This window comes from Rhinolophus hipposideros (assembly GCF_964194185.1).
Source record: "Rhinolophus hipposideros genome assembly, chromosome: 12".
Taxonomy (NCBI): domain Eukaryota; kingdom Metazoa; phylum Chordata; class Mammalia; order Chiroptera; family Rhinolophidae; genus Rhinolophus; species Rhinolophus hipposideros.
This window is the reverse complement of record NC_138058.1, coordinates 16100281-16172369: the sequence shown is the minus strand read 5'-3', so window position 1 is coordinate 16172369 and position 72089 is coordinate 16100281.

Sequence of the window (72089 nt, the reverse complement as noted above, 5' to 3'; positions counted from 1 at the left end):
ACATCATACAGTACGAATTCAACATTCATTAATGTATTAATTCATTTCTTAATTTCACAAATATTTATTGACAATAGACTGCATGCCAGGCGTTGTTCTAGGTACTGGAAATACATCAGTGGAAAAAAAGCAAAGTTCTGTTCTCACGAAGATTGCATTCTACTGGGGAATACAGCCAAAATAAAATAAAACAAATGAATATGTAATACGACTGATAGTGTTAAGTACTATGAAGAAATATAAAGAAGTTAGAAGAAAATGAAGTCTTGGAGATATCCAGGCATGCCTTCAGGTCACACACAATAATGAACATGTTTTGGCCCATGACAGGTTACTGGGGACTTTGTTCCTCTAGCATAACTTTGTTTCTTACATCATTGTAGAAAAATAGCAGGCATCTCTAATAAGATGTATATGTATGAAAGCCATTTTCTGCTCTGGCCCTATCTCCCCTTCAACTCCCCCCACTTCCTTCCAATTAGTCCTTCCAAATCCATGATCCATCATCAACAAAATCTGCTTCATCTCTAAATGTTTCCTTCACCTCTTGTTCTAACCGAAAGCTGGCTCTACCCTGAAGCCCTTCTTCCCCCAAAATCCCCAGACTGTGACTATTTCCTTTTCGTAGTTTTCTACCGCAGAGCCAGGAGGTATTGGATATGCTAGGACATGTTATCCTAGTTCATTGCTATTTGCAAATCAAGCCTTGACACATAGTAGGAACTCCAAAAAACCTGTTTTTGAATGAATGCCTTAAACTCTTTCCCTTCAGGTCAGAAGGGATCTGGAGCACATGAACCAGCGCCTCGATTGCAACTGATTGGAGTCAGTCATGTACCTACCTAAGCCGGAGCAATCAGACTTCTCTCTGGGAGTGTCTGAGAGGCACACATTTGCAACACGGAGCCAACCTGGAAGGTCATATAGACCTTTAGGTTATGTAGACTACCATTTGGAGGCAGCTTTGTAAAGACAAATGAATGAGCAGAGAGATGCTCTGTGGAGGAAAATAAAGATGGAAGCAAAGTAGAGACAAGAAATTATGTGGCAAGAAAGAAGGGGAAAGAGAGGGCTTGATGACTGTTTATAGAACTGCTCAGTGTCTTGAGTCTTGGGATTCTCATATCCTGAGAACACAATGATGCTGCTTCACCCCTTTATTTTTGTTGTCTTGAGTGTTTGTTGTTCTGTGTAACTGAACTATGCTTGCTGTGTGTTGGCTCTGCACACCAGCATTTATAGCAGGCTTATACTAACTAAACTGAATGCTTCACTTTTCCCAAGCCTTGTATAATCTTATAATAATAATGTCATCTGTGGCACCTAAACTTTAAGCCTCTACCCTCATTTTCTCTAGAGAAGCTCCATATTCTTACAGGAGTCAGCAAACTTTGTCTGTAAAGGGCCAGATAGTAAAATTTTTAATTAAGTCTTTGTGTCTGTTCCAACTTTATTCTGCTATTGTTGCATGAAAGCATCTATAAATAATGTGCAAACAAATGGGATCGGTAGTGTTCCAATAAAACTTTATTTACGAACAATGAAATTTAATTGCATATAATTTTCATGTGTCATGAAACATTATTCTTCATTTATTTTCATCCACTTAAAAACATAAAAACACATTTTTAGCTCACAGGTCTAACAACAATAAGTGGCTGTTGGACTTGGATCATGGGCTATATAGTTTGCTAACCTCTGTAATCTATAGAATATGCAATACCAGACTGATAACCAATTTTTATCTCCTTCTAATTACAATTGTATAAGTCATCCTTTTGTACCATTCAAAACATTTTGGAATAATTCTCAGAAATATTTAGGAGGTAACATAGGATTGTGGATAAGAGTATATGCTTGGAGTCAGGCTACCTGAATTCAGAGGCTGACTCTGCCATTAATTAGCTATGTGATTAATTTTTTAGGGATATTTTACAAGTTCCTTCATTTTCCTCATTCATTAAGTTAAATAAAAATCATTGATATATATTTATTTTACAGTGGTATGAGAGATTTGATTTTATTTTTAAAAAATCATCCCATAACAGCATATGAGTAGTTAGTTTATCTGAGAAGTAGGGAAATAAGGAAGCTAGACAGGGTAGGGAAGTCAGCTTATAAAAGTACATTATAAAACCAGTTAGTACTGTGGGTAACTGCAGTTTACTCACCCTGGGGAACTCCCAGTCAGTGTGGTACAAATTTCTCAGAGTTATCTCAGCCCTGGGTAAAGAAAGTGTAGTATTTATTCCTACAACTCCTATATTTAACCCTCCATCCCAGACCTTTCTTCTGATAATAGATCATATATCTATGATTAAGGGTTACTTGTGAGGCAGTGGTTGATTCCCAGCATGTCCAGCCTGCCATGAATGTGGCCAGTTCCAATAGCAATGAGCCAGTATACACTGATGTTGTAAAGACAAAAAATATGTAAGCAGGCTACCAGTAGCTTCAGCTACACTGGCCAAATGTACACATTCCTCAAGATTATCACAAATGCTACCTTCTCTGTAACACCTGTGTTAGTTCCCAAGTGTGGTGAACTGTTCTTACTTTTGTGACCTCCTTACCCTTCATAAAGACATCTCTAATAAAAGCTTTGACAGCTAACACACTTCTTTTTCTCAATATGTGAATCTCCTCCAAATTAATTATAAACTTCTGAAGGACAGAGATTAAGGCTTATTGGTATTTATAGCCCAATTCCTGGTAGATAGTCTAAAAAGGTTTATTGAATGAATTAATGAATGAATGAATGCATTGATAGTTATTTGAGTGAAGGGGAAAATTGGAGAACGCTTTAGCAAAGAATTATGTCTAAGCAGGGTCTTGAAGGATAGTAGTCTACCAAGATAGATAAGTCACTCCAAGCAAGGAAATCATTATAAGCAAATGAATGAAGAGAGAATTTATATTCAGGAAGATTGCTGTTTGTTCTTTTCAGTAGCAACCATTTTTCCTTCCCTATATATGTTGGGTGTTTTTCCCTTCTTGCTCCTAAAGTATTTTAAAAGTCCAACCTGGAGGAAGGTCTTTAAAAAGAATGACAGAGCTACACTGTGATAGTCTTTACCACAGTAAATATAACCTAAAAACATTAGTAAATGTTTTTATCTGAAGTAATATGTTATGGAAAGGCATTAACACTGTTATCACTTCCCTACTAAATATCATAATTGCATTGTATCTCCTATGCAATTTAAATTTTCACACCATCTTCAAGATTGGTGTATATACATACTAAATAATTAAAGTCATTCTGTTTTGAATTCCTTACCAGGAAAAGTCTCAAAAAATTGTCTCTTTTATCCTGGTATATTGGAGTTCCCAACATGGAAAATGGCTTGCTTGGTCAACCTAATCATGAAAGCCTGAATACCTCTGTCACTCATTCCTAGAGCTCACCAATTTTTATTTTAAAAGCTTAGAGATGAAAAATAAAAAAAGCTGTGTGGTCTAGCCACTTAAGAAATACAGAAATCTTTGAATAATTAAATAAGCATAACTAAGGTTGACTAAAATCACTGAAAACAAATAAACCAAGAAACGTTAATTGAGAAATTTAAGATTTATGAAAATCTCTAATTACACAGAGTATAGAAAATCCGATACCTACTTTATGAGGCAGTGGGGGGAGAAGGTTGTGTAGAAGACATCCTGGGATTTACCAGGAAACATATGAGGCCATTTGATAATCAGATTTAACCAGTGGGACAAGACAGGAAGCCAAGACTCTGTATCGAAGGCTTAGGGGCAAAAACACAATCAACAAATGATCTTTGATGGGTTAATCATCAGTTTAATAAACTTAATATAGGAAGATGGCAAACTCAGTCTTGATTGGGAGGAACATTCATATTCAATGAAGAGGAATTGTGTGTTTTTGTATTGAACATTCATGTGTTTGCTGGTTGTGGTCAAGTTCTGATGAGGTACCACATAATGAATCTGGTAAAGCTCCACATATCCAAGACTCGGGGGTTACAAGGTAGGATTATTGGTAGGATTCATGGTAGGAGTATTGTAGAATTTGGGAAGATTTTTTTTTTTTATTGGTGTCAAACTGATCTGGGATATGCAATCTGTTTTCTCTCCCTGTTTTCTATGAACTTCAATTTGCTATAAATTTAATTTTCTATGAATTCAATTTGCTTTGATGGACATTCTAATAGATTATTACACTTTATAGGATTATTTGAGTATTAAATAAATCCTTGTATAAAAACCCCTTAGCTCAGTGTCAATGCGTGATAATTTTTTTCTGCTTTTCTAAATCCCAGAAAATTGAGGCAGATAAAAAATAATATTGATTTAGTCAAAAATGATGAATTTTGGAACCTATGCTTGGCTGAAGTTTTCTGTGAGTGAATACCATAATAAAATTCTAACCCTTAGCAGCAGGACTAGCTTTATACTTAATCCACATATAGAGGTTGGAAACACCAACTGCATCACCGTCCTTAGCCAGAATTATCTTAGGAACTCAGGCTGAGACTCTGGCAAAAAGGAATTTCTTAAAAGGTCAAGGATGCTGGGATTATTCATCTCTTTATATATACTAAGTTGAACACATATGAGTAAAATAGCATTAAAGGGTAACCAAAGGAGGAAAAAAAAAATTTCCTTGTTTCACTCGTCTCACTTGGTGAAAAAGTTGGACTTAAATGTTGTTATAATGATTGTTACATATGTTTTGATTTAAAAGAAAAGACTCAAGACACTTTCAAAATTACATTTCAAACAAAACTACGCAAATCTTCTTTATAAAATAGCATTGCGAGTATGGAGATAAAAAGTTTAGTTCCAATAGTGGAGAATACCTTATCAAAGAACTGAAAGATAGTTCTGGATAACTGTAAATGAGCCAGATTAATGAAATCATCAACATCTTTAGCACAGAAACAGCACGGTCAACATCTTGGAAGACACTGCTGAGTTCAGATTCTACTTCTGAACTTTTCCTTTCTACAAAAGTTCCTCATTATTTCTAGTCATTCATTGTCTAAACAAATAAAATTTCCTGTATGACATGTAGTCTGTTTACAGGTAACTGCTGTTCTGGAAAAGCTGAAGTTCCTACCAGAGCTTAAAAATAAAATGCACCACCAAAAGTACTTAAATTCTATGTTAAGCATTCAATTGTCTTATAGTATCTTCCTCTCCTTTCTGTAGTCAAAAGTTTTAGTTAAAGTTGATCAATTTTGTAATTCTGTTTATGTTTAAGTATTGCTCTCATTTCATTCTGTAGTTGGATAAAAGCTATTTGAAAAGGTAGTTTATTCCTGGTTCATTGTGCATATATACTTAAATAACATTATACAAAAATAGTAAAAATCTAAATAAAGGAACCTAGCAAACTTTTTTCCCTTAAAAGTGTTTCATGCATTACTAAAGTTACAGATACGCTTGTGCTTTACAGAAGACCAAGGGCTTTGTTGTGGAAAAAGTCAAACATGATTTCAAACGTCACCTTGGCTATTTACTGGCTCTATAATATTAGATAAATTAAACTTTTTGAGTCACAGTTTCCTCATCAAGTAAACATGGATGATGATAATAGTACTTACTTCAAAGGACTTATGTGGAAAATAAAAATTTATTCCATATGAAGTGACTGGTCCATAGTAAGCATACAGTAAAAAAATAAATGCTATTCTTATTTTTTGTTTTAATTTTCTAAATTCTCACCATGAAAGACAATAACTTTCAAAAAATAAGGGATTTCTCCCCTCCAAAAACAGCAGTCTTTTCTTCTTAAAAGAAATTCCCTGTAAGATCTGAAATTCCATAAAGTTCCTAGAAGACAATATAGGAAGAAACTTTACAGACATTACCCGGAGTAAGATTTTTACTGATATATCCCCTCGTGCAACAGATGTAAGAGAAAAAATAAACATGTGGGATTACATCAAACTAAAAAGTTTTTTCACAGCAAAGGAAACCATCAATAAAACAAAAAGGGATCCTACTGAATGGGAAAAGATATTTACCAATGATATATCTGATAAGGGGTTAATGTCACAAATTTATAAACATGTCAGTCAACTCAACTCCAAAAAAAACAAACAACCCAATTAAAAAATGGGCAGAAGACATGAAGAGACATTTTTCTAAAAAGGACATACAGATGGCAAACAGACGTATGAAGAAATGCTCAACCTCACTAACCATCAGAGTAAAGCAAATAAAAAACACAATGAGATACCACCTCACCCCAGTCAAAATGGCTATCATCAATAAATCAACAAACAACAAGTGCTGGCGAAGATATGGAGAAAAGGGAACCCTTGTGCACTATTGGTGGGATTGCAGATTGGTGCAGCCACTGTGGAAAACAGTATGGAGGTATCTCAAAAATCTGAAAATGGAACTACCTTATGATCCAGCAATTCCACTCCTAGGTATCTATCCGGAGAAATCCAAAACTCTAATTTGAAAAAAAATATGCACTCCTATGTTTATTGCAGCACTATACACAATAGCCAAGACATGGAAACAACCGAAATGCCCATCAGTAGATGACTGGATTAAGAAACTTAATTTATACAATGGAGTATTACACAGCCATAAAGAAGAAAGAAATCTTACCATTTGCAACAACATGGATGGATCTAGAGAATATTATGTTAAGTCAAATAACTCTGACAGAGAAAGACAAATACCATATGATCTCACTTATATGTGGAATCTAAAAAAAAGAATAAGTGAATGAACTAATCATAAACAATTTTGGAGATATAGAGGAAAAACTGAGGGTTGCTAGATGCAGGGGTGGGGATAAGGGAGAAGGTGAGGGGTTAGAAAGCAGTCAGTAACCACAAAATGGCCATGGGAATACGAAAGTTAATTTGGGGAATGTAATCAATAATGTTGTAAAGATTTTGTAGGGTATCTGATGGACACTTGTCTCATTAGGGAGACCACCTCAAGGAAGATGTAGATGCCTGATCACTGCACTGTACACCTGAAGCTGAAGCTGAACAATAATGAATGTCAACTACAAGTTTATATATATATATATATATATATATATATATATATATATATATATATATTTACAAGAAGTGGAGTACAGCATAAGAAATAGAGACCATGGAAACGTAATGGCTGTGTACGATGTCAGAGGGATAGTGGATGGGGGGAGGGGGGTTGACACAGTGTGAGGGATATAAATGATAAACGTCCATTAAACAAAAAAAAAAAAAAAAGAAGAAGAAATTCCCAGCAGAGTTGCTATTTAGTTGGCTATTTACCAATTGATAAATAATTGAATCACACCAATAACCAAAATAACAGAAATGAACTGATGATTTTAAAAAGTTTAATATTAATAAAATTCAAAACAGCTGCCACTTTTGAGAACCTACTGTGAGTTGGCACCATACTAAAATTTTTAAGATCTTATTTGTAATCCTCACAAAGTAAATATTATTCTCAAATAGAGAAGAAGAAAAAGATTGGTAGATGGCTTATTACTCTTTTAAAAATGATTTCGTTGGATATCCAGTTTCAGCTATAATATGACAAAAACTTTGATATTTGTCATTCCCCTCCTTACAAAAAAGGAAAAGCTGAAGCAACTGAAATTTAATTAATTTTCTTGGAACCATTAGAGAACTAAAATCACAGGGCAAACTTCCATCCCTGAATCTGGAGATAGGCAAGAGAACCACAGAGGAAATACATTTACCTGAAGCAGAAGTCCCTGGAGCCATAAACATCTAGGAACCCTTTAATGGTCATTTTAATGTATTACTGGAATCTAAGTATAGACTAACTTGAAATTTAAAAACTTCGGGGGACCACAATCTTAGCAGGGTTCCCACAATTTCATGGGTTTTACCATCAAGAACCCCACCAGAGTGTCACTGTTAAGAGCCATGAAATATCCCCTAAAGTGGTGGCAGAGACGGAAAAAATAACCATTGAGAAAAACTACAGGAAGAGGATTTTCCACAACAAAGACCTACTACTGAGGGAAAAAACTTTACCAGAACCTTATCCCACCCAGCAGGAAAGGCATTTACCCATGACTCTCTAGCTTTCTTGTTTCACCTAAGGAGGGAGGAGGAGCCATGAAACACTTGTAAAGGTCACAGCCCAGGAATACAGGCACATTAAAATATTGGGAATTAATCATAAGATTGTGTAATGCTTTTCCTCTCCCATACCTTAGCATCATACTAATGGTTCCAGTGGAATGACAGGGGATTACAGCCAAACAAGGTGCAAGATGCAGAGGCTATCTGAGGAGGAGATCTTAGGGAAGCCAGAAGTCAAGAGGACAGACAAAAACAAGGACACTGGACAGATTTGAGGTCTCTGGCACCTACATCTACACCAAACATTAAAGACACAGCCCAACTTTTAGACATATTAACAGAGCTTCACACAAAAGACCTATTTACCTCAGTTCCTATTACTCAGTGAACTATGGCTGGCTTTCAACAGAAAATTATAAGACATACTAAAGGCAAGAAATATCATAACTTGAAGAAACAGAGCAAGCATAAATATCAGATTAAGACGATACAGATTTAAAAACCAAAAGAGAGTAAACTTAAGATAGCTATAATTAATAAAAGAAGGGTTCTAATGGAAAGAGTCGACAAATATGAAAGAATAGATGGGTAATATAAACAGAGTTATAGAGACTGAGAAAGAATCAAAAGAAAATGATGGAAATAAAAAACACTGCAACAGAAATGAAGAATGTGTCAGTAGACTGGATACGGCAAAGAAAAGAATCCATAAAATTAACATAGGTCACTAGAAACTTCCAAAAATAAACCTAAAAGAAAAAAAAAGGAAAAAAATTAAAAGAACAGAACATTCAAAATCTGTGAACAATTTCAAAAGGTATAACATATTTTGGAATACCAGAAAAAGAAGAAATAGATAACAGAGCAGAAAAAACATTTGAATAATCACCAAGGATTTTCTACAATTAATAACAGACAACAAAACATAGATCCAGAAGGCTCATAGAACATCAGACAGGATATTGGCAAAAACAAAAAAATACTACACCAAGACATATATTCAAACTGCAAAACAAATAAATAGAAAATAAATATAAAGAGAAAAAAAAGTCTTAAAAAGAGCCAGAGATGGGGAAAACACCATAACAATAGATTTGAATTTCAGACTTATTTACTAGAATTAGACTTATCAGAAACAATGCAAGTAAAAAGAGAAGGGAATAAAATATTTAAAGTGCTGAAAGAATAAAATCACCATTCTAAAAGTATATACAGTGAAATTATCCTTTAATAATGAAGAGATAAAAAGTTTCTCAGAGACCAAAAACCAACCAACCAAACAAACAAAAACCAACTGAGGAAATTTGCCACAAGCAAGAGGGCGCTGCAAGTTGTGTTAAAATAAGTTCTTCAGGGAGAAGGAAAATTATATAGGTCAGAAACTCAGATCTACATAAAGAAAGGAAGAATGTCAGAGAAGGAATAAATGAAGATAGAGTCATTTTTAATTTTCTTGTCCTTAATTAATCTAAAATTTAACTGTTTAAAATAATAATAGTAAAAATGTACCATATTGAGTGATTAAAGAATATCGATATATAAATGAATGACAGCAACGTAATGAGGAACTGGATGGAGAAATTAGGAATTCTCTGTTGTAATGCAACTGCACTACTCATGAAGTCATGTAGTGTTATTTGAAAGTGAATTTAGATTAGTTGTAAATATGTATTGCAAACTCTAGGGCAACTGCAAACTTAGTTTTGGAAGAACTGTACTTGATATGCTAAGAGATGAGATAACATAGAGTCATATAAAATGCTCAATTAAAACTAGGGAAGACAGAAAAAGGGGTGGGGTAGAACCAAAGGACAAATGCGACATGTAAGAAACAGTTACAAACATGCTAAATGTTAATGCAACTATATTAATAAACATTTTAAATATGAATGATCTAAGTAACAATAATTGAAAGACAGACATTGTCAGAGTGCATAAAAATTATTTAGTTTAACCTCAGGTAGACACAATCTTCTTATTCAAAATGAGTAAATTGAAATGTAATATCAATGTGAAAAGAGGGGTATTTTTATTTTAAAAAATACACTTTTGGTAGAAACATTTCCACAAACTTGGAGTATATTTATTTTATTTATAACATGGGAGACAAAAGTATTTAAGGCAGATGGTACAGAATATGTGGAGACTGAAGTTAAAGGTGAGCTGGGCTTGTTGAGCACAGCAGGTGTGAGAATTGCGTTTCTGGGAAGGTGGGGTGAGAGGGAGAGCTGGAGAAATAAGCAAAGGTCACAGTTATCACAGGTAAGGGTCACACCTTGCAAAAAACCAATTGACCTTCACATCATGTGCAGTAGGAAGTCACTGCCAGATTAGTGGGAGGGTGAGAAGTTGATCAGATTTGCATTTTAAGTCACTGCAGCTCATGAGTAGTAGGATGGATAAAAATGTGCAACAGAAGTGAGGACATTCACAGGGAGACTCACTTGGGACAAGACCTGAACGGTGGCTGGGACTAGGGTGCAGGTACCAAAAGGTCTGTCCTTGTGATGGATGTGATGTGGGCGTAATCAAGACCAACAGAGCATGAATTACCCTGGTTAGATAGGAGTCCCATTTACTGGTAGAGGAGCAGGTTCAAGTTTCATCTATTATTAAGGACTATAAGCAATAACCAAGAAAGAACGGGAGAAGGAAAACAGAGATATTTTATAATTCAAGGTAGGAGCAATATTACAGATACTATATATTTTTTAAAAATACCACGTGTGTATGTAAATTCCTTTACATTCATTAAAATAGTACATAAATTACATAGTTGGAAAAACAAATAGATGATAGTTACCTAGATATACCGAGAGCATCCAGAGTCTCAAAATAGTAGACGCACCCTACATGCAGTAGAATGAAGCAGTTTTAATAACCTGAAATCTTCATGAACATATGGTAATATTGGTTTGTTATAAACTACTACTTTCAAAAGTAAAATGTTTCTATTACAACTGCAATACAAACAACTGATAAACCATTCACGATAAGTGAAATAGTAACTAGTCATTTACATACCTTTTAGCCCACTTCACTTTACAAAAATGTGTGGTGTCAAATTTTAAGCATGACATGCAGCTTTAACAATCCACATGAATTTTAGTCAGATCTGTTATGGAATCACAGCTATCGAGTATTTAATATTATAGAAATTCTAGTATCCTGAGATAAAGAGAGTCGATTCAATTGGGAAATAATTGGATTTCAGGGAAATGGTTGTATTAATCACTAAAATTAGAAAATATTTTAAATGATGTCCCAGACACATGGAACAGGGGAAACTTTAAAGAAAATTAAAATTAGTTTAAAAATTAAACCAAATAAGACAGATATTTTTGGTATTCAAATCTATTTCAAGTGACAAAATAAGGCAGATAAAAGATGCTGTGAGTGCTGTCTCATTGGCTCCCCACAGTTAATTAAAAAATAAACCCACTTATTCTGAACCATGTAAGATCCCTAAAGGAATGTTACACAGGACATATCTAAACTATTATCACTGCAAAATGACTGGAATTAATTAAAATGTGATGAATCTGCCAAAGTTTATCTCATAATATTTTTTCAATTATAATTAGCTCTCATACTATTCTGGAATAGATGCAGCCCATCAAAATGGACTCTCAAATGAATTTTGTTGTCCCATTTTCTTTCAAAATTAGAGATATGTTATTTTACAAGAAGAAGGAGGAGAAAAAAAATGAGAAGAAAAAGGAAGGAGGAAGAAGCAGGAAGAAAAAAACAAGAAAGAGAAAGAGGGGAAATGAGAAAGGGGACAAAGAAGAGGAGTAAAAGAAAAAGGAAAATATGTAGTAGGAGAAGATAATGGGAAGGAGGGGAGAAAGGAATGCAGGAGGAGAGGGAGAGAGGGAGGGAGGGAAGAAGGTGGGAGGAAAGAAGGGAAAAAAGGAAAAAGAGATGAAAAGGAAACAAAAGAGAAAGGATGAAGGTTCAGAGATTGGATAGCTTTATTGCAAGCTGATGGTGTCGCTAAAGCTTTATGTGGTCGGTGTGTCAAGGTTCTCTGTTAATTCAGAAAAATTTCTGGATGCCACCCCCTTTCCTCCACAAGATATTTTCTTCTAATATCCCTTATAATTTAAAAACTTCTTTCTTAGCATGGAAAGCGTGACTCTCCAGCATGCCCCAGCTCTGTGTTCCTTTCTTTTTTTCCTCCAGGTGTACTTCTATTAAAACAATACCAATAAATTTTAATTAAAAAAGGACAATACTATAAAATGCCCCCCAACTAATAGGTACATGAGAAAAACCAAGTGTCTCCATTTGTGTATGTATGTGTATGTGTATGTGGGATTTTTTTCAAAACTTTATTGATAACATTTACTTAGAGGAAAAAATGTATAGACAAACCAGAGAATTGGTAATTTTTGAAAACAATTTTCCAGAATATTTTCAAAATATGATTTCTATGCTAAACCGAGCTCAATTTTTTTAATAGGAAAAGAAATTTCAGTCATTTCTCAGGCATTTCTCTATTGCAAAGATGAACAGTAAACTAACCATCTTCCACTGCTCAAGAATCAAGCCTCATACAGACACAAGCACATACTGAAGACTTTCTGTGTCAAATGCTGTGTTGGGCGTTGTAACAAAAATAAGTCCACTCCTGCCCTCAGGGTTACCTCAGCACATAATTCCAGTGGGTGCATTTTCCCTAGGAGTCTATGTACATGCCAGCCCCGGTGCAGCTCCTAGACTCCATACTGTAATCCACTGTGGTGAGTGTTATAACAGAGGTAGAATAAAAACCCTCAGGATGTGAAAGTGGTTCCCCAAAGAAGATCACTTTTGAGGGGAGTCTTGGGAGATATATTAAACTTAGCCAAGGAGAGAGGACAGAGAAGTTACTGTTGCAGAAGAAAAGGCAAGCCTAAAGATATGGAGGGGTAAAAGAGCACGAAAAATTCTGGAAGTCCACATAAAAGTCCACATTGCTAGCTGCATCTGAAAAGTTAGATCTGGCTACCCTGAGGCAGCATGTAAATATAGATCTGAGTAGCGAAGGAACTTTGATATGGGGCAGACTCTCCGGGCTGTTCCAATGGCCCATACCTCCTACTTTACTGCCTGACCCAGGATACTGCTCTCATTTATAATCCCCAGGTGGCCATAGGAATTTGACTCTCATTCCTGGTTTAACATGTATTTAAAAGAACACCACAAGCTCAAAATGGCCTCCCTTGTCATACAAGCTCATGATACCAAACCTAGATTTAATACCTGATTTAATTGAATTTTCAACCTTTCCCAGAGATATAACCTTAATCAACCAGCCTGGAATTTTCTGATCAAGCACCAGTAAGGTAATATGTCATGTGAGCCCTCTCCATCCACCTAAGGAAGAACAGACAATCTGAACAATTAACCTTTGTTGTTTTCTTTCACCCACAAGATGTTCTGGTCTGAAAATATTCTTTTCTTTTGTTAATAACTCCCATGCCACACCCTTCTTCTTATAAAAACCTGCCATTTTGTACAACCCCTCAGAGCACACCTCTACTTGCTGAAAGGGATGTTGCCTGATTTATTAATTGCTTAATAAAACCAATTAGATCTTCAAATTTACTCAATTGAGTTTTGTTCTTTATCAGATTGGTGGCAGTGTCAGGACCAAAGCAAACTTCTGATGGCATTCAGGGACCATGAGAAACACAGGCATGGCACCTAAGAACTCTATTTCTTCGTCATTTCTGAGAGCCATCAGTAAGTCCCTCCTAGTTTTACCTCCTCTCTCTTTGTGTTCGAGCTTTCAATCTAACTGGCTTTACAGTTCAGGAATTAATGGGTCAACTTGAAGCTGGCAGGTGGTTCTGGAACCCAAAGTCTCTAGGCCTTGGTTCAGTTGCAATCCCACATTAGAATCCCTTCCCTAGTTCCAGTCGATAGCCTCCATTAACTGGAATTTTCTGGTTTTACTTCTTTCCCCACTCCCATTCCACAGTCTCCATTTATTGGAGACTGCTGGTTTAATTCACATTGGCAAGTACTGGTTGTGTGCACAGGGTCTCTTTCAGCCAGTCTGCTGAAATGTCTAACCGTCAACCCTTGGTTTTGTCCCTGAATTCCATATTGGGAACTGCTAACAGTTTACGCTGCTATTCCCAGTTTGTGTGGAATTCTTCCCCACATTCTATGTTGGGAACTGCTGGTAGCAGCTGCAATTCTCCATTTATTTGGAATCAGTCCACAGCCTTTTTTTTTTGAGGTCTGCTATTTTAATCCTATCTCCTGTCCCTAGTTCATTTGTTACTGCTGGTGTCCACAGCTCCATTTCTTCAGTTACCGTTGGTTTCCGTTACTATGCACATGAGGTAAAAGCTATTGCTAAAAGAAAATCTCAGAAGCCAAACAGCTTAGGTGTTAGTTTGGTTCTGAGAGAATAAAAGGCCTAGCTAAATAAATGGAATCCTTTATATCTAAAGAATTGAGTGTAGCACCTTCCAGGACATGTGCTTACTTTATATCTAAGAAATATAGTCCCAGAAGCTGGAGATATTTAGCAAAATGGCAAAGTTTTACTGAAAATAACCTAAAATTACAATGGCCATTAGGAAAAATGGTCCAATTACAGAAGTTTCTAAAAGATTTCAAAATTCCAAAGTAGCTTCATTGAAAAATTTGTTGCAAAAGGCTAATAAACAATTAAAGAAGCAAAAGGTACCTAAAACAAAAGACAGTAAGACATATATATAAGACTGACATAACCCTTATTACTCCTCTCCATCCTCCCTTACTTGAATGCTCATTCAAGTAATTTTGTTTCTGAACTGCTTTTCCACTCTGAAGAGACTATTAGATATTTACCACTTAAAATAAAACTACCTGAAGTTGTAGATGAACCCCCTAAGGTGTTCTTAATTACTTGATCAAAGATGAGAGAGGGACAGAGAGAGAGAGACACACAGAGAGAGTTGGTGGGGGGATTTACCTTGTGTAATTAATCTGGCTAAAAATTGAATCGGTATTATAAGAGTTTTAAAAATTAAGCTTTAATATCAATGGTGTACTAATATAAAACCAAAACTTGAGTTTCTTTCATTTGCTAAAAAGATAAATGTTTTCTTGGACTATTGGTCTGCTTCTGACAAGAAATTGTAAACGGTTTTTCTTTTCAAGTAATCTGCCAAAAGAGCAAAGATTTTGTGTTTTATCAAAATAGTTTTCTGTGTTTTATATTGTCTTAATCAGGCTTTTGATTACTTAAGAAAACTGAATCTTTTCAATAGTAAGAGATAAGCTTCTGTATTTGTACTTGAAGTCTTATATTGTCACTCCGATCAAATAGATAATTAAGTATTGTTACATAATAGTCTGTGACCTTATTTAGTCATGTGTTTTAGAACCTTTTTTGTATTTTTGAAAAACTTCCCCAAAATCAAATTCTAAATACAGTCTTTTGACTACAAACTAACTTTGAAATTTTTAAGAGGGTCCCTAGAACATATCAAAAGTTTTGATATCCTCCCTTATAAAAAGAGAGATGTTAAATTAACTGTACTTATTTGGTATGTTAAATTACATGAGAACCATTGTCAAATAAATGATGTCAAATAAACCTTCTCAAGTTGTATTTCATGAGTTAATATACGTTGTTTTAGAAGTTGTATAAAATTCCTAAAAATCTGCTATTGCCTTGTATAATGTTATCACTTGTAATTCTAATTCTTATCTTATAATGTTGTATATCACAGAAATAACCACATTTTCTTATCAATTCTGTTGTAGTGAATTCTCAATTAGATCTCTAACAAGGGGCAACAAGTAAATGACTTTCTTACTGCTATTCTCTTACCTTCTAAAATTGCTTTCATTAAAATTGAGGCTCACACTAAAAGGACTGAACCTATGTATCAGTCAGGGAAATGCTCTGGTAGCAACAGAATCTATGAAGATTATGGCACATGTGAATGAAGTCCATTCTACTTCTTCAAAAAAAAAAATGGCCCTTCATTGCCAGAATTTTGCCATCCTGGTGTCCATGTGACACTGCAACAGTCCGCCCCTGAATCAGAGAAATTAGATTGGGTGAACAATAGCTATAAATTAAGTAAACAGTCAGGGCTATGGGAAACTCAAGAGGACCGCTTGGTTTTTCCAGGCTTCCTGGCAAATCCCATTTTCAGTTTTGCATTCCTTTATCCACCACAGTGCATTTAACGATTTTATCCTCACAGGCCTCAGATCTCCTCCCTCTGAACCCTTTGAGCACCTGCAGCTGGACTTCATTCAAATGCCACTTAGCCTGAGTTACTGTTATGTGCAAGTTTTCCAGATGGGTTGAAGACTTCCCCCGCCACAAGGCTAATGCCCTCACAGTGAGGAAAAACTTAGAAAATATATTTTCACTTCACATGAGATAGTCGCCAGCAGACCAGTTGTTTATTGGCATAGAACCTTCTCCTGATCCCTTGTTGTCTTGTGCTAGTATCACCAGCTACTCTAAGTCATTAATGTCTTATGCTCAAGCCTGTCGTTAACAAGTCAAAGAAGGCTTCCCAGACCTCAGTGCAAGGGATCCTTTTGGTTACAGTCTAAAACCTGGGGACTGGGTATTGCAGAATCATCATCAGAGGAGGACAGCCCTTGAGTCCCATCGAAAGGGTCCTTGCCAAGTACTCCTGACCACTGACACTGGTGCAAAACTAGAAGGCACTGCGCCTTGGATACACATCTCACAGTTAAAGAAGGCTTCACCTAATAATCGGATTCTGTACACATGCTGGAGACCTTCAAATCAAATTGACTCGGAGGAAAAATAGCCAACATTGATATCAATAGCTTCTGCCCAAGACACTGGATCAAGATTTCCTATTTTAGCTAAACATGAAACCCTTTCTTGTTTGCTTTCTTTCCTTTACTCTGTCATTGGCCTAGAAAGGTAACACCATCATTCATATCTCCAAGGCCTTTCCTAAGAGGGTAACCTTGGGAATTTTGAACAACTTTTTATTTCAGGCTAGAGGGAAATCTACCTGGCCCCTGGCTTGAATGAGCAATTGTGCCCTGGCAAGATTTATCTTTGTCTCTGGTGGTTGTCATTCTGCTTTGGACTATGAATGCCTAGATTGCTGGTGTACAGCTGGACAATGCCTTTTAAATCATCTAACTGTGCCCCTAACTATTCTAGAAAGAACCTACTAGGAGGCATTCATGATTCAAGAATCATTTCCTTTGGCGGGTCCCTATTTCCATGTTCAAGGGTAAGTACAAACAAGAATATGATCAGGAACCTTTCCTTAGCTCTTGGGGCCATTGCAGATTTTGTTGCTAAGGAATTAGCTATTGAGCAAAGATCCTTAGATTCTCTGGCCAAACTTCGTCTTAATAATAGACCAGCCCTTGATGATCTTTAGCTGAGCCACGTGTCTGTGGTGTGGCTAACAGCACCTCCTACAGCTGGATCAACACTTCTGGGAAACTTGAAACTGATGACATAAAATCGTTCTGTAAGCCATTTGGCTTAAAAGGGTGACTCTTTCAACAGGGTCTTTCTTGAATTTGATTTGGGTCTTAAGGGCGATGGGTCCAAAGTGTACTCCAAACATTGAGAATTATTCTACTTATAGTTATAATGATCTCCCTGGCACTGTATTCTCCCAAAAGCTTTAAATGCCTACTTGCAGTCATTGACAAGCAAATGATCTCCTAAGACTGAAATATCAAAAAAGGGAACAAAGAGAATGACTGACTGAAAGATTATGAATTGGAACTGTGAACTGTGAATGTCATGGAGATGAAACAAAAATGTAATACCGCACCAAGGAGCAACAGAATAGCAGAGTGGTAGCTGAGAGTGACACTGATGCCTTAATTTTTTATCACACATCTCAGTCAAGCTGAGAGTCTGATCAAAAGGAGGGAATCGTTAAAAAAAGAAAACCACAGGTCCAAAATGTATCACTTGTGCTAAAAGCCCCTGAGACCAAACCTAGATTTAGTACTTGATTTCATTGCATTTTCAACTTCTACCAGAAATTATAAAATATAATTTTAACCAACCACTCTGGAATTTTCTGCTCACGTGGCCAGCCCCAACCCCAAAGGAAAAAAGAGGCAATTTGCATGATAAAACTCTTGCCAATTCCCTTTCACCCAAAAGATGTCCTTGTCTAAAAGTAATCTTTCCTTTGTGAGTAACTCCCCTGCCCCACTCTTCTTCCTATAAAAACCTCACATTTTGTACAACCCTTTGGAACTCCCTTCTAGCTGCTGGGTGGTATGCTGCCTGATTCATGACTAAACTCAGTATTCTGTTCTTGCCCTTTTCCCCACAATAACCATGCTCTCTGCATTAGGTATGGAGCCCCAATTTCCACCACTTCCCAAGAGATTCCTAGTCATCCTGCTCTAAACACATTCCCCCCACCATCCCTCACACATTTCTTTCTCCTTCCCATCTCTTCATCCATTATGGATGCTGCCTGCTCTTCTAAAATATTTCCCTTCTACACTTCTTTAAAGACTCATATTAAAAAGTTATGTCTTCCATGAAGACACTCAGATTAATCTTTACCTAAGTTCTATGAGGTTTTATCTGAATTATTTTATATAAAAAAAAAGAGGCTCAGGGAATTTATGAAATTGTAACAAAGTCATAGAGTTTCCAAGAGATGAAGTCAAGATTTGAATCTGCTTACAAAGGGCATATTCTAGCACTCCTTTTACAAACTAAAACATGCAGAAGGGCACATCCATGCTTTTAAATGCAGAATGAATTCTTCTCTGTTTTTGTCTGTTTTCCTTGTTTAATTTTGCATTTATAGTATTACTTTTAGATTGCCTTTAAATTTCTTAAATTTTAAAAACTGAACCTACCACATTGTACATCTTATATTACTTAGATTTGGATTTAAACTACTAACATTATTTGAGCATCTACTATGATCTAAGCATCTAGTGAACTTTCTTATGTACATTATTCATATCAAATCTATGAGACACTGAGATGTAGGTATTATCATTTTTACTTTTCAGGTTTGGTCACTGACATCTAAATCACTAGAGAGTAGAAGACTAAATTTAAATGCAGGGGTCTGACATCAAGCCCCAACTCTTTTCTCTACAAACCCCACTGCTTGGCATCAGACTAGATACAGAGAGGACATTTTGTTAATGCTTGTTAAATGAATGAGTAGTTAAGAGAGGAATTCAATGACAATGTAATAAAAGTCACCCAAGTAGAGATATGTATTACGATAACACAAACTTTTTACAAATCAGTCAATTACATGGATGTCACCCTGAAAAGAATGCAAAACCAAGAAGATTTGGAGAAGAAAATTAAGCTACAGTCTTTGAAAAATTAAATAGTGGAGATGTGCAGGGCAGCAAAAAAAATGGAAGAGGTTAAGGAAAAAATGGATAATTAGAAGGCAGTTGTAACTCAGATATGATGTGTTAAAAGAATTACTTTGCTTCTGGGTCAGAATTTTAAAGTCTCTTCTCCCCACATAACACTAACGTTCTGAATTGGAATTCTGGGACTGTCTATTTGCACATTCAGTCTCTCCTCATTTCTTCCTAACCCTACTCATGTATTCTCTTGTGTACTTTGTATAAATTTCTTCTATTCCCCACTAGATATGGTGGGGTAGCGGGAGTGAGTTGAAATAGACCATGTTTTATTAATCTTTGAATACTTCAAGACCATGTTTCCCATACTGTATCCAAATAAGTTTCAAAAATACTGGAATAAACCAAGTAAAACAGGTATCTGATATAGGAATTCTTAAAGCTTTACTTTCTTAATATATCTTATGACTTTCCCAAAGGGGGATACAATTTGTAGCTTTTTCCAAACTCTTAGGACCACAGATTCTTGCCCCTCCCAAAGAGTATTTATATTTAGGAATCAATTTCCCTGATCAAGATGAGATAACACTGTTTGAAAGATTTAGTATAGTGCCACAATTGGAGAAGGTGCCGCCTAAATGTACATTAAATGAAGAAGTATCTCTTTAAAAGTTAATCATATTTTACATTTTAATTATGTTGTTTTATAATTTTCCTGACATTTTAGTACTGCTACTTATTTTGTGATATTTCTTTCTGTTTATTCACTGGTTTTTACAGTACTTGATCATAGATTCTTAGCTTTAACATTATACATCATAAATCCTCTTTGTGTATACAGTTTAATTGCCTCTACATTTGTTGACCCATACCAAGATGAAAAACACAAGACAATTTCTCATATTAGCTTCTGTGTCTCTGAACTTAGGCTCAGTTAGTCAATGAAAACCTGCATCCCCAAAGTCTAGGTGGCTTACATAGCAAAGGCTTATTTCTTTCTATTCTTACCTGTCCTGTGCAGGTTACCCATGAGTTTACTCCGTGTTATTCTCATTCTGGGACCCAGGCTAAGAAGCATATCTGGAACATGCCAGTCTGCAGACAAAAGGAGGAGAGAACATGGTGAAACCTCACAGTGTTCTTAAAGCTTATGCTCCAGTGTGGCAGATATCACTTCTCTCATATTTCTTTGGACTAAGCAAGACATATGGCTAAACCCCATGTCAGTGGGGGACAGAAGTATACTCTTCCTACAGGGAAGGAACAGCAAATATTTTTAACATAATAAGGTCCATACACCATACAGGGTTTCTTCCTTTAAATCCAACCCAGATATTATGAACAGGTAGCAAATTAATTTATCAAATCATCGTCGCTTAGACATTTAACAGGTCTATGAAGAATGCAATTATTACAGCTTTATTTTTTAAAATTCTATGTTCTACTAGACAGACTCAGTCTTCAGATTCACTCCCCTGTGAATTTTCCATTAACCAAAATTCAGGACAACTTGGTCCTCCTTCTGGAACATGAAAAGCCCATCACTTCTTCCTCTAGCTAAAGATAGAGTGAATTTAGAGAATCACACATTTTACTGTTAAATAGTGGTAGATACTGAATACATTCTCTGATTGCCAAACTCCACTGATGCTGATTCAAGACACAAGAAACCTAAGAACACTACTTGTCTTTATAAAAGTAATTTTAATCATGAGCCTTAAGGTGAACGGTTTACAATTTATGCCTGTTTACTGTGCAACACAATAAGGATCATGTGTTCCATAAAAAGTCTGATAAATTCTGTTGTAAGTTTTATTTTATCACAACAATAAACTCCGTTCCTATATTTACTTACTTCTTAGGAATCATGAATCATCTGCTCACAACCTAGAATAATAATGATGATGATACATAGTGCATGCTTGCTAAAGTTGTTCACCTTTACCTTGAACAAACCACAACCCCATGATCATAACACTCCACAATTTTATTCAATTGAATAAAAGTTACAGCATTTTTCAGGTAAACACAGACCACATCTTGCATAGTAAATTGTTTAATTTTTAAAGTCAATAGAAAATATATAGAAACAAAATAAATACATTCAAAACTCAAGTTGGTGATTTTCATACAGATCCTTATTTGGTGTGATCAAAAGGAGGATGGACATTCACCTGTTACATATTGGATATTATCTAGTACCACTGTGTTGCTCAGTTCCAGAGATACCATTTGCCTTTTATTTTTTATGATGGCCACATCTGGGTGATTCTTAGAATACAATGCAAATGGTGCCCCCTGTAGTATGAAATTTGTAGTATTGAATCTAACCCTCTCATCTACTAGATGTGGAGACTCAGACCAAGGGAGAGGAAGTCCTCTGCTCTGACAGATTCTTAAGCCTGGCTCTGACATAAACAAAGTAAACCCCATGAGTAGCTGGTGTTGAAAAGTCATCCATGCCATTATCTCTGGAATATTTAACATATCTTGTACCTATGTTCAAAACTTGAGCCATCTAGAATTCAATTGCTTTAAGCTGTCCTCCATCATTTGTTTATTCAGTGTTTTCAAAATAAAGGGAGCAGTTTTTTGTAGGGCAACAAGTGAGATCTCTCAAGGTTTGTTAGAGGGTACAAAAGGTAATGTGTAGCTGTGTGAGAACAAGGGAGATGGTAGTGGGAGGAGTTTGAACAGGAATCTGATGATACCAAAGACAGATTAAATGTATGCAATATAAATTCAGTGCAACTCTTAATCTCACTTCTTATATTTCTCATTGGAGTTTTTTTTTATCTAGTCCAATAACTTAAGCATTTGGTTCTTCTTCTGGTTTATGAAACCTGAAACACTTACTCTGAGCAAAATTTCAGCCCGTGTTAATAATTATTTAACTATTTAGTTGCATTGTATAGACACAAACTAGTATAACACCAATCTGAAAAAAAAAATGTGGATATCCAAAATCATGACAAACAACGCAAAATAAGACTGGAAATATGACTTAGGAAAAGTCGAACTGGATAAGAAAGACTGAAAAAAAAATCATTAATTTAACAGATACTATGAACTAGACATTTTATTAACATTTAGGGATTTTTCTCTTGTTCTTAATCACAAAATAAAACTTCCAAATTTTTAGCTATGCACATGATACAAAAATATAGAACACATTTTCCAGCTTTCTTTGCAACTGCCATGTTTCCCCAAAAATAAGACCTATTTGGACAATCAGCTCTAATGTGTCTTTTGGAGCAAAAATTATATAAGACCCAGTCTAATTTTACTATACTATAAGACCAGGTCTAATATATAATATAATATAATTAATATAATATAGTATAATATAATATAATATAATATAATATAATATAATATAATATAATATACTGGTCTTATATTAATTTTGCTCCAAAAGACACATTAGAGAGGATTGCCCAGCTAGGTCTTATTTTCGGAACAACATTGTAGGTATTGTCATAAGACTAAATTCTGGCCAATGAAATGTAAGTGGAAGTGTTGAGTTACAGCTTTTTAAGAAATGCCCTCAATAGATAGCTGGTGTGTGTTCTTTGCATTATTATCATTATTATTACTATTATTATTACTATTATTATTATTATTATTATTATTACCATTTCACCACCTGCTGGCTGGAATGCAGATGTTAGTTGGAGCCTAACAATGTATATCACATGCTAACTATGTCAGACCAATGAGTTGAAACTGACTTGAATTTCTAACATTTGGGTATAACATCCCTAGATCTTCTGTCTTAAAAGATTTTTTCATGTGATAAAAATAAATTTCATCTAAACTATATAATTTGAGGTTTCTGTTTCTGAAACTAAATATGATCCCAATGGATATTCTTTCACTTTAGAAATGCACAACTTGATAATTAAACAGAAAGGAAAATGCCCATTCATTTGTAACATCAGTGGTAGAGACGTTATTCATACTAAGGCCATTTATGACTGCAAAATCTGTATTATTTTCTCTAGAACATGAAACCTCCTGATTAGCACCAGAAATGGTTAGAAATGAAAGATAGTCTGAAAGCAAAGCAAAAAGAGGACAGGTTAACAAGATTCTTTGAGGACTGAATCAGTCATTCAGATCTTACTCAATACCAATTATAGAAAATTTTATACTGTAGGTAATTAATAAAGGGAGGAGACAAGATTGATTCCCAGGTTTTAACCTTGGTTGACTAAGTGAATGGTGTTGGTGCTATTTGTGCAAGTATCAACAACATAGGAAATCAACCAATTATTCAAAGTTTACTACATGAGCCTTCTCAGCTCTTTCAGCTCTCTCCCATGAAATCTTTTCTAACTAGCCCAGTACAATATGATATCTTGTTCTAAAATGTGAATACACTATTAAGCAATCAGATTGTGGAATCTAACTGGCCTTCCTTCTCCATATGTCACTGACACCTTATGTTTAATAAATATTTAATTCTAGCATTTGTTAATTATATAGATATTTCTTCAGCTGTTTTTTTATTTTATATTTTCTTGCATTTATGTTCATTATTTTTACTATGTGTCCCTAAATAATGTTAAAAGTATGTTTTTATACATAACGGTAGAGTTTACAAAGAAAAAATGAATAAAATCTGAATACATTATTAATAAATCACTCATATTACTTTTATCAAATGTTGCCTTATATTGCAGCACATATGCCTTATCCAAATGTACTGTAATTTTCTAAAATATTTTATGTATTTATATCAAACAAAATATGACATAAACACTAACTAAAAGTTGAATACATATATCAATAAAAAAACACAAATAGAATGGGTGAAAATTTTTGCAATATTAAGAAACTCATATACCTCAATATCAAAAAAATAAATAATCTGATTTTAAAAATGGCTAGAGGAATTGAATAGAAATTTTCCAAAGAAGACATAGAAATGGCCAATAAGTACAAGAAAAGGTTCTCAACATCACTAACTAATCATCCAAATCAAAACTACAGTAAGATGTCATCTCACAGCTCATAGGATGGTTATTATCAAAAAGATAATAGGTGCTGGCAAGGACATGGAGAAATGGGAACTCTTGAGCATTTTTTGGCAGGGTGTAAATTGGTACAGACACTATGGAAAGTTCTTCAAAAAATTAAAAATGAAACTACCATATAATCCAGCAGTTCCACTACTGGGTGTATATCCAAAGGAAATGAAATCACTATCTCAAAGAGATATCTGCACCCCATGTTCATTGAAGCATTATTTACAATAGCCAAGACATGAATCTAGAGTATGAGAGTTCCTTTTCTCCACAACCTCTCCAACACTTATTATCACTTGTCTTATTAACCGCCATTCTAACAGGTGTGAGGTGGTATCTCATTGTGGTTTTGATTAGTATTTTCCTAACAGCTAGTGAGGTTGAACAACTTTTCATATATCTGTTGGCCATTTGTATGTCATTTTGGGAGAAGGGTCTGTTTATGAAGAATGTCTATGTAGAAAATTCATAAGAATTGAGCAAAAAAAAATTGGAATTAATAAGCAGTCACAGCAATTTTTCAGGATGCAAGTTTCATAAACACACCACTACACACCTATTAGAATGGCCAGAATCCAGAAAACTAACAGTACCAAATGCTGACGAGGATGTGGAGCAACAGGAACACTTATTCATTGCTGTTGGGAATGCAAAATGGTACTGACACTTTGGAAGACAGTTTGGAGGTTTCCTACAGAATGAAATACCCTTATTACATGATCCATCAATTCCACTCCTTGGTATTTACCCAAAGGAGATGAAAACTTATGTCCATACAAAAACCTGCACATGGATGTTTATGGCAGCTTTTTCATAATTGCCCAAAGTTGGATGCAACCAAGATGCCCTTTAGTAAGTGAATGGATAAATAAACTACGATATACACAAGCAATGGACTATTAGCACTAGAAAAAAATGAGCTATGAATCCATGAAAAGACTTGGAGAAAACTTAAATTGATAGCATTAATTGAAAGAAGCCAATTTCAAAGGTCTACATACTGTATGATTCCAAATATGTAATATTCTGCAAAAAAAGTAAAACTGAAGACAATGAAAAGATAAGTGGTTGTAGTAGGTGGTTGGGCACTAGTATGGACTTTGGGTGACGATGATATGTCAGTGTAGGTTCATCAGTTGTAACAAATGTCCCATTTGATGGAGGACATTGAAATTGGGAGAGGCTGTATATGTGTGGGGTCAGGAAGTATATTGGAAATCTCCATACTTTCCTCTTAATTTTGCTGTGACCCTAACTAAAACTGCTCTAAATAAACTCTCTTTAAAAATAAAGTAATGGATTAGCTGGGATGTGTGAAGAGTAATGAAGTTTCAAAAACCATCTCTCAGTGTCTGGTTGTTCCTTGACAGATGATGGTGTCAGTTACTGAGATAGGACACCAAAAGAAGACCAGTTTTAGGTAGAAGATTATCTGTTTTGAACATGTTGTCTTGGATATGCCTCTGAGACTTGCACATGTAGATATAAAGTATGTAAATTGATGTATTAATATGTAATGCAGAGAACAAAACTGGACTAGAAATAGGAATATAAGAGTCACCAATTAGCACATGATCAGAAGTTGAAGACATGAGCCGAAAAGATAAGCTTGCACTTGTCCTGACAATGCTTTTCTGTGGCTCTCTATTTCACCTGCATGTCTTCTCTTAAGCATTAAAGTCTGAATAACTTCTGTTTCCCAAAAGTATCTTGTACCAAGCATTGCCTCATGTTCTGTCCACTTCAATAAAATCTATCCGGATTGATAGGCTTGAAAGAATGTTTTTTTGTACAGCTTTACTCACCAAACCTCACCAATAGAAAAAGAAACCTTCTTTCTTCCCAACGTTTGGCATTTTTGCTTTTTTTAGTTCACGTTTATTTTCTCATGGTGGGTAAGCAGAAGCTATAAAAGAAGGCCTTCCACTGATTTGACAGAGAAAAAGAATCTTTCTTCTTTTGTTAATGGCTCAATACAGTCCTCTTTGGGGATCTGATATTAAAAATCAAAGGATCTCTTGGTCCTTTGAGGGACCCATCACCAAAGCATGAGAGGAAGTCCACACACAAAGGATTGTCCTGCTTAACTTGGGTCACTGTGATGTACTCTACAACCACTTTTCTAATTTTTTTTTTGTTTGTTTATTTTCAACTATGTTGCCTGTGGCTTTGAATGCTAGGTTGTCAAGCAAGCAATCTGAGATCAGCCCTCTGGACTCAAACACCTAGTATACTCAGGCAGAGGAAGTCATTTCAGGGAAGCAATTAGTTCAACTAACTGCTTGACTGCACTGGTGAAACTGGCCAGTTGTCTGACCTTCTTTAGAAGCTGGGAAAGAATGTTCTTCCCCCCATGATCCTGGCAGTGACTGTTTCTCCTTTCTCCAGATCAAGGGGGAGCATTGAACTCCCGGTGCTTCAGTGACTCAACATTTTGCTGCAATAACAGATGCAAGGAGCAGTCTATATAATATGTACATTTGTGGGGAACGTGGAAAGAGTCTCTTATTTCAAGATTTAGTGAAAATCCAGTTGTTGAAGTTGGAGGGTACCTTTTGAATTTTAATAAAGCACACTTTGAAGTTGGCCTTCTAATCATATGTAGAAAAATTCAGTATTTATTTATTTTTTTTTAATATTTCAGCTGTCAATAAACCATTACTTTTTCAGGAAACTTTACAATCTTATCTGCTGGTGATTTTCAAATTGTGGATTCCTAGAATTTTTAAGCAGACTTTCAGATTGCCAAAGGAGAGAAAAGGATGCTAATGAGGTAAGGCTTAGATTTGCATAGCACTTTACTGTCTATAAAACACTTTTCAGTATTTCAGTTGATTCTTAAAATAGTCCTGTGATGAGGGCAAGGGTCAATATCCCCCACTTTAAAAATTGAAGAAATAAAGAGTCAGGGATGATAAACAACTTTTCTGCTCTTATAGATAATTCAGGATGGATCCAGGCCTATAATGAGAATCCTATTTCCTTGTCTCTGAAGGCAATGCTCCTTTTGCTATTAGTACACTGTCCCCAGTCACAGATAAACTCTTAAAATCAGAAGTCCATATACACATATACTCTTTATCTCTCTGTGTCATCTACTGCAATGTATGTGTGTGTGATTGTATTGAAAAGACTGTGAAATATTTAAAATGTATTTCTAAATAATTTAAAATACACATATTAGAATGTAATTAATTAAATCTACCAAATTAATCAAATCTACCAAATATCTTTATTTTCATACATTCTGAAAACTGGTAAATACTTGCATTATTAGACCAGGAGACATTATCAAATGAATTTGAAAAATGCATATTAGACAAAATTCAAATAATATGTCCAAGGTCATCTAGCTAGCGTGTGGTGGAGGTTGAATTATCCAGGTTTGACATTGTCTTCAGTGATGTGCACTTTCAGGTGTTTTATGCAAATAAAGGAGAGAAGCAGAGATTTGCAGAGTGGGATTAATTGAGGATATTAAAGAACTGTGTGTGTGTGTGTGTGTGTGTGTGTGTGTGTGTGTGTGTATGTATGTACCAGAAAGTCTGCTCTCTAACAGTCACTTTGGGTGAGATTGTCTTGTCAAGAATTCCTTTTAGCTCTTCGGTAAGTAAACCTCCTTGTATGAAATCCAAGGGTTCATCCACCTGTCACAAAATCTTACAGAGGAAATTGGGCTTTCACAAAGGCTCAGGACATTTATTTGTCCAGAAGGACACCAGGAAGCAATGGAAGGTTTTTTAAAAGGAGATGGGCCAAAACCAGCAGAGGAGGGAGATGTGGTAGCTTTGAGAGAAAACATTTTAGAAATAATAGGAAAAAGTAGGTCAGGACCTCTTAGAGGCAGAACCTGTCAGCAGTCTTCATTTTCTTTTGTGTCCCTCTACAAATCCTGATGGCCTCAGGCTGCACTTAAGAATTTAGCCAGGCCCCTCAAGTAAAGTGCGGCCCAATTTTCTGGCAGAAGCAAGAGCCTGCCAAGTTGATACCCACAGAGCTCGGGCCTGTCCAACAGCTGTATTTTCACACTTTTGATGTCCTATCTTGCTCAGTTCTCTGTAATTTGCAATTCCATGTATGTAATTCTAGACTAAAGGCCAGCAAACTCCCACCAGCACCTGCTTTTGTACTGCAAACAAAGAGAAGAATGACTTTTCCTTTTTTAAATACAATAAACAGAACAAAACAAGGACTAATAAAATTTTAACTTCAGTGTCCATAAATGAAATTTTATTAGAACACAGTCATGCTGATTCACTTAGGATTTTCTATACCTGCTTTTGTGCCACAATAGCAGAGCTGAGTAGAGACACTTAATGCCCGATAACCTAATATGTTTACCATCCAGCTCATTATAAAGTTTTCCAGCTTCTGCTCTAGATTGCTTTCCATGAACCTTTCACTTCATAAGTCCCCTACCTGGCCTACCTGCTCTGACCTTGCTGGAATCTCTAATTCTTACCTCCTCTCTCAGACTTTTTGAGATCCCTTGGTCTTGGTACTTCATCTTTTATCTACCACCACTGATACCCACCCTGCATCACATCACAATACCATTAAAAACAGAACTGTCTTATTCAATTAGCGTTTGATTTACTAAAGGAAAAATATTATCACTTTCTGCCTCATGGCTCCTTTTGGCTTAATGAACACATTAACAACTGCTGAAAATACTCAAGGTACTATCACGTGATATGGCGTTTGTATTTGCCCATGCGTGTTTGTCACAACGGTTCTCCACTACACTCAGGGAGGTGGAGCATTTCTTCAAAGGGTAGTTCAGCAGCATAACAGCCAGTTATGAGAGCTGAAATAGAAGGAATAGAAAAACACCTTCCAGACTTCATGATGCTAACAAAAGATTCAATTTTCTATAGAGAACCCAAGGATTAACAATAATAATGATAATAATAATATAATTATTATTTTTGAAGATTATGTTCCAACTAATATATTTAGAATTGTATTGCCATTGTCACACTTAATCACTGAAATTTCCCCATCAAGTAGACATTGTAATTATTTTACAGGTGTAAAACCAACTCAGGGTAAGACCACACAGATACTAAATGGCAAACCTTAGACTAGGACTCATATCTCCCTGACATCACAGCCTGTGGCAGTGACCACTACACTGTCTGCTGAACTCCATTCAAGGATCTGGTTAACACAGGTAGAAATGTATTCTGCAAATCCTAAAACAAAACAATACAAAACAAAACAAAAAAACAGGACTAAGTGTGTATGGGTTACAGGGGATGGTGTTCTAGGTTCTACAAAAGGAAACTTTTATTGATATTTCTCACCACACAGTGAAATTTACAAAATTAGCCTATTTGGGGTCTTATCCAAGTGAGAATTGTCCCTCAAGTGTCTGAAAGACCGTAGGCCTATCAGCTGCTCTGAAAAGGCAGTAAGGTTCCACATGTACAACCACAGCCCATAGAATACTTACAATGGGAAGGCATATCAGGATCCTAGTGATCACCTCATCCAGCCCATTCCTTTTAAAGAAGTTGAAATTGAGGAGCAAACAGGATAGTGATAGGCCTGGTGACATACAACTGCAGGTGCCAGATTGAGTAGCAATTTCTATTACACTGCAGACCATGACACAGTGGCAGGAACGTGGACTTTAGATGCAGACAGACCAGGGCAAGCAACCCCTCGGGAGCTGGTCCGACAGCTGTCAGTCAGCAGATCCTCTGTTGATACCCTCTGCATTTCCAGGAGTGCAGAGAGCTTGTCCCTTCTAATTGACATCTTAACTGAAGTTAGTTCATTGCATTCCACTAAAGATAATTGCCAGTGGCACAGGACTATATATTCTACAAAGCGCCTTCACAACAATGGTTATTATTCACATCTAACAAAGTAGTGGGAAGAAATGAGGGATGGGGTCTAGGTCACCCAACACGGCAATGCCCTTTCTCCCACCTATAACTGACTCCCAATAAAGCAAAGGAACATCATCATGGGTTCTCATGGCTCCTCTACAGAAACATGCTCTTTTCTTCCTCAGAGCTATTGATAACATTTTTGTTGTCAATAAAATGTTGATAATGGCAGAGCTGCATAGGTGTGACAGAGACACATACTATTAAGCAACCTAAAATATTTATCATCCAGCCCATGACACACAGAGTCTTTCGTGGGCTTAACACCTATTCACGAGTCAATATCATTTCAAATTCCTTATGAATAAACCTCCTAATTTCCTAAATCAATTTGAAGTGGATACTACTGGGTTTCCCCGAAAATAAGACCCAGCCACCAGTTGGCTCTAATGCATCTTTTGGAGCAAAAATTAATATAAGACCCACTCTTATTTTACTATAATATAAGACTGGGTATAATATAATACAATATAATACAATGTGATACAATACAATACAATACAATACAATACAATACAATACAATACAATACAATACAATACAATACAATACAATACAATATAATATAATAATATAACCAGGTCTTATATTAATTTATGCTCCAAAAGATGCATTAGAGCTGATTGTCTGGCTAGGTCTTATTTTCAGGGAAACACGTTATTGTACTTTCATTAGCAAAGTTTATAGGAGTTCTTTTTTTTTCTAAAAAAAAAAAGATTTTTTTTAAGTAGTTTTACATTCACAGCAAAATCCAGATCAAAGTACAGAGATTTCTCATATACCTCCAGCCCCCACACATGCACAGCCCCCCCCATTATCAACAACACTCACCAGAATGGTACATCTTTTACAAAAGATGAGCCTACACTGGAAGACCGTAATCACCCAAAGTTCATAGTTTACATTAGGGTTCACTCTGGGTGTTGTACATTCTATGGGTTTGAACAAAAGTGTAATGGCGTGTATCCATCGTTATAATATCATACAGACTATTTTCACTGCCCCTAAATCTGCTGTGCTTTACCTATTTATTCCTCCCACCCAACCCCTGATGATCAGTTCTTAAAAACTAAAAGTCCTTACTGTATTTCTTCAATCAAAAAACATGATGGCATTCCTAAAATATCCAAGAAATTTTCAATGGTTTTGAGAAATCCTCACAAGCACTCTGTGAAATGAGCATTATTATCTTTACGCTGCACATAAATAAAGTGAGGCTCTTTAATGGTTAGGTAACTTACTAAATGTCACAGTAAGTAGGTGGCAAAGTCAGAATTCAAATAGTTTGCCCAACATTATGCTGCTTCTTTCTCTTATGATATATCATCATATCATCACGGCAATGCAACAAAATTATTAGTCCAGTAGAATGATTCCCATTTTACCAACCAGAAAACTAAACCACAGACAGCCAAAACCACTTGTTCAAGCCACATAGTTAGTAAATGGAGAGTTTGGACTCAGATTTGGGTTTTCTTGGAACTCCTTCTGGTGTTTTATCAAATGCCTCCACAGACATTCTCATATCAACTAATAAAGCAACTAGTATTTCCTTAGGAAATGATTGCTGGGGATACAGAGGTATGTTTCTGAAATTCGATTCTCGTTTGCATCTAAATCATGTACATGTTGTTTATGACTTGGGTAGAGATAAGTGGGAAGACATCTGCCATGGGCAATATAACAACTGTTCCAATTGGAGTTCTTCAATTTTGAGGTTTCTTTGGAGATACAATCTGCATTCTAGGACCATAAAAACCATCCTTAATACTCATATAATAATTCCAATACCTTTGTAATAATATTTCTCTTTCATTTCCCTACACATGGTAATGCATTGCTCCAACAGACTATTTGCATTTACCTTGTGAATCATACATGGGAAGAACATAGCCAATTTGAAAGAGCAGAGTATTTCCTAGGAGCCTCTCATTGAGGGGATTACATGGTGCATCAGACTTGAGAGTAAATGAAACACAGAAGGACCCATCGATGCACCAAATCTCATTTTGGGAAGTCTGTTTCAGTGGAAGATTGCAAACAAGCCATTATTTTGTCAGTTATAACAAAAGCCCTGATTAAAAATTAAAATACATTCTGTACTGATAAATATACAGCTGCCTAATTACTTGCAAGATTTATATTTTGCAGTGTTAATTCCCTCAAAATGATGATTTCTTATTCCCTCTAAACCAGAACACAATGAGTTTGAGAACTGACAAGCTTCAATAAACACTTTGTGGACCCTTTTATTGGACAGATCAGTTTCTGACTATTAAGGTTTTCAAAATATCATTTTAAAATATTTCACCATTAGAGAACTGCGTCCCTTCTATCAAATGGCATTCAATGTAAAAAGAAGTGTATATTTAGAAACACCTAAATTGTTTAAATTTTTTTTTCTGCCAACTGGACCCTCTAATTTGTTATCACCCAACTTTCCTCAACATTCACATAGGTACACACACAGCCATAACATAAAGCAACAAAAACACTAAAATAAGTAAAACAAAACAAAATAAAATAATAGCTTTCAGGAGTGTTAAGAAGGTTTTGGAGGTTGGGATGGAAGAGAAAATGGGAGCCATGACTAAAGGGAGATTATAAAAATATATGGAGGGGAGAGTGAAGTCAGCAACAGCAGCTCCAAGGGCTCACCCCTCCAAAGAAACATTTAAATATTGAGCAAAACCTGTCAGAATCAAATTTGTCAGAACTGTGCAATGCGATTTCACTTATATGTGGAAGCTTAAGAACAAAATAAACAAACAAAACAGAAACAAGCAAACACAAATTTTTCACAATTCTGGAAAACATTCAAAGTTTTATAGCAACTAAGTGAATGCTGAATAAAGAAAAAGGAAACTTAAAAAGTGGTACAAAAGCTTTGCAGTATTTTATTGATCCTTGCTCCACCCCCTCCCTGGATCAGCAGTGGTCTTGAAGACATTAGCGCAGAGGCACAGTGTAAGACCCTGGGTTCTGGTTCTAGAAGGTGTAGAGAAAACTTTATTTGCCAAGAATTGTGTTTGTTTGCTCTAACCTGAAGGTCTGCTGAAGGGCCTTGTCTTCGTTTCACCTAATTTAGAACTCACTTGGGGCAGAAAAGCAGCAGGCATTGCTCAAAAACATTTTAAGGAACATGAACAAACCACAGCCTCCTGGGATAAAAGGCTATGGTTGAGGCATACAGTAGAGTGCCTAAAACCTAAATGGAAAAGTTGGGGAGAGAGCAGGCACGTGAGTGCACACACACAAACATGAAAAGGAAATCCAATGGCACACTACAAAATATCAATTAAACACAAAAGAAGGCAGTAATAAAGAGATATACAGTTTATAACAGAGGTGATAATGGGAAATATAGCAGGAAAGAAGAAAGGAAGGTAAAGTCTGGGATAGAATGTGGTGTATATTTGAAAAGAAGAAAATAACATGAGAAACATGGTAGAAGAGAGAATCCTAGCTTCCATTCTGCCCCCTACAAACTGTTCTATACATTGCAATCAGGTTTACCTTTAAAACAAATATCTGAACATTCTGATACCATCTCCCCAACTCTCCAATTTATAAGCTTTCATGGCAGTACCTCCAGTAAATCTTGGTCTACCTTTTCTTCTCTGCCTCCTTAAGCTCTTCCTTCCCTACCTAACTCCCCAAGCACCATGTGTTCCAGCATCCTTTCCACTTCCTGAACACCACAGGACTCCTCACATCTCTGTGCCATCACTCATGCTCTCAACCCTTTTTATTTCTCCTCAGGACTTAGTTAGCTCAAAGGCCATTTTTTATGACATTGTTCCCAGAACAATTAAGGCGAAAGCAGCTCATGGTAGTGGAAAGAACACAGACTTTGACAACAGCTAGATCCAGGGTATCCAAAACTTGATATGTATCAATCATGTACCCTTGGGCCCTTTATTTAACATCAGTGAGCCTCAGAGTCTTAGTCTATCCAGGCTACTATAACCAAAATATCATAGACTGGGTGACCTAAACCACCAACACTTATTTTTCACATTTCTTAAATCTTGGAAGTCTAAGCTCGAGGAGCCAGCAGATTCAGTGTCTGGAGGCTTATTTCCTTCTTCACATCTTTTCGCTGTGTCTTCACATGTAGGAGGGGGCTAGAGAGTTCTCCAGGATCTCTTCTATAAGGGCACTAATCCCATTCATGAGGGCTTCACCCTTATGACCTAATCACCTCCCCAAGGCCTCACCTCCAAAGACCATCACTTCAGGGGTTAGGATTTCAACATACGAATTTTTGAGGGAGCATAAATATTCAGTCCATAACACTCAGTTTCCTCATCTGTGCAGCGGTCCCTTCCCCTGGTAGGTATTCAATAATTGTATACTCACCTTCCCAGTGGTCCATGAGAAGTGCGTGCTTATTATCACAGACAAATAATATTCCCTCTAATGTGTATGGTGTCTTAATACTTCAAAGCATGTTACTTATAGTCTCTCATTTGATCTGTAGAAAAATTATTGGTATTCATTAGGATAATGTGAGCTAAAAAGGACAAAATTTAGACTCCAAGTGACTTTAACAACAAATTAACTTATTATGTTTCTTTATTGAAGTTCCAGAGGTGGGGTAAACTCCACACCTGGCCTGATCAGTGACCCAATAATCTCGTTTTTTTTTCTATAACTCTTATCTTCTAGCCTCCGTATGATTTCATCATGTGACTAATTCTCCTCAGAGTCAAAAGATGGCCATCAATGACAAAAGAGAATATGGGTGATGGAAGGAGAACTGACTCTGGGTAGTGAACACACAATGGGATTTATAGACGATGTAATACAGAATTGTGCACCTGAAATCTATGTAAATTTACTAACAATTGTCACCCCAATAAAATTAATTAAAAAAAAAAAGAGAATATGTGTTGCTTTAATCTGTATCCACCTAGAAAGATTTTTTTTTTAATTAAACATAGTAATACCTCTCTTCCATCTGATTGGATCAAATTAAGATGTGTTCCAATAACATGCCAGAGGGATGCCATGCACTGATTGATTACACCAATCATCTGAAGCAAAATGGATTTGGGGAAGCTTGTCTTAGTGCCCACCGTGGAAAGTATGCAGTTTCTGTTCCAGAAAGGAAATGACTTGCCCTAAATCACGTAGATAATTAGTGTGTAATCTAGGATTGAAGCTCAGATCCCTTGACTCTTATTCTCATTACATAGATGATTAGAGACCATATTGGTTATTTTGTTTTCGGTTTCCAAGTTATAGCAAACCTCACCTCAAAATGTCTTTAAAATGAGGACATTTATTATCTCACACATAAAGGAGTGCAAAAGAAATAAGCTATTAAGTCATGAAGTGACACAGAAGAACCTTAAATTCATATTATTAAATAAAAGGAGCCAATCTCAAAAGGCTGCATACTGTATGATTTCAGCTATATGACATTTTAGAAAAGACAAAATTATAGAGACATTAAAAAGGTCAGTGGTTGCCAGGGTGTAGGAAGGAGAAAGGGATGAATGGATAGAGCACAGAGGATTTTTAGAGTACTAAATATACTCTGTATGACACTACAATGATGGATGTATATCATTATACATTTGTCAAAACCATAGAATGTACAACACCAAGAGTGAACCCCAATGTAAACTTTGACTTTGGGCGATAGTGATGTGTCAGTTAATCTAGGTTCATCAATTGTCACAAATGTAACACTCAAGTGTGGAATGTCACTAGCTCGGCAGGTTGTTGGGAGCAGGAGAGAGGCTGTACGGAAAATCTCTGTACTTTCTGCTCAATTTTTCTGTGAACCTCAAAGTCTCTAAAAAATAAGTCTATAAAAAAATGAGAGTGTCAAGAAAGGGCTCTCTAGCCTCTTCAGTGGTTCAGTTTTGCCTCTGGGCTGACTCCTGTCACAGAGCAAGATGATGCTGGAATTCAAAACATTGCGCACACACATATGTGTAGCCTAAGGCAGGAAAAGTACAGCATTCCCTGTCATTTCTCGCTTAAAAGGAAAAGCCCTTAAGGAGAACTTTCATTTTGGCTTTTGGCCAGAATTGGGTCACAAGTGTATCCTAAATAAATAACCCAATGGGAAACTGAAACCACCAATTTTAATCAGAATTTACCCTGAGTCATGTGGGGGAACTTAAATCATGGTTCTGTTAGGGAGGGGGAAGGATTGGTGAATGAATATTCAAAAGGAAGGCAACAATTTCTGCTACAGAGAATAATACTAGAAAGAGTTACTTTCTAGTAGGTATTTCTGCTCTTTCCTTTCCCTTTTCCCTGATGGCCACAGGAAGAGAACATATGAAGGGGGTCCCTCAGTTGACTGAAGTAGTAAACTATACCCAAATGGCAGAGGGCCTCAATGGGGACTCAAAGAGGAATATTTTTGTTGTTGTTTATATGTATGTATATATATGCATAAACAGAACAAGCTACTACCACAAACCTTTTGAAGACAGCAATGTTGAAAAGTGACCCATTTCTGTAAAATGTAATGACTTATGCTCGACAAAAGCTACAACTTGCATTGTTAATGACTTACCCAGGATTTTTGTTGTCTCTTTACAGCAGTGTCATATCCAACATTCTTCCACTGGTGAGAATCTTAACAGAAATCTTCACTGTATTTTTCTCTTTTGTCCATGTAGCCTCACAATTTTAATGACTCCCTAGATTAAGAGGATAGAATCCAATTGTCAGAGTTCAGCTCCTCCTCACTCACAAGCAGGACTTCTCATTCCTATGCCAAAGAGAGGACAAAGCCACATGACAACTAACATACATCCTCCTCCAGCAGTGGCTTCCAATTTGGCTACACAACAGAAACATTGGCACAGCTGTACAAAAATAAGGAGAAGTTCATATCTCTGAGATTCTAATTCGGTAGAACTGAAGTAGGTCCCAAATAACAAGACTTAAACAACAGTGATGTTTTGTTTGTTTGTTTGTTTCATGAATGAAAACATGGCTATATTATGGAGTGCAAAATTACATGCATTTTCAACGTAAAATTATAAACATTCAAAAAATGTATTTTAAATTTTCTATAAGAATTCTCTACAGTTAGTTCAGGCTATCACCCTGAAGATAGTCACTAACTCTTGTTAGCCATTAGAGGATATTTAGGGAAAAGTTTGAAATAGTTCCCAGGTAAGGAATAAACTAAATGCATCTCCTCAGGAGGCGTGGCAGGTGGAAAAGAGTTTTATGATGACTGTATGCAAAATTCATTATGCAGACAATGCCTAATAAGCCTGAACTTTGTCTTAAGATGGTACAGATGTTTTTTATGGTTTAATAAAAATACCTTCTTGAAGTTTACATTATCAAGTTGCAATATTATACTCTTCTGTCTTCTCGACCTTTCTGCAGCTGGTTCACTGTGTGTCCTTAAAACTCCTCACTCCACTTACCCTGAATAAGTAGGGATGCTGTGTCATAATCCGCAATCAATCAACATAAATAAAACAATTTAGCACAGATGTGACCTGAATAAACATTTAAAGTCTGCTAATTGCACAAAGCAATGGCTCAAGGTTTCAAGGTCAAACAAACCAGCAATGAATTTGCTCTGTGGAAAAACACAGAGGGAGTCATGCTGCTGCTTATTACTGTAATTTCTCATTTGCAGAGTTTCGGAGAGCTTGCCACTCTGCAGACATTCCATAAGTTACATTAACTGCTTTTCCCTCAGGTTGCAATGGAAGGAGGTAAGGAAAAGACTTGATTGCTACAAAGCTACAGAAAGGTAAATTCAGTCTAGTCTAAACCCTCCTAGGGACGAGAGAAACGAAGGAGAAAGACCACAGACTTTGGATTCAGTCAGGTGGTGTTTAAAATCTGGTTTAACTCCTTATTGGTGATAGATTCTTGAACGCTATTTAACTTAACAAAGCCTATGATGCCCCATCTTTGTGATGTGGACCAAAAATGACCATTTGATTCGTGAACTAGTACAGATACCAGATACCATCAGAGGCAGAGATATTAAACAAAACAGCACAACACATTTTATAAGCATAACAGATATATTAACATTGTGAAACAAAAGAAATAAATGACTAAATAAAATATCTAAATAAAATTATTAACTATAAAAATATAATTTTTGAAATGAATACAGTACTGTGTAGTAAAACAATTAACTTTACCAAAGAGAGTTTTGGCCTCCGGAGATGAGTCAGTGTGGGGGCTGGCCATGCCAGAAGGACCAACCATGTGATTAGAGGGTGAAATCAGCCCAACCTATGAGGAATGGTGGGCTTCAGATTGAGTTCGGCCATATGGGCAATAAATCAACAACGCCTATGTAATGAAGCCTTAGTAAACACTCTGGATACTCATACTAGGATGAGCTCTAGTTTCACAATTACTCTGCATATTTACCATATCAAAATCAGAAGCATAACATATCCTGAAGGGCACAGAAGCTTTGTATTTGGGAGCCTCCCAATCCCAGATTCCATGCTCTGCATTCCTTCCTCTGGTTCTGTTTTTTACCTTTTGCAATAATAAAACTGTAATCGGAAGTACACTTTCCTGAGCTCTGTAAATCATTCTATCAAATTATCGTGTCTGAAGGAGTCCATGGTGACCCTTGAAGTTGTAACTAGCTAATCTGAAGTGAAGGTAGCACTGAGGGCCTGTGAATTTGCGTTGAGTGTGAGAAGTCTTAGGCGGAATTGGCAGTCACGGGGACTGTGCCCTTAATCTTGCAGTTTGACTAACTCGGAGTTAATACATTGGTATATTATAACATAAAGACTAGATACAGCAAAAGAATAAGTTAGTGAGTGGGAACATTATATTGAGGAATTGTTTCGGAAAAAACAAGAAAGGTTAAATAAACAAAAATTATTACATGCCAATATCGAAATAATAGGAGTCACAGAAGGTAAAAACATCAGAAGGAAGGGAACACTTGAAGAGATAATTGAGCTAAATTTCCCAAAATAATAAAAAGGAAGGAAGGAAGGGAGCAAGGATCTGAACATCTAACTAGAAAACCCTACAGAATGTCAAACAAAAAAAGATAAGAAAAAATATTTTATAGGAAATTTTAGGAAAATCACAAATAATCAAAGATAAATAGAAAATTCTGAAACCTCTGGGGAAAAAAGGACATCACACTCAAAAGAAAAAAATTATATTGACCTCTAACACTTTTAACAGCAACACTAGAGGTGAGAACTCAATAAGAAATGTGTTTTTTAAGTTTTATTTTTTAATTACAGTTGACATTCAATATTATTTTATATTAGATTCAGGTATACAGCATAGTGCTTAGACATTTACATAATTTACGAAGTGATCCCCCTGATAAGTCTAGTACCCAATGCATACTTATTACATATTACTGACTATATTCCCTATGCTGTACTTTACATCCCAATGACTATTTTGTAACCACCAGTTTGTACTCTTTAATCCCTTCATCTTTTTCACCCAGCCTCCCAAAACGTCTCCTATCTGGCAACCATCAGTTTGTTCTCTGTTTCAATGAGTTTGTTTCTGTTTTATTTGTTTGTTTTATTCTTTACGTTCCACATATAAGTGAGATTATATGGTATTTGTCATTCTCTGTCTGACTTATTTCATTTAGCATACTGCCCTCTAGGTCTTCACACAACAAAGGAAACCACTGACAAAGTTAAAAGACAACCTAGTGAATGGGAGAAGACATTTGCCAATGCTGTATCTGACAAGTGGTTAATATCCAAAATTTATAAAGAACTCATAGAACTCAATACCAAAAAAAAATCCAATTAAAAAATGGGCAGAGGACCTAAATAGACATTTCTACAAAGAGGACATACACATGACCAATAGATATATGAAAAGATGCTCAACATCTCTAATCATTATAGAAATACAACTTAAAACCACAATGAGATATCACCTCACATCTGTCAGAATGGCTATCATCAATAAATGAAAAACAACAAGCGTTGGCAAGGATGTAGAGAAAAGTGAACCCTCTTACACTGTTGGTGGGATTGCAAATTGGTGCAGCCATTATGGAAAACATGGAGATTCCTCAAAAAATTAGAAATAGAACTACCATACAACATGGCAATTTCACTTCTAGATATTTATCCAAAGAAATCCAAAACACTAATCGAAAAGGTGTATGCAACCCTAAGTTCACTGCAGCGCTATTTACAATAGTCAAGATATGGAAGCAACCTAAGTGCCCATCAATAGACAAATGGATAAAGAAATGGTACATATATACAATGGAATGTTGCTGGGCTATAAAAAAGACTGAAATCTTACCACTTTCAACAATATGGAAGAAATGCTTTTGACTGCTTTCTTTACCCAAAGACAAAGGAAATATTGAAAGGAAGAAATTTTGATGACATTCAGGACATCAAGGGTAATAGGACAGCTCTGATGGCCATTCCAGAAAGAGTTCAAAAATTGCTTTAAAGCGTGGTCTAGGCACTGATGTCAGTCATAGCTTCCCAAGTTGAGTACTTCGAAGGTCACTGTAGTAATATTCAGAAATGAGGTATGTAGCAGAAGTCACATGGTACCACATCTGGTGAATAAGGTGGATGAGGACACACTGTAATGTTTTGGGGTTTTTTTGTTGTTTTTTTTAATAGTAACTGCCATAAACCAGAAGTGATGTGTGACATGGAGCGTTGTCATGATGGAGGATGATTTACAGCACTTTAAAACACACCTCCTCTCAACTGTAGCTCACACCCCACTGATTGCCTGAACAAGTTGAAACTTGTCACACACTATTACTAAGATTTGAGGGGCAGCTTCCCATATTGAAGATCCCTGCCCTTCTGTTGAATGGCACTCAACAGCAGCATTCATCATATTTTATGATCACAACAGAAACTCTCCATGTCATATATGCTTCTGATATGGAAATTTCTGTCAAATAAAAACATTATGGTGTGTTCTCATCCACTTATTCTCCAGATCTGGCACCATGAGACTTCTGGCTCTTCCTCAAAGTCAAAATGACCATGAAAGGTAAACATTTTGAATCCATTCAGGACATCAAGGCAGCCATGACAGTGCAACTAAAGACGCTCAGGAAAGAGGACTTCCAGAACTCTTTCAGAAAGTGGCAAGAATGATGGAATATGTGTGGTTGAAGCGGGGGGGGGGGGTCTGAGGGGGGGAGTATTTTGAGGGGGATTAATGGCAATTTTTTTTTTTACTGTAATAAATTTTTTTTATTTAAACATTCACCACATTTTGTGATCACACCTTTTGTATACACATATACACAATGGAATATTATTCAGCCATGAGAAAGAAAATCCTGCCATTTGCAAGAAGATGGATGGAACTTGAGGGCATTATGCTAAGAGAGATAAGTCAGATAGAGAAAGCCAAATAGTGTATGTTCTCACTTATATGTAGAATCTTAAAAAAACAAAACAGAGAGAATAGTGGTTACCAGGGACTAAGGGTTGGGGAATTAGGGAAATGTTAAGGGTACAAACTTGCTACCAGTAGATAAATAAGTCCTGGAGGTCTAATGCACAGCAAGTGCTTATAGACAATAATATGTAGGATAAACTTCAAAATTGCTAAGAGATAGGTCTTAATTGTTCCCACTACAAAAAAGGTTATAATTATGCAACGTGATAGAAATGTTAGCTAACATTACAGCAGTAATCACAGAGCCATATATAAATGTATCAAATCAATATGTCATACTCCTTAAACTTTCACAATGTTATATGTCAATTACATTTCAATAAAAAAATATCATTCCAACACGTTAGCCACATTTAAAGTGTTCAATAGCCACATGTGGATAGTAGCTAGCATATCAGACGGTGTAGGTCTAAAATACTTGTGTTTTTCCCAGTCTTCCCCATATTTACTGATCTTTGGAATTTTCCATAAGCTGCTACCTCTGGCTATAATTCATTCTCTCTCTCTCTTCTCTCTCTCTCTCTCTCTCTCTCTCTCTCTCTCTCTCTCTCTCTCTCTCTCCCTCTCTCTGAGTATATGAGAGAGTATCTCTCTCTGAGTATATATATATACTCACATACCACTGTCCCACTGTGGTCACTCTTCCTCCACTATTGTGTCCCTCCCAACTCCCCTTCTCCAAATTATGTGTCTTTTTCATAAATTCCCAGAGCATCACAAGCTTTCCTCAACAAGAAGTATATAGAAGGTTTGGGTTTCATTTTTTTTTTTTTGATCTTGTGTCACAGACACCTTAAAATGTCCAGCAATTAGCAAAGTATTTGACACATAGTAAATGAAATGCACAATAATGGTTGCCTGCCCAGCCATAACTCCTGCCTTACACAGATAACTACCTAGCCTCATATGGACCATGTCACTCAGAGGATGTAGAGTCCATTTCACCTCATGGGTGGATTCTAAGGTCAAACTGGTCAGCACAAGTTAGTATCCTGGGGGTTGTTACTGGACTGCAATGGGCATGTTGGACTAAGTTGGTCCAATCAGGCAGAAGGGAAAAGCTAATCCCAGAGGTAAGGCACGGCTTTTGCTTTTGCCCCACAGAATATGATCAAGAAAGTGAACTTCCCCTGTTGCTACTGGCAGCCTTCTTAGGGGAGCCTTCCAACAGAGCAAAGAGAAGGAAATAATGTGGGGCCATTAAGCAGCCCAACTTTGCAGTCTGTGCTGACTCTGGATTTCAGGGTTTATGAGATAATAAATTTCCTAATTTTTAAGCTAGTTTGACTGAGTCTTTTATTACCTGCAGCCCAAAGCATATAATTGATCCTGTTATAGGAAATGAATGTTTATTATGTGGCAGACATTGTTCTAGACATTTTATAGATAATATCCCCTTTCCAAAAACCCATATAAGCTTGATATTTCGGGTGTCTTTTAAATGTCTTATTGAAAATCATTTTCAGTAATAGGTACCTCCTATACTAATTAGCACAGTTTTTTTTCTGTCTACTATCACCAAGATGGGAAGCCTTTTCAGTATCTGTTCCCTGGGGCTTTAGATTACTGGAATTCACGGATTATGGGGTATTCCCATTTTTCACCTTTTCCCCATAAACGCTTATTGCTGTTGGGTAGTCCCCATTCCACAACTGTATATAGGCAGGGGTGGTAAGTCATTTGTCTCTTTATCCTTTACACCATCAAGCCAACCAAATGTGACAAAAAGGACTGCAGTGAGAGTGGACTTTGACTTGATGGGATTCGGGGTTGTGTTTCTTAGGGAGAAAATGGGAGTAGGGAGTATTCCATATGTTAGAAAAAAACTGAGATGTACATCTGATGAACTGTGGCAGAGATTCACTATTCACAGAATCCCTTTTTACTCTCCTCTCTCTAGGTACCTCATTTACAGGTAGGTTGGGAAACATATGACTAAGTCTAACCAAAAGAATGTCTGGTCTGGTCCTTGTAACAGTCCCATGTGATAATCTACATTCTTCCGTGAAGGTCTACACTAATAATGGTACCACCAAGTAGAAGATGTCAGAATTTCCAGGGCACTGCTCAGAGAGGAGCCCTACCTCCATTGCTGTAACAGGAACCAGAAAGGAGCTCTTATTATTTTAAGCCACTAAGGTTTTTATGGTGTTTTCTTATAGCAGCTAGTGCTACTTATGCTGACTAAAACAGTACTCATTAAATGTTTGCCGAATGAGTGAACTGGGTTGCTATATGATATCATTTCACTTAATAGTATGTCCATAACACCTTCTGCCAAAACAAAAATATAAAATATAAGATAAAATAAAATTCAGGACTGCACACTCCGTGAAAGTTTATAGCATCTGTATCTGAATTATTTACTACTAAATGCTCAGCTCTCAGCATATGCCTTGTACAAAGTATGTACTCAATACATTTATTGCCATTTTTCCTAAAAGCTTAGTAAATGCTTAGAGTTTCATAGACTCTTTAAGCCTGATTTTAAGTAGAGCTACATATTTTCTAGAATGATAGTTAATTTTCTTTTTGCCTTTATACTTTTCTTTGTTTTTCAACTCATATCCATTAGTCATTATTTCATTATAATCAGAAAAAATACAAATTAATCTTAAGAAATTATAAATCAACATTCAATATTTATAAGGAAGCAAAAACACAGCATTAAATCAAGATTTTAAGTAGCAAATACTAGAGAAATCAAGAAAGGCATTTAGAAGCATTAGTTATAACAATGGTCATTCTGAATAAATTCTATCAGGAAACAATTCAATCAAATAGTAACATAAGACACAATTACAAGAAAAATCGGCCTCAAATTTCTATTCTCTGTCTTATTTTATAGCAAAAGTAAAATCACCTAGGTTATTTAAGCTTTTGGGAAATTTGTTTCTATCACCTGGAAGCAGAACATGATTTAACAGTGTGATCCTTAATGTACAAAAGTAAAACAGACTGTGCCTTTTGACCAAAAACAGGAATTAAGGAAGGTTACAGTGTCTATTTTGAGATTTGGAGATGTAATCGGAAATGATAAGCAAGGGGAGCCAGAAACCCAGAAAAGATGAGAGAATGTGGTAGATTAGACCTTGTATGTTTTGATTTAGCATCTTGTTCAATCACTTAGCATTTTATTCCCTAAGGAGTGTTTACCTTTAAGTTTTGTGGGAACAGTATAAATTGCATATAGGAATTGATTAATTTAATGCTTCAGTGTCCTACCTAATCAGATTATAAATCACTGTCTTAAATTGTATCTCTTATAATCATGACATCCCTAAGAGGTAAATTTGTAGATTAGGTTATTGATTAAATGTGGGGAGGGTGTGAGACATAAAATCATCGGGATTAACTGCCAGAGTTTGGCATGAGCGATTGGGTGGCTAATGGTGCCATTTATTGTGGCAGTCCACATGTTCTAATGTGTATAGGGATCACCTGGAGAGCTTTTAACTGTATCAATTCCCTGGCCCACTCCCTAAAATTCTGGCTCAGTAAATTTATAGAGAGGAAGCCAAGAATTTGAATTTTTTTGAAAGCATCCCTGGATGATTCTGATGCGGGTAGGTTGGGGACCATCTTCTGAGGTATTGATAAACAGGAGGCAACCTAAAGAAGAAACAGATTTGGGAAAAAGATTTAGGGGCAGAGAAGAATGTTCTGTTGATGTGAATCTGAATAAGTTTGTTTTTATCTGCCTTGTAATCTAATCTTGGACAAGAATGAACTTTGAGAAGTACAGAGGGTGCCAAAAAAGTATACACATTTTAAGAAAGGAAAAAACTGAATTAGAATTGTAATAATAAATACCGATAACAAAAGATGAATACAAGTCACGTGTATACATTTTTTGGCACCCCTGGTATATAGCCAGAACATTGAAATCTCCCCAAACTATTACAATGGGGGTAGTTCTAGGAACTGTGTGGACTCAGACAAAGAAGTTCACCACACACACACACACACAAAAAGTCACTTCCAAAAGGCTATATTTCCAAGCCATGGGAAGGGAGGCAGTAAATGGATTAAACATGGGAAAATAAGGTAAAGAGTCTGAGGTTAGGTGAGCGCTGTCAATATCCATTTGCAATCCAGACACTTTAATATCTTTTCTATGTACTTTATAGTATTTTCTGTTCATTAAACTCCTGGTATCCTGGTATGAGATCAGGCTTACAAAGAATGACAAGCAGCATTGTGGGGAAAGAGGAAGAGGGGCATACACAGAGGTAAAAATACATAGTAGCAAATAGCCCTACAAAGACTGTCTAGCATAGCAGCTTATAAGAAGTATGATCAGGAATCTGAAGCATAGAGAGTAGAACTAAACTCAATTTAAATTAACCTATCACTTAAGACAAGGGATACTGTGTTTTCCCAAAAATAAGACCTAGCTGGACAATCAGCTCTAATGCATCTTTTGGAGCAAAACTTAACATAAGACCTGATCTTATTTTACTATAAGACTGGGTCTTTAATATAATATAATATAATATAATATAATATAATATAATATAATATAATATAATATAATATATATAATATAATATAATGTAATGTAATATAATACATTATATTATATTAATTTTTGCTCCAAAAGACGCATTACAGCTGGTTGTCCAGCTAAGTCTTATTTTCAGGGAATCATGGTAGTTCCAGAAGAAATCAGCTATAGCAAAGAGCCCATATTTATGTCATCATCATTGGTTTTAAGAGTTCTGGGAGATAAAAGTTAATCCTTTCATTTCAACATTTAAAGATGGTGTCCTTAAAAGAACTATAAAATACCATTTTTTAATATCCTTATGGGTGCAAAGCACTCTTTAATTTCCAAGTAAGTGTAACTTTGGCAATTTTCTCAGTTTAAAGGAGTGCTAGACACATATAGAAGCCATACATACAGGAGACGATGATCTGCCTCTCTCTTTGGGAATTTTTCTCTTTGAGAAAAATTAAGCAAATTATGAGGCATTATTAAGAGCCACCAAGGAGAATAACTTTGAAGAAAATTTAAAGAATATACCTATAATGGCTTCATACTCAGTAATTTCTTACCAATTTCTCTTTTAATGGCTCAATACAATTCCACTGCTTTTGACATTAAGAGGCTTCATTAACATATTCCTACTTTCATTGAATTCTCAGACCAGAAGATAAGGTTGAATGGTATCCAAGAAAAAAAAAATTTAGTATATTTCAGCTCACCAGCAACTTGGTGCATAATTCTGTTTATGTTTAATATATCTGTACACCAAAATTCTATTTTCAAAGTCATTCATTTCAGTTGTTATTTCCTATATTAAGTAGGCTAGGTAATGGATTATTCTGCTTTTTAAAATGGCCAAAAAAAATGTACATTATTTTTAAAAAGTGCATGTCAAGTGACAGATTTAAATAATAACAAAAATAAAATGGTTGGAATTTTCACTTACCCTTGAAAGATCAGGAAATTGCTGTTTTAATGCATTAAAATGGAATAAAATACTCTGATTTATTAGGGAGTAGGTTGCTATGTAATTTGCTTGGGGTGTTTGGCATTCACACACTCATTATTAGTACATGAAACTTTTTATGAAGATGTGTAAACTCTCTGGGCACAAGTCCCTTTTTAAAATTTAGTTTCTCTGAAATGGAGAAATGGTTAAAGGCAGAAAGCTGTTAAAATAAAAGATCAACACCTGTGTAGTAAGCACACATCGTGGAGGATTTCAAGGCAGAAGGCAACAGGACACTGAACTGTGCATACTGTGAAGAGCTGCAGAGCTTCAGCCGTGAAAGGAGGAGGCTTCAGATGGAAAGCAAATGGATTTAACATGGGAAGTCCATTGGAGATGCTACTAGGAAAACAAGGGCTGCGTAGGGGAGATTATGGGTGGGCAAGAATTTTGGATCTGCATGATTCATATGGACATTACATCCTCACTTCTCGCTGAAGGGTACTCAACTGGAGTCCCCTGAATTATACAGATGGCTGTGCTTTATTGCTTGTATGTACATCATTATCTACTCATTAGAAAAAAACAGGCACCGTGTGAAGCACCATTGTAATACTGTTGAATTCATAAACTCACTTAAGATGGTGTAGTTGAGATAAGACTCAGAATGTCTGTCCCTTTGGATCAAGCCACCTACCTAAATCATGAAGGAGTCAAGATTTGAACTCAGGTCTGATTGATAGCGGGGATGGAAACTTCGTAGTGCCAGCTTCCTGAGTAAACCCAGAGCAAAGTCTGTGATTATTTACAAAATTATCTTACAGCACTTTGTCTTGCACTTCAGGTTAAATGCAACACAGCAATTGTACTTGATTTTTGTTTCATTATCGATCTTTTAAATTATAATCCATACTTATGAGGTTCAGGTTAGATAACTTATACAGTTTATTTCTGGAAATGGGGGAAACATGCAGATCTGGGTCCCCCATCCTTTATTACCTTTAAAAATGCCACAAAGGGTAATCTCAAAAATGTCTGACCGCATTCTCTGCCCCTTTGTCTATCCCATCTAACTACTTACACTCTGCTTTGCTCAACTTCCTCTTCAAAACGGTCATAGCAATGCCACTAATAATCATATAAATCATCATATACACTATTTTGAGCACATGGTATGGGTCAGACTATCGGTCATCTATGATCACAATATCACTGTGTAACAACCTGCCAGAACTCAGGGGCATTTTTTCTTGCAAGTGGACATGAATCAGCCAATTTAAACTCAGCATAAGTGGGCATCTCTGCTTCAAACTGTGGGTCTAAGTTTGACTCCTCACTGTGGGTTAGGCTCAGGACTCCCACATGTGTCTTCATTCTGGGTCTCAGCCTGAAGAGTCACCAAGGGAAGAGTCACTCAAGGGAAGCTCTTCTGATGGTGATGGCAGAAGCACAAGAGGGCAGGCAGAATTTTGCAAGCACATTTCCAATCTTTGCTTGTGTCATATCTTCCGCCAAAACAGGATAGAATCTCACACTCAAGTCAAGGAAAGGACACCCACCTCTAGACTGACAATGAAATGCAAATTCATGCAGCAAATATAAAGAGAGGTAAGGAATTGGGACCAATCATTCAGTCTACCAGAGAGCAGCTATGTGAAGTTTTCACAACATGCTAATTCTAACAGATTTGCAAAGTTGAAATTGATTTTCCAATATTCCCTAAAAGGAAGCTGAGATAGAGAAAGGTTTAGAAAAATTGAGTTATTAAAGGGCAAGTGTGAGATGCAAACTTAAGCCTCCCTGATTCAAAAGCTCTTTTGCTCTTCTTTAATCATGACATCTCTCAAAACAAAAGATAGTTATGCAAATATTTCTATTGAACTTTGCATTTTATGAAACATTTTCACATCTATTTTGTTACTGATGTAGTTGTCTGGGACAAATTTGGACATTTTCAGAGTTTATTCTTCATCCTTCTTTCTGCTTTTATCTAGCTACTGCTGATTACTTTAAGTTAGCTCTCTCCAAAATTAACTATACACACCAATCGTTTTTTGCCACTTTTTACTGAGCTGATCCCTAAGTTTAAGACAAAATTTAAAGAAACGAAGTTTGTTTTCAGAAAACTCAGGTTACTGTCTGGTATAGATGTAAATCACACTGCTTTACTATTCAAACTCACTCAAGTTGTTTTTGGTTTTGTTTCAATGTATATTGAAGAGCTGCTATATGTCAGTCAAATCACAGTATCTTAATTTGGCTGCTAAAAGCACAATAAATCATGTGTTAACCCCATGTTGCAAATAAGGAAATGGAGTCTCCATGCATTAAGTAACACAGTCCAATCAAGGTCATATTGAGGTTCCCACTTGGGTCTGCTGTCTTACAGCCCTGGCAAGAGTGATTACTCTACTAGTAATCTACATTTTCTTTACCTGTAATTCTCACAAATTACCCCACCCCCACCCCAGGCTCTATGATTCTCAGGCACTACCACAGAACTATCGACACAGATGTGTCCTTCCAGAAAGACTTTTTCTGAACAGATGTATTTTCACACAGTGAATGCAAAGGGAAACAATAGAGACTAAATTAATTTAAGAGATGATAATAGAATAAAAATTACCCAAACAGGCATAATTGAGGTCTTAAGATGGAAAAGCCATCAAATGGAATAAGAAGCATTCAGAAATATGACAGAAAATAATTCTTTCTTTGAAGTAAAGAAAAAAAACTGAACCTCCAGATGAACATGTGTTTTTGAAAAAAATACAGTTGTAGAATTACTGGTACCAGGACACTTACTAATTATGTTGTTTAATTTTAAAAGTATAGAAATATTGCAGTGCCTCACAAAATAAAAATTTAAATGTGAGTACTAGTAACATGGAGCTTGCGGGAGAGTGCTGGTTTCCCTTTCTGTCACCGTAGGGAGCTTATACTATAGAAAATACATAATAAGAAAAAGCACAGTGATTCCAAATTTTTAATATTCCCCTTTACCTTTTTTGTCTTCAACTTAGAGGTACCATTTAGAGATGACTATTTCTTGTAATGGATAAACATTTATACAAAATTCAGTCATTCTTTCATTTTACTTTCCATTCTTCTGATACTGAAGCAAAATTAAATTTTAAAAATATACTTTAAAAATACATTATATTCAGTTCTCATAAAATTATTTTCACGTCTGGTTATAGGCATAGAGTGATGTCAGTATAACGTTCTCCTGACAATAATAACCTTAGCTTTTTCTGGTTAATGGAATTTGTACTATTATTTTTTTCATTTTTCATATTATCTTCTGTTTGATATCTTAATGAGCATGATAATTTGTGTAAAAACAAAAAAGAATTATTATTTTTGAAGAGCTTTGTTGACCAACATTGCAAATGTGCTTTGCAGCCGATCCGAGAAACTTATGACATGAGCTGAAAGGGAAAGCTATCACCAAAACAAGTATCGTATCAAAGAAAGTCATCATGTTCAGCTTTCAAATCTGCATTTGCATATAAGATTAGGGTGAGAATAAACTTTTATAGAATAGCCAGGTTTTATATAAGAAATTATACATATCTTTGGGTTTATATTGGTTCCTTAAAATTGCTAATATGGTATCAATTATTAACAGATTGAAGTTACTATCTTTGTGATGCTACGTTTTCATTTGTTTCATTTATTATCACTTTCTACCTTTTAGGTACATGTTTTCATCTGCTCTGATCAGTGACCAGTGTCTCTTCCTGAGATTCATGCTGACAAAGCATAGTTTCTGGTTTTCTTCACAATTTTTTGCTCTATATTTCTGTAGAGGGCTATGTATATATGCATGTGGTTTTAATAGCTGATCTCAGTTGTTAAGGAAGGAATTGTATCTTTTTAGAAATATACTGTGTTCACCTTCTTGAGAATAGAAAATGAGATCCGGGGGATTTGGTCATTAGCATCTAAGGCCACAAAGGTAATAGGTAAATCGCTCTGGAATTTATGGAAATTCCATAAATTTGTATGGAAAATTTATGAACCTTATGGAGAGGGAGAAAACATGAGGAAAAGAAGTGGGCAGTGAGGAGCAACATGGAGGAGGCTAAAGCCTGAGCTATGGAACAGATGGGCACTTTGGGGAATAAGGAAACTGGTATTAAACTTCTCTTTGTTTGCCTTTCTGTTAGGTCAATCTCTCCATTTTCTCTAAATTTTTTATAAAGTTTTCCACACAAGCCAATGTGGTCTGTTAGTGTATTTATGATTGTTTATTTTGTTTTGTTCAGTTTGTGAAAATGGAGAAAAAGAGACAAATTCCATACCCAGAACAATGTGAAACAGAATAGGCACAAAGAAAATGTAACATATAGCTAAACTGAGCTAATTTAATTCACCAACTAGAGATGACCTTGAGAAAATAATCCCCCTTCCACCTCCACTCTATACCTCGATGAAGGTTATAAACTCACAAATATACACAGCTTGGTAGCAGGTTTTTAATAATATTACTTTTCATTAGGTTGACAATTCCTAAGGAAAAGGAAAAATATAAGAATTCATAAGTCCAAACTGTATTTGTCATTGAGCATCACTCAATTCTGTATATTGAACATTCAATTCTGTTATAAATAACTAAGGCTGAGAATCTTTAAGAAAGAAAAGAGAATATTTTTAAGGATGGTGGTGAACCAGCCCTATGGTACAGCTCCGGTAAGGCCAGGGTGTTAAATCCTAACACTAGGGAGAACCTTTCCCTAGAAATCAAGCAATCAGGTGATGGCAAAGATGTTTGAATTGAAAAAAGGAGGAGGGGAGACCTGTATCTGTGTCTAAAGTGACCTGGGTTTGGAACTGGGAAATTGCCTAGGGGCTACCACATGTGTCTGAGAGGCACATCAGGTGGACAGCAGCATGCCACTCAGATATGTGCATGAGCCCTGCCAGAAAAGTTCTGCCTTCCAGATGACCTTATTAACTCCAGGTCTGGCTTTTCTTAGCATTAAAAAAAAAAGTGAATAAATTAAATAGATTCTTCCTCCTTCCAAAAAATAAATTAGTGGTTGTTTGATTCAAACTCCTGCTTAATATGCATAGGCTTTGTTTGCATGTTTCTGACAGTGTGAAGATAAAAGGGTCTGCAAGGAACCCCAGCTGTCGTGGCCTCCTCTACAATGCACAGACAGTGGATCTGACAGTGCTTTTGGCTCTTTATTTCCTGTCCAGTTCCCTCAGGCTTGTCTCCTTGGGACCCCAAGAAATTCCTGTTTTGAAAACTTTAAGGCAAAACCCTCTCTTAGCCAACCAGAACTCATCAGAGGGCCTCAAAGTGTGTGTTTTCAGAGAGGGTTCTGAAGAGAAGGATATTTTAAACTAGTCAAACATGGCTACGGTCAGCAATATCCATGGAAAACTTTTGAGGTTGAGGTTTTGGCTTTCATTCTTTGAAAATAAACTTTCCCGGGACTCCTCCCAAACACTGTGACTCTAGGGGTGGGGTCCAGGAATCTGGATATATAAAAGTTCTCCTATACGATTCTAAATATATCTAAAATTTGGAACCATATCTTAGAACATTCTTAGCCTTGACATTTAACAATAGTCTTTCTAGGAAAGAGTCCCAGGAAATAACCCAAATCCCAATGATGATTTGGTGGTTTCAAAGCTCACATAGAAAGAGAGCGGTCTCACCTCTGCCCCGATACAATCAAAGAGACATTTCCATAATAACCACTGGGTTTCCCAGTGCAATAAATACATGCTTTAACTGCTCAATAAATGTATATAGTTCATTTCATGATGTGGATAGAGTCATTTTCAAATTATCTCTTTATGGTCCTAATAAAAACTGAGAAGAGGAAATCCCGAGTTGCTCTTTCAGTCGTGATCCCAGTGCCCAGAAAGATGAGAAAGAAACACATAGAGTGTCTTCTTTTCTGGAAGTGCAAGAGAGTAGAGTTGGTGCTGTTCAGGCTATGCTAATTCACAGTGTGGCAACCACTCTTAAAATCTCAATGGATCAAAACTGAAAGTATTTGTTTTCTGCTTGTGGCTTCATTGGTCAGTGGGGACCCTGTCTTTCACGGTCACTCAGAGATATAGGCTAAGTGAGTAGCAACCATCTTGAACATTGCCAGCTTACATCTGAGAGAAAGAAATTCTGGAGAATCTAACACCAACAATTACCTTGTACTTTCAACCAGTGGACTAAACTAGTTGTGCAGCCTTACAAACTAGTTGGTAGCAGGCGAGGAAATGCAATCCTAACCATTTCTTAGAAGGGGAGAGAACTAGAAATATCTGGTGAATGGTATTGATGAGAACCAGAGCCATTATTCATATCCATAAAATAATCTGTGCTGTAAACCATGACACTTGAGTCAGTGTAGACTGAACCAAATGTGCCCCTTACTGCTTAGTACTTTTTTAATAAGTTTCTTACTTCTTTTGAGTCTGAATAGCCTCATCTATTAAATGAGGATAATAAAACACCAGACTCCCAGACTTGCTATAAGAATTAAATAAGGTAAAAAATGCAAAGCACTTTTCACACAAAGCACATTGAATGTTTGCAGATGTTGTTATTATCAAACAGGAGGAAGCGGGTCTTGCATAGCAGAAACCATAGTGGTCTTGCACAGCAGAATTGGGTTGGACATGGAAAAGAATGTTTTGCCAGAGGGGGAAATGAGACATCTAAGTGGGCGGTGGTGGGAATGTCTCAAGATATCTTCCACAGGGATCTCGAGGAAGTAGAAAACAAATTACCTTTGGATAACTTAAAAGCATGGCAATGGTAGTTGGTTTTCCTGTCAGATGCTAAAACTGTCTTAATTCATATAATTTTCTATTCTAAGTGTCTATGGTTCTCTTCTAAGTTAGTGCCTCATCTTTCTCTTTTCATTTCCTCTCACTTCTTGTATAACAAATCTCTCAGTTCTTTTCTTCCATGAGCCTTCACAATCATTGCCTTAATGAGACAGTGGTTGAACCTTCTCACTGTGTTTCTTTAGCCTGGCAAAGAAACAAATTCATATTTGTCTCTATTCAATCTTTCAAAGAAAAAATGTCCTGTACTATCTTTTTATCTCCAATCCTATGCTGAGCAAGGCTCAAAGCGTGTGCCTGGGTATTTGAACAAATGAATGAAGGTAGTTGATTACTTTATTTTAAACTTCTTTTATCCAATCATAAAGAAGATGTGGTACACATATACAGTGGAATACTACTTGGCCATAAGAAAAGATGAAACACTGCCATTTGCGACAACATGGATGGATTTTGAGATTATCATGCTAAGAGAATCAAGTCAGATAGAAAAAGTCAAGACTGTATGATTTCACTCATATGTGGGATATATAACTGAAAGCAACAAACAAGTAAAATAAACAAATAGACAAAAACTCATAGACACAGACAACAGTTTAGTGGTTACCAGAGGGTAAGAGGGGTGGGAGGTGGTAGAAGAGGATAAAGTGGGGTCAAATATATAGTGATGGAAGAACTGACTCTGGGTGATGAGCACACAGTGTGATATATAGATGATGTATTACAGAATCATACACTTCAAACCTAAGTAATTTTACTAATCAATGTCACCCCAATAAATTTAATAAAAAATAAAATAAAATGACATGTAAAATATAACAAAACTTTTTAACATTCTTTGAAACTGTAAAAAAGACAAAAACCTTCAATTAAATAAATTATTAGGTTAAGAGAAATTAAGGCACAGAAAATATAGTTGACTGATTTGACAGAAAAGGCCACTTCTTAGCTGTCACTTGAGGTCTATGTACCATCTAAACTATGTCTCTATCCTGCAGTCTACATTCAAGCCAAATACATCCCCTCTAGCATCTTCAAGTTACTTAACTAGGTCATCAGGAACCAAGGGATCACAAAAACTTGATTAACTTCTTGAATTGAACCTTCAATTTAAACCACATGTGTTACTGATATATGACTTGGATTTCTTTTTCTGAAACAGAAGCCCTCCAGGTAAAATAGAATTGAAATCATGCTGTTATGACCATCAATCCCCCAGTCTCTGAGACATCACTTAAAAATGAGCACTGGACAGCAGCCTACACAAAAGGCACAAGGGAAATGACAAACAATGTGAATCAAAGGCAGAACAGATGGCAGGAACAGCTGTGTCGTGACAGCCACACTCAGAACAGTCTCTCTCTTCCCCATGTAGCCTGCGTCAGCTCGTGTGATTCTAGCAAAAGGAACAGCTCCGAGTCCATTCCATCTCATAGAGGTGGTGCACATTAGCTGCTCTTACAAAGATTTCTCCTTGAAATAGCTCATTTCCCTAACTGCTTTAGCTGCACTGAGGCTTTGTGGATGCAAATTTCAATACTTCTTCTCACTCTTCCTTCTGCAATACACTAGAGTTAAAATTGGATACATCTAATTAGTTATTTCTAAACATCTGGACACCTGGCTTTTATGGAGGACTCAATAACTGGTTTCTCCATTGAGAATTTTTAAGTTACATGTGTTGTTGTTTTCTTGTGATGAAGGTAATACCCTGTCCCATAAAAACTTGGAATATTTCAGTTGGTATAAAAAAATTGAATTTAAAAATAAACCTTGTTAATAATTTATTTCTTCCTTTTTATCTATGATTGCACATGTAAAGTCTTATAAATACTTCAGCCTTAAACAGTCTCATAAATACATCTTTGATTATTTCCTCAGGTTAGAGTCATAGAAGTGAAACTACGGGGTCCAAGAATATGAACATTTTTGAGACATTTAATATAGGTATTTTAACAAATTCTCCTCCAGAATATTTACAAAACATTTATAATCCAAAACTATATTAAGATGTATTCTGATCACAAGCTGTCCCTCAACAGCTTTGAATATGATCTGTATGTTAACTTTATCAATTTGATAGACAACTAATAAAATAACATCACTTTAATTTCTCTATAATTGCTAATTTAGGGACCAATATTTTATTATGCTATTTATTCAGTTTAGTCTTTCCTTAAAATCACAAGTTCATATGTCCTCTCTTATTGAGTTACAAAAGTCTTGCGATCAGGGGCTACATTATTCTTTATATATTTACCATAGTCTTTGGCTGCATGCATTAAGAAATATAATTAAATGAATTTTGTAGAGATGTTAATCTGAAATGATCGACAGCAGAGTCAGAGCAGGAATTTCTGAATCTTCCAATATATTGGAACAATATTTCTGTGGACATTATAAAAACCTTTTAAAAAAGATGCTTTGTTTTTTCAACTTTAAAATGAGGGAAATAATTATAATACTAGTTATAATATAGAATAGTTTTGAAAGCAAACAAGACAATATGCGTGAAAATTATCAGGGAAAAAGTCACAATATCATATAAATGTAATAACTATATTTAAAGGATAATGTTAATAATTGACAATATCCATTAATGAAAGATTGTATGAAGATATTATTTCTAATTTCAAGTTTCTTCATCTGCCATCTATTAAACTTTTCCAAACCCTAGAGTCTGTAATATTTGCTCCTGTCGACAATGAACTTTATAAAAAGAAAAAAAAATGCAACTGCTATTACTGGTATGTGTATGTTGTGCCTTGTTATTACTTATTCCATAAAAATTGCAATGCAATTTCTAATAATAAATCAAAATAATGGAAGCAGAATAAGAAATGAAGCCCAAAGGAAAATATAATTTGAAAAATAAAATGAAGCCAAAGTTATAAACATATATATATATACACCAGAAAGATGTCCACAATTGTTAAAGCTGGGTTACTTTGAGCTTGAACTTGAATTAAGAGCTTTGTAATAGACTATAAAAAAAGTGAAAAACCTAATTATTTACAAATTTTAAATCCAAGAAATAAAAGTTTCTCAGGAAAAGTAGTTGTTTTCTGTCTCCTCTGCTAACCCCCACCTCAACTATAGCATTTAAGTCTAAGAGAAATTTTTATCCAGGAGCCTAAAGCAAATGTGAAATTATATGGGAAGTTGTACACAATATCTTTAATACCCAATTTACTTTAAAATTAGCAATTTTCATAAGGCAATTCAATTGAACTTGAGCAAAGAAGGCAAAGAACAATTTCATAAATACAATCTGTTAGTAGCTAAGGAATGTAGCCTAAATAAACCAGTTTTCCAACAACTTGGTCTTAGAGTAAAATTTAGATGATCCAAACTAATTGCAGGTATCTTTCCAAATCCACTGGGCTTTTACTCCTCAAATTCCAATTTAGAAGGTCTGGGTGGGCACCAGGAATCTGGTTTGTAAAAGCTCTCTGGAGAAACCTGGTGCACACCTCCACCTGAAAGCCACAGCCTCACAGAAATGGATGGACTGCCTGTCCTTAAGGAATTTTTGATGACTATTACCTTACAAAATTCTAATTCATGCTATCTATATTAGCCCAACATCTTCCATTAACACCACTATGCTTAAAAGAAGGTTCTGTGGAAACACAAGAAATATGTAGGGTAAATACATATGGAGAGAAGGTTACAGAGTAAAAATACAAAAGGTGATAGAATAGACAAAAAGATAATGCGACAAAAGAATTTATCTGTTGGGACTTCTGCTATGCTACCTAACTGTGTGTGTGAGGAAAGGAGGTCAGGTGATCCAGGTACACAGGTAGAAGTGAGGTACATAAAATGTTTCCAAGCTTGGGTACTGGGAGAGAAATAACAGACAGGAGATGATATAAACCGGCACACAATAATATGACTCAATTTGAGCAGAAGCCTCATCCTTGGGAAAGCAGAAGACTTGTCCAAAAAAGTGGCTATCCAAAATGGTGCAGATAGGGCAAGGACTTCAGATGACTTCTGGGTCTAGCACTGCTTTGAATCCTCAGTTCTGGACTAACGGCATCTCCCCCAAACCCCAAATCCTGCTCACAGACACCGCTGAGCCTCATCCTACCTCAGTGGTCACTAAACTGGAAGATCTCAGTGGAACAGACTTGGGGGCTTGGCAGGAAGTAGAGACTTCACTCTTTATTCCAGGACCTCTCAGGCTATCTTTTTGCCTCTTTCCTTTACCCAGACTTTCTTCAGTCACACAAGTGTAAAGGGATGAGCAGAACCCAGAACCCCAGTGATAGGAGGGATAGAAATATTAGGGGTCAATGGAAATACTGTGTGACCTTGGAAAAGTCTTTTTATTTATCTGTATGCCCTTTTTCAGTGATCTATAAATCCCTAATTGTGGTAATCTACAGTATTTATTGCGAGAGAGACAGAGAGACAGAGAGACAGAGAGAGATTAAACTTTTTATTACTTGCTAATGAGTTAACTTTTAAGTTTCTGTGAGTTCAGAACATTGTAAAATTCCAGTTTGGCATGTATTTCCTGACAATAGTTTAATAAGCCAAGAGTAGAGTAAGGTTTGTAGCTGTCTTCATTTCTAATCCCATTTTATTTTCCAAACTATTAACAAACATCATCTCATCAATTCTCAAAATAATTTCTCTTATTCCATCTTTTCCATATATGAAGAACTATAACCTGTTTTTTTCATTTCCTTAATTATACATGCAGCTGTTGAGAATAACAACACTGGCTATAAATATATGGTTAACTTTATCCACTAACGAGTGAAAATATTTTTTCTTGGATTATGATAAACAAAAAGGAAATTAAATATGCACAAATAGTGTATAAAAATAATAGAGTGCTTTCTAATACACATTTCTTATTTGTGTGTGAAGATTTAACAAATATAAAATTCTGGCTCCAGCCTCCAAGATAGTCATAAAAGATACTTTACAAATGCAACAGTTAACAGTACATCAAGGGAGTGGGACAGGTATCTGGTTGAATTTGCATTTCCACAATTCATAGGATCTCATGTAGGTGTCTAGGTTCAAGCTGCAGCCACAGCTCTGACTGATAGTTTCTTATTTCTTTGCTCATGTCACCAAACCCCAAGGACTTACATCCTATCCCTAGGAAGACCAAGGTCTCCTCAACTGTGTTAAGGAGATATTTGAGTCTTCATACTCTCCTCTCTTGCTGCTATCTTTCTCCTAAATTCTGGTTTGAGGTTTCTCATTCTGTCTCTAAACCCCCTTCCATTATCTGTATAACTTCATGTAAAAGGAGCTTCAAATATATTAATGTCTTCAAATTATACAAATATATATTAAGGCCTCCTGCAGGGACTTTTTACATTTAAATTATGGCCAGTGCTTCCGTTTGGCTACAAACCACAGAAAAACACTCCAAGTGATGTACATAGTGTCTGCATATCAGGAGGGAGAGGAATTTTGAATAACAGAAAGCTCCTCTCAAAACCTCAGAAAAAAATATCATGGCAGCAGGTTTATGGCCACAGCATCAGAAGGAGAGCATTTGCTAAGGAACATTTTCTGTCATCGGCATATAGAGAAAATGTTTTCAAAAAGTTTTATACAACTACAAGCTACTGCTTTTATATCATTGTTGGACATAGCAAAGTATGTTCTCTCTTTCCCTAAAGAAGCCATTACAAGTCTATTTTTGGTCAATTGTCCTTTCCAATAGACCATCTGTTAGGAAGGCAGTGGAGGAAGCATGGATTTGCAGACTGTGTTTGAGTGTTATCTCTGCCTCAGACAAGCCATGTAACCCTGGACCACTTAGTTTTCTGGTGGCTTTTCTACTTTGCAGAACAGCCAGACAACAAGTGGCTATGAAAATTCATGTCAAAGGGAGAAACACTGGTGATAGAAACAATTTGGGGGAGAGGCAACTCCCCAAAGGGGAGTCTTCCCTTAAGAGAGGATAAGAAAGAACAGCCCATCAGGAAAAGAGGTGGCTCAAAAGAAAATTCTGCATAAGTGCATCTCTGTATGCAAGGAGAAAGGATGGCAAGATTGACAGGAGACAGGCAACTGTTTTAGGAACATGATAAAAGTATTCAATTCATTAAAATTTATTATTCTCCAAATATTTCGGACATTATTCTGAGTGTTTCATTCAAATGAGGAAAAAATATATAGGTTTAATTAATCAATTGCGATGGATGATAAATGATGTAGTTGAAGTAAAACAGAAAGCTAGGGAAGAACAGGGGAGGGAACAATCTATTTTGCTGGGAGACAGTTTTGGGTGTTGGGAAATCTCAGAAAGGATCCATGAAGGAGGTGACACATGATAGACCTTGAGCAGAGTTTGGATGGATGCAAAAGATGTGAAAGGCACTGACAAGGCATTCCACAAAGAAGGAAATCTGAGGAGGCAGGGCTGCATTATTCAGTCTTACAGATGGTGTAGATCAGTGTTTCTCAAACAGAGATGATTGCACACCCCCAGAGAACATTTGGCAATGTCTAGAAACATTTTTGTTGTCACCTACGGGTAGAAGGGAATTAGGAGACCAAGAATGCTACTGGCATCTAGAGGGTAGAGGACAGGGATGATGTTAAACTTCCTTCAATACACAGGATATTCCCCCACAACAAAGAATTATCCAGACCAAAACATCAATAGCACTGAGGTTGACAAATCTCTGATGTACATTATGGTTTCTAACCTAAGTGCAAAGGGCACCATTAGTAGGTTTTGACAGAGGACTTTAAAAGATTGTTTTGGCCATTGTGTGGGAAACTGGATAGGTAACAAGACAGGATTAAGGAAGTCAATTGGAGGCTATAGAAGTCGTTTCCATGATAGATTATAGTGGTGCCAGGGAGGGGGAGAATTCTCTTTCCACACATCCATCATTACTTCTTACAGCTGGACTAGTACAAAAAAAGAAAAAAATTGACACACAACTATAATAACAAGAGAAAAACATATGAATAGAAAAATCGTAATACAATGCTCAGATCATAAAATGAGGCTCAAAGAAATGATCAAAATAGGCACCTTGTTATACTTTTTAGACAAAGAAATGATAAATTTGGGAAGAAATTGCCAGAACAAAGGGAAAAAAAGTTAGTATTCATTAGAAAGGAATGTAAGCAAGGTTTGAGTATATATTAGAGACAAATCTAAACAAGGTTTGGGCTTGAGTAGTAAATTAGACAAGAGGCAGTAAGGTTTGTTTATATAGACTCTTCATCTCTGAGTTGTTTAACTCTAGCAATAAGGGGTGTCTCCAAGTATAAAGAAGACACCTTTCATGTAGAAGGCATCTCCTGCCTTTAATGGGACAGAGAAGTCAGGTGTTCTTCTTGCTCTGGCAGTTTCTTAAGTAAGTTGAATTTAAAATACTCAATATGCCATTGTGGATATCTAAGGGTAGTTTTCCTTGAGTTCCAACAGTAGTTGGAACTATGAATGTGGTAGTGGAGATAGAGTAAAGTGGACAGACTCAGGATACGTCCTGAAGTCAAACACAACTTAGCAATGGATTTGAAGAGAAGGATGAAAAAAGAGGGGCATGTGGATTTGTAGATTGCACAACAGAGTAGATATTGTGGATGGGATACAATTGGAGACACACATTGAAAATAAAAATTAATTCATTTGTGGTATTTTAAGTTTGAAATTCATTTTAGACAAACAAAGCTAATTGCAAGCCTCAGGTACATAGATATGGCTCTGAGGTTTAGGAGAGAGATGTGGTGTGGAGATAAAAATTGAACTATCACAGACAAAGATATAGCATTTAAAGGTGAGAAAAAATTAATATTACTTCAAGAAAGTGGGAAGCATGAGAAAAAGTCCCCAAATGTGAGCCCCACAAAATACCAACCTTAGGTAATGGGATAGAGAACAAAGGAGACAGAAAGGTCACTGTTAGAGGAGTAAGAGCAAACACAGAAGAGTGTGGTTTCATGAAGTTCAAGAGCAGTTAACATTTTAAGAAGAAAGGAGAAAGTGGTCAACTGTCCCAAATACTACTGAGAGCTAGGGAATATTATGACTGAGAGTAGTCCATTGAATTTGATAATGTTGAAGTCATTAGTGATATAAAAAGAGAGGAGCTTTATTGAAGAAGCCATGTGGGAGTGGGTTCAAGAGTGAATGGAAAGTGTCATGGCTGAATGTTGCCTGAGCCCTGTGATCCTGGCAAACAGCACAGGTTAAGAAGTCCCTCAACCCTTTGTGTTCCAGAAAACAGCTTACTACAAAGAATCACCTTCCCCATATGATAAGACTTTCAATGCCCCCTTGTTTATCTGTGAAAGGCCAGGTGCAGCTCCTCCAGATTTCCATTCTTTCCCTCATAAATCATTAGCTAAACTGCTTGTCCCCACTGACTAATCAAACAAAATGCTTGTTAGCCACATTTTGGTTAAGATTTTTTTTTCCACTTTGCTCTGGGATCTTTGATCCACCCCTCAGGCTGAGCTAGCATGCAGTTCCTGGAAAACAGTCTGGCCTCCGGGTAAATCATTCCATCAGGGCATCTTTTCATACCACTTCCCCACATCCAGCTCTTTCTAGTTTTGTTTACTCCTCTCTATAAAGAAAAACCCTTTTGCCTAACAATTGAGATGCGTGCAAACCTTATGACAACAGGTTCTCCTTATTGCAATAATCCTTCCAAATAAAGTCTCTCCTTACTAAGTCCAGATTTAGCTGTTATTTGACAAAGTGAGAAAACACAGAGTAACTCTTAAAACCCTTTCATATGACGCAGCCTTGGGAGAGAGTCTGGGTTAAAAAGGCGTTAAATTGAGCAGAAAGTCAGCAGGGTGACAAAAGCACAGCCTTGACTCGGGGGAGGGAAGCCACCCATTCCCATTACCTCACACTCACACTGGGGTTGATGAGCAGAGGTGAGAATAGGTTGTGGAACAGATGAGGATCAAACTCTTTGGTGTCTGTCTGCTACTGTAGTTCAACAATATTGGGAAAGAATGATGGTGTTTTTCAGAAAGCTAATCAGGAGTTTGCCCAACCATAGCGGTCAGGAGTAGCAGGTCTCTGGTCAGTGACATCTGGAAATCTAGCCAGATAGAAGGTCAGGAATCGAGGGCTTGACCACAGAGAGACTGCTTCACCAAACACAGACAAGACATAGTGTGGAGACCAGATCCCGTACTGGGATGGCCATATTCACCAGGCTTCTGTTTATGATGAGGAAGAGTACATGCCATTTGGTAGTGAGAAAAACAAAGGAAAATCTACATACATTGTTTCCGAGCAAGTCCCAGGCCTGCATAGACTTAAATCAATTAACGGTGAACTAAAAGAAACAGAACACACACACACACACACACACACACACACACAAATTGGGACATCTTGAGGCCTTGTTACATTTCTGCCCCTGCAACCTACTAAACCTCTTTTTTTGGTCAGCTACTACAAGCTCACACTGAATTTCTATTGGTTACAACCAAATGAGTTCTAAATCACACAAAGTTACAACAGTCAAAAACAATTATGCTCTGAACAACATTGCTTTGGCATACATAAAGTGAAATATACCAGAAATAGAAGAAACTGACAGAAACACTATTGTAGTGGGACCTGTAATACTTACTGCTCTGCACTTGACCAACAAAGAAGAACAATGAAATAGGACATATGTTCTGAATACTAAAAATAATAAGGCTAAGTTTTGGAAAACATACGCTCTGTACTCTACATAAATCATTCTTCCAATCAGCATATTTTTGAGAGACAATTATACATTGGAATTGTGCTTAGCTACAGGTCACTTAGCTGTGGGTCACAAATACCCTGCATTCATGGAGCTTCCACACTGGTGGAAGAGATCGTCTTTAAATATATAACAAATAAATATTCAATTACAAATTGCAATCAGTGCTGTAAAGGAAAAGTATGGGGTGTAAGGAAAGAAAATATGGAGTAGAGGGGTAGATTTCCTTTAGATCAGGGAGCCGGAAAGATCTCCCAGAAGAACAAGATCTATGGTGTGGGATAGAGCCAGGCAGAGAGAACAGAGAACATTCACACACAGAGAACATTCCCAGTGGACGAACACCATATGCCATGAGTCTGAGACAGGAAAAAGTATGTATGTTCAAGGATCAAAGAAAGGCAGGTGTTTCTGTGGTTAGATCACAGCAAGCAAGAGAAAAGGAGATCAACTCTGCAGTGTGTTCAGATCTTGAATCTGTCCTGAGAGCAGAAGAAGCGAATGGAAAGCATTCAGCATATTAGGGGGAAGGATGCACACTGATTAATTTCTTTAAGATACATGGTTGATAAGTAGAAAATGAAGTGGAAAGGAGCAAGAATCGAAGCAGGAGTGAGGGGGCGATGCCGGTGGACCAGGAGAGATGGTGGCTACTTGGAGGGAAGTGGAGGCAGTGGAAATGCAGACAATGAAGCTGATGTAAAATAAATTTTTGGTAGAGTTGACAGAGTTTGGTAATAAATTGGATTTGAGTCATGTTAGGAAGGGAAATATTACAAAGTCTTCCAGGAAAAATAAACATTTCATTGAAGAATTAATGGAACATTTACAAAAATGCATCTTATATTCAAGTCACTGGGAAAATCACAATATTATTCTCCTAATCAGACATGCACAAGACATGGTCTCTTACAACAATTCAATAAAATAAAAACAATAGTTTAGAAAAAAATAAATGACCCCATGGATATTAAAAGATAAAAACTAATAATAAAACAAACAAAAACCTTTACTGTTATAAACAATAACTCTCAAGTTAATGAAGAAATCAACACTGAAATTATAGATTATTAGACATGAAGAACTCTATATATCAATTCTAATGGGACAGACAATAAAAGCCATGTTCAGAGGCAATATCATAAACTTAAATTGTTTTGTTAATAAACCAAAAACAAGGAAAATAAATTAAACTATGCCTTGAACTTAAATTAGAAAAATGACAAGGACAAACCCTAAAGAAAGCGAGAGAAATGAATTAAGAATACAAACAGAAATACAAATATAAAGCCCAGAAAAATAGCAGAATAGATAAAGTGGCTGACTCTTTGAAAACAAAGCCCTCCCCGCCAGTACCCCCAAAAAATAGACAAAGCTCTAGAACATCAAATAAAATAAAATAGAAAGTAAAGACAAATATTCAAAATTATTATAAGAAATACTAGGTCTCTCACTGTGGAGTATCCATTGCCTGATCTTGGATCACACAGAAATGTTTCATTTCTGTTAGGTGGTCCACATTAGGGATTTCTAGCATTAATTTTGGGCAAGGAGATCTCAGATAGATTTGCAAAGATAACTGATCCAGTAATTCTAGGAATTTAAGAGGAATCCAGTATATTGTTCATTCCCCACTCTTTCTCTCTTGGGATGAAGGTGGAGGTGGAAGAATGGGTTGATACAGAGAACATGGGAGTTCTGAGCCATTCAACATTGTAAGAAAATACCTAAAGACATCCTCCTATGGGGCTAGGCACATTATTTTATTTTAATTTGACGTTTAATAAATAATTTATAGTTCTCAGGCTTAATTTATAGTTTTCAGTACTCAGGCCTTGATCATTAACTGATTTTATCCTCATTGCAAATCTATGAAGTAAGTACATTTACAATCCCCATTTTATAGATGAGGAAGCTATAAGAAGTTAAGTAACTTGCTCAAGGTCATACAACTAGTAAGAGATGACCTGGGAGTCACATCCAGGCAGTGTGAGTTCAGAATTCATGCTATTCACCACTACACCATGCAAGTTTTCATTAGATCTGAGCCATTTATTAAAATTCCACATCCACTTCCACTTCCTTTTCAACGTTAGGAGTAAGACTCTTCATAACGATTATGAAGCTTATCAATCTCAATGCAACTCTCAACATCATGTGAATCAATCATCAGATAAATAATTTCCAAAGTGGTACACAACAGGACTCTGCTCTGGGAGATATTAATAGATGTGCACTGAAAAAATTGTCAAGTACATGTCAAATGCATTTGAGAAATTCTGCAAACTATACCCTAGCCTTAAGTACACAATGCCTATCGCTCTCAAAAAACTTATAGGAAATAAAACTGCTTAAATTTGATAAATTCTCCTAATTTATATGAACATGAGTCACGCTCCCTCCTCCCCAAATCAAAGCTCTTAAAATTCCACCACACAATGTATAATGCACACTTGTGTGTCAAACATATAGTACATTATTGGCAGGATAAAGTGAGGCTCTCTACCCTCATTACTACGATCATTTAACATTCATCTGTTAGTTCTAGTCAATGAAATAAAATGTAAATAAGAAAAAATGGGTTAAGAAATATGATTACTAGAAATATACATTTTATTTTATTTTTGTTGCTGTTGTAGTTTTTTGCTAGAAAATCCAGGTGCATCCACTGAAAACTAATGGAGCCAAGAAGAGTTTAATAAGTTGTCCAGTTAAAAATAAATTTATAATAAAATAAAATGGTTCCCTATATGCTAGTAATAACTAACTATAAATCATCATGTGAAAAAAATCGTTCACTGACAATAGGAACACTTAGGGTAAGCAAGAAATAGGTACGTATCATAGAAGCCAATGACTATTCTTTACTGAGACATCATCCCTACTCCCATCATCATCATGAAGTTCACACTTACTGCACACTTACTATGTGCAAGGCATATTAGGGCTGTGTAGCTCAACCAAGATGAGCATTGTCATGATGGAGGATGATTTACAGCACACTTTAAAACACACCTTTTCTCAACTACAGCTCACACCGGACTGACTGCACTGAACAAGTTGAAACTTCTCACACACTGTTACTAAGGTTCCACGTGCTGCTTTCCATATTGAGGATCCCTGCCTTTCCACTGGATGGCACTCAGCAGCAGTATTCAACCACACTTTGTTATCACAATGGAAAGGCTCCATGTCACACATTGCTTCTGGTACAGCAATTTCTATCAAACAAAAACATTACGGTGTGTCCTCATCCACTTTATTCACTGGATCTGGCATCGTGCAACTTCTGGCTCTTCCCCAAAGTCAAAATGATTCAGGACATCAAGGTAACTACAACAGCAAAACTAAAGACTCTCACAAAGGAGGACTTCCAGAACTTCTTCAGAAAGTGTCAAGAACGATGGGATAAGCATGTTCGAAATGAGGGGGAGTATTTTGAAGGGGATTAATGGCAATGTGTCTTTTACTATAAAAATATTTTTAATTTAAACATTCACCATATTTTTGATCACACCTCATAAAAGAAATCTTGAATATACATCAAAGCAAACTATGTTTGTGAATGAGGTTATTGTAAGTAGTGGTAATGTGAATTCTCTCTCAAATTAATGTACAGTTTTAATAAAAGTCCAATAAAAATCCTAATGGAATCTTTTAACTTATCAAACTAAATTTACATTTTTATCTGGAAAATTAATGGGTGAATACAACCAATTCTTAAAAATACTAAAGGAATTTTTTCTAACAGATATCTAAGTCAGAAATCTACTGAAGAGCTAACACAGAAAGATAACACTCAGACAAATGAGATGTTAGTCTATTGACATGAAGGAGTTATTTATGTTATGTTTGTTTAATGAATGGGTTATTTCAAATCAGTGTGGAAACAATGAATTATTAAGAAATGTTGGGGCAGTTGACCTCAGGTTCTGGAAGACGAAGGAGCATGGATGACTGACCAAGTGAGTAAATAGATCAACATATTTTGTCACTGGTTTTTGGACTGACTAACTATGCTTGAAGAGGAATATTTTCTGAAACATTGACTGGCAGAATAAAATCATTCCAGATATAATTATCCTTGTTTTTGCTTTTTTTTTTCCCCCTGAGCTGAAAAAAGAAAATATATGGAAATCTCAAGATTTTCCAACATATTTTACCTTACTTTTTCCCCTTTTCCCAATGAGCACCATAAATTTACTGAATATCTGCTGATTGTTGAGCACCTGGGGAAATATGCCAAGAACACAAATGAGAACAATAGAAGACAGATTCATTAGGAAACAACTCTAAGAGAAGGGGTCGTTCAGAAAGGGATGGACTAGCAAGGGAACATTTGTGTGACAGGACTTTGGAAATGTGCAGGGCTTCTATGTGCCTAAGAGAAATGAGAGGGAGTGTTCCAAAAGGACAGAGGAGGTGGGAACGAGTGACTGAGGGCAGAGAAATAAAGGTGAACCTGGAGACTGGAAAAGAAGGCACATCTGGGGGAGCAGCGGAGGAACCTGAAAGTGAGTCAGAGGAGTTGGATGGGACAGGAGCCGGTGTAGGGTTGGAAGCAGATGAGTGACTCAGAAAGAAGCCCTTGGCATGAGGATGGAGAAAATGAGGGAAACAATGAAATCAAGGGGCCTGACGTGAAGGCTAATGCTGTCATCTAGGTGTAAAGTGACAGGGATGAAACAAAAGCCTGATGATGGCGAAAAAATGTGACAGGAGCAGCATCACCAGGACAGACTGGGGTTCTGATAGTATTTTCAACACCAGGAGTAGAAGCAAGTGCAGGGCCCAACTGAGTATCCACTAGAAATAAGATCTCCTTCCATCAGCATCTCCATCCAGCTTATTCCCAAAGGAAAGAAAAAGCACTGGTCACGAAAGCCACACTCTCCTCCACAGGGTCATTTCACCCACCATTTTTAGACAGGGGTCTTAATCCAACCTCTACCTTCATGTGTCTTAAAAGAACAAAATTTACACGTGTACTGTATTCCTAAAAAAGTCTTAGACTTTTTTTGCACCATAATGACAGAAAACTTGGAAAAAGAAGTAAATTATCTGAATTCTTATGTCAGTTCTGACACTGGATACCTGTCAATTTTGAGCAAGTAACTGCTGAGTGTCAGAGGTTTGTTTGTTTGTTTGTTGTAAAAAGGAGTACTGTTTCCTGATGTTAAGTGATACTGTGAAAATTAAAGGAAAAATACATATATATTTTACCTGCCAACGTAGTGCAAAGTACATATAAGATAATAAATAAAGGGGCCTATTATTAACAATTATAAACAATGCTTTTTATGAGAGGGTCAGTGGTTCCCCAAACAGTTATATTTTCTTTCTCCTGCAGGCTCGGTTATAACCACAGCCCCCATGACCACCACACACATGCAATTCGTTCCTGTTGCTTTAATGTAGTAGAATTGAGATCATGTCCTTTTATCAAGTAAACTCCTTTTCTCCAAGAGGGGCATGATGACCAAGTACAGCCATTCTCCAGGACAGTTTGATAAAATCGCTTGCAGTAATCAGTTTTCCCAGGGGGGAAATGAATACAAGAATCTCATCAGGTGTTAGTGTTTAGAAACTTCTCCAGCTGATTCAAATTCCATTATTTATTTTGTACATCTGGATGGTAAATGGAAGCCACTCTAGCATCGGTTTCTCCAGGCTGTCTTCAAAACACATTTAATAAGAAGATTAGGAGTTTAAATAGGTTTCCAACTGTTAAAAGTAGTTATCTCATTTTCATGTTGACATTCTCAAAACCAGTTTATATTCTTGACCTTCTGGCTTGCGGCTGCCTCTGGAATGGGAGGCTGATTTCAACCAGGAGAAAGAAGAGACTGGATGCCACTCTGTGATCTCAGGAATGCTGGCCCACTAGAAACGTAATAAGAACTTACTACATGCACAGACCTGGGATGGGAACTAAAGAGAATTAGATGATGTGTGTTGTCATTTTGTGGGGAAAAGTAGAGAATTCCATGTGAAACATTGAGCTTCACTATAAGACACAAAGTAAGAGAAAACAAAATGTCTTGTAAGGTACTGTGGGAGGCATAAGAAAGTAGCAGTAAATCAGAGACAGAAATGTGAAGATCTAAAAAAAGTGGTTCTCAACCATTGTTACCATTTGAATCATCAGGAAGCTTTTAAAAACCCAATACCCAAGCCATAACCCAAAGCCAATTAAATCAGAATCTCCAAGATCTCTGGCAGTGGGACTTGGTCACAATGTATACTTTTTAAATCTCTGAAGATGACGCCAATGTGTAGCCAGGATTGAGAACTACAAATGTGGAGCAAAGATGAAAGGTTTCCTAGAGATCTGGAGTATGACCATCAAGTGAGGTGGGGGTAGGGGTGAAAAAATGGGGAACAATTCTGATTGTAGTAGTAAAATGCATTTCATTATTTGGACAGTAGAAAATTATTCCCTATAAAGCAATAAGTACAGGTAGCTTGTTCGGTTCAAGAGCCTTGCGGACAATACCCAGACTCCCATGGTTACAGAGTAAGGTTGATACGATGTTAACCAACAGGTTTCTAAGGTGGCATGCATGATTGGTTATAACAGCTATGGAATTTAACCATTCCTATTTTTCCAAAAGTCGGCATCAGGGAGAGTAACTGTTGGGAAATTCAGTACACCTGTAACCATCTGAACAGAAGCAAAAAGGGAAGCTCGTGTTAGTCAAATACACATGGGATGGGGAAGATATAAAGTATAATACAGGCTGAAGGAGAAATGGACATTGTGAAGTTTGCTGGGTATCACATGGTAAGATGACGGTGAGCACACCGTAGCCAGTAAAAGATGCTCAGTGTGAGACCAAGGAGGATTAGAGGAATGCCCTTGTCCTGTGAATGCTTCTGCCTGTCAATGACTCCCACCTTCACTTCCCTGCTACCTGAAATTGCACCACAGGAAACACCCTTCTTCTTTTTATATACTCATAGAGGAAGCATAATGTTACAATTGGAAAATAATTTGGCAACATTTGATAAAATTAAAGGCGCATATCCTATGATTTAGCAATTCCACTTTGAAATACATGCAATAGTGATATTTTGAATACACACTAGTATTGTCTATTATAGTGAAGAATGAGGACAGGGGAGAATTCCACTATTTGAGAATAGATTAAATAATACATGTGCAAAGAATATTTACACATGGAATAATATGTAGCACTTATAAATGACAGATAGATAATAGATGAACAGATAAACATTATGAATAAATTTCAAAAGTAAAATTTTGAATGAAAAAAGCAAGTAAAAGAATAATATATGCAGTATATCCTATTGTTTTTAAGTTTTAAAAACACACAATATAATCTAAATGTTTAGGGCTTAATATGTAAGTAGCAAATGTATAAAAATTTGGCAAAAGAGAGAAAAATATGATTAGGCTGAATATAAAAGGAGCTTTAACTATAACTTCAATGTTTTGGTTCTTAAAAAACTAATCTGCAGCACAAATACATATTAACAACTATCACATCTCGAAGATGGGTACTGTATTTAACTGTACACATTGAATAGTCAATAAATAAATAAATGATTAGGGAAAGTCTATATAATTTCCAGATAGTCACTTAAACCAGCGATCTGAAACTAACAAATATTTCCTACATGCTGCCTGCTCCCACACACACCCCTAACACATTTTATACAGCCCTTTTGATCCACTCGCTAACTTGGTATTGTGGGTACAACTGGATGGGTATTATTATGCATATTTCACAGTGAAGGAAAAGCTTATGGCAGGTAAGGAACGTCCTCTAGATCTTGGAGTTAGGACCAAATAGTCACTTCTGACTATTCCTCTTCCCAAAAACTTCTTAAGAAACTGCTGTTGGGGCACATGGAATGCATTTTTTTGTACAAACGATGTCATCAGTGGTGATGATGCTTCCAGGCAGTCCCATTAACCTCCGGCATAGAGAGTATGGCAATCATCACCCAGGAGCGGTGTTCTACAGAGCATGCATGCATGCAGGTTGAGTTTAGTGACATATGGACAGGAAATTAGCTGCTTTGACCCCCACTCTGAGAACTATTCCCTTCTCAATTTGCATTTAATTCTGCTGGTAATTTACAAGATGAAGTATCAGTTTAGTATATATGTGTACTTAACACCTTCCAAGGCTTGCCAAATTACCGTTTTTAATTAAGAGGGCTTAGGTCTCAGACTTAGAATTTCAGCAGGCAGCAGTGTCCAACTGAAATTAGCAATAAGGTTCTGTTTCTCCATGTTTATTTTTATCAGTACTTTCTATTTGGGGCAAGACATACTGACTTTCCATTAAGGTAGCAATCAGGTGTTTTTTTAAAATTAATGTACTTCAGTTTTAAAAGTATGTCAATTTAAATATATATATTAAATAATAACAATACAGTGGTACATCATTCT